Source organism: Erpetoichthys calabaricus, chromosome 18 (assembly GCF_900747795.2).
Source record: "Erpetoichthys calabaricus chromosome 18, fErpCal1.3, whole genome shotgun sequence".
NCBI lineage: Eukaryota > Metazoa > Chordata > Cladistia > Polypteriformes > Polypteridae > Erpetoichthys > Erpetoichthys calabaricus.
The window spans coordinates 73,054,787-73,126,875 of NC_041411.2; the positions used below are offsets into that span (position 1 = coordinate 73,054,787).

The window sequence follows — 72,089 nt, forward strand, 5'->3', positions numbered from 1 at the left end:
TTGCTTTTGATTGCTCACATTTGCTATATATTACATTTTCCCAAAATGTAATACGACTGTTTAAATTCCCCCACTGCAGGAGCGCCTGTTTGTTGTGGGGTATGTCAGATTTGCCAATCACAGTCGCTGATCTCGTCGCCCCACCATGTCAAACGACACAACTGAAAATCACCACCCAGGTCAGACCTTCCCAACCGAGCGCCGATCTTCCAGCACAGTTGTGCCCGCCCCTATTTCTGACAGCCAATAGCGTGCTGCCTCAGAAGACTGGCACTATACGAAGGGTTAACAGCTGCAGTGACTGTGTGTCATGGGGTATGTCAGATTTGCCAATCACAGTCGCTGATCTCGTCACCCCACCATGTCAAATGACACGACTGAAAATCGCCACCCAGGTCCCATCTTCCCAACCGAGCGCTCAACTTCCAGCACTCCGCTTTTTTGTCAGCCTGATGAGGCTGGCACTATACGAAGGGTTAACAGCTGCATGAAGCTCCGCCTCAGTCTCTGCCCTTCATTTATTTTCTCTGTTCTATTATGGTATGTAAAATACGAGACATTGGACAGGCGAGCCTCTCTTCTGTTTGTGATCTTTAAAACTTGTGTGTTTTCTTATTCCTTGTTGCTACATTCTGTACATCGTACTTCTGGCTAAACGTTCGTTTAGCAAGCATCTGAAGTAGATTTTGGCCTTATTCTACCACTTGGTGCTCGGTTGGTGTGTAAACAAGCCCCTGAGGAAACTCGGATGTTCCGGCTTCTCCTGAGCACCACAACGTCATCTTGCCAAGAGGCTTCAGAACGTTAGTTCAGAACTTTCACCCACAAAAAGCCCAGCCCCTCCAACCAAAGGGTTTTTTTCTAGCCAGTCGCAGACTTGTCCGTCTCATTCATCGGGTATATCACATTAGACAATTGACTTCACAGGAGCCGCCCGACGATTGACTAAGATTATGTAAATGAAGTCTACAAGTGAAACGTTGTCTAATGTGACATAGTCTTTAGGTAACTTTCTGAGGGTCACACAGCAAGTCGGTCTTAAGGCCATGTCGCATTACACATATTTTCCCAGCAATTTTCAGTCACCGACTTCCTTTACCTAATCTTAGTGAGTCAGAGGCCGTCATAACACGCTTCTGTGACCGTCATGTCATGTAGTTTGACATACCCAGCAATGCAGTCTAACTGGTCCGCAACCCGTCACAAGAAAATCAAACATTTTGTCCTCAGTCTGTTTGTGCGAGAGTGGAAGACGAGTATTGATCGGCGAAATTCGCCCAAGTGTTTTTGTCACAAATATGCCGAGTTTTGCATCTGTCTTGACGTTGGTCCAACCTAAAATATAAGCTTCATGTTGTATCAAGAAGAGGGGTTATAATTGAAGGAGGGCAGCTCAAAAAAAAACAGCCCAGACACAGGGACTACAATTCCCATCAGTCAGCTCAAATGCTCTAGGACCCAAAGCAGCAGGTACGTACAGCGTTTTCCTCTCAATTAATTTGGGGGAACTTCTTCATTTCTTTGTAGGATTAAAGCTTTTCTCTCAGAGTACTTCATTTTGTCTTATCTCAGGTGTTATTAAAGACCCCCCCCCCCCCCCGCCCCGTTTATTCATACCCAGGCTATGCTGGGTACTTTGGCCAGGGGTTTAATTAAATGAAACCTCACTTTAAAAGTTTAAAAGACCAATAAAGAAAGAAGGCCCAAAGGTTAAAAAAACAGAAAAAAGCATTAGGTTTATTTTCAAGAAATAGAAAATTGTGAATTTTGCTTTAAAAAAATAAAATACAACAGCTTCTATATACAAGCAGACATGAATGTGACACCAAATACTGTAGTTGGAACTGAAATACACTCAGATGTATCCAATAATGTCGTTACATATGATGGGCTGCCTGCTGCCAGTCTTCATGAGTGCTGTGAACTGATAAAAGTCACTTCCCATTTCATGGAGTCCTGTGTGGGACTGGTGAAAGTATGACGACCTCAGCTGAAAGCCGATTGGGCAGGAGAAGCGTTTTGTACCTCCTGGCCTGTTGACATGTCCGTTATCTGTCTGTTTGCCCCGTATGTCTGCCAATCGGGACATTCCAGTCAGTTTACGTCGCACATTAAGCAACAGATCTTTCGCCAGGCGTCGGCTAGGGTTTGGCTTCAGTTCTGTTGACTCGGGACAATCTGGCAAGTCCATCCAGTTTTCAATTAAGTCCGCAAAGCTGTTGTCCCCCAGGACTAAAGGCTGCCGGTTGCGACCTCTTGTAAGTAAAGAGGTAGTCCAGTCCTCGGGATCGCTTGCCTCAAAAGAGGTCCAACGTTCAATACAAGCATCTGAAGTAGATTTTGGCCTTATTCTACCACTTGGTGCCCGGTTGGTGCGTAAACAAGCCCCTGAGGAAACTCGGATGTTCCGGCTCCTCCTGAGCACCACAACGTCGTCTTGCCAAGAGGCTTCAGAATAACCAGAGTCAAACTCCAAGCTCTTTTCGCTGTTGGGTGAGTCCTTAGTCAGGCGCTCATTCTCTTCCTCCTGCGTTGTGGCCAAGCAGCAAGCCGAATCGTAAGTGCTGGATTCAGACGTGTCCGAGGTGCGGAGTCGGGTGAGTCGTTCTCTCTGCAGAACCCTCTGTTGGCAGCCCCTCGTGGATACGGACACGGCGCTCGGTTTGGCTGATGCCCGGCAGCCCCCTCTCATCTGCTTCAGATCCTGAAGGGTCTTCATCATGCACTGCATCTGCTCCCGCAGGCAGTCCCTGGACTCTCGCACACAGAGCTGGAATGAAAAGGAACATACAATTGTGAGGCTCCCATTTAAAGAATGGTAAGATACAGTAATTAGAACACTGTTTGAATATGGCTAAAATACAGTAAGACCATCCTTAGATAGATAGATAGATAGATAGATAGATAGATAGATAGATAGATAGATAGATAGATAGATAGATAGATAGATAGATAGATAGATAGATAGATAGATATTTGTAACAATAGGGAAATTTAGCTTTTTACAGAAGCTCAATAATAAATAAGTAAATAATGCATTGTGTAATAAAACACTAAGATCGGCTTGTCTTTGTTCCCTTAGAATAATCTGATTGGTCAGTTTGGCTTTGGTGTGATTGGTCAGTTTGGCTTTACTGATGTTATCGAAAGAGAAAGTCCGAGTGAGAGACACACAAGGAGTAGTAAAGACGCAGGAGGCACGCTGAGAGTCACCTTCAAACTGTGACGTTCAAAGACAGGAAGCAAAGAAGAGGACAGAAAACAAGCAAGGCACCTCAAAGTGACAAAGAGTCTGAGAAGCTGGCTTTACAGGAACGCAATACAGAGATGTGGCGCCGAGCAAGAGAGGTGCAGACTCACGGTGCTGAAGTTACGCGTAGGATGAGAAATATCAAATATTTTTAAATACATTCTATTACTTGTCTTCAATAGGTCACATGGCTAGCATTATTATATTATGACAAACAACAAACCCCTCTCAAATATACACTAGAATGACTAAAATGAATAATAAGAAAACCTCTGACTTGAGGCATTATGTAGGCATATTACTGTTATTATAAAGGAGCCCCCACTGCATTTTTTGACACATTTCTGAATAATTGGTTGGCTCTCAGTGTTGGTGTGTCAGAGAGAGCATGTGCAGCATTGTTCATTATGGCACTCAGCTTTGTTTTATTTCTCAGCTCTCCTACTACCTCCAGCAGGTCCAGAGTGCTTCCCATAACTGAGTCTGCCCTTTTCATTAGCTTGTTAATTCAGTGGGCCTCGCTTGAAGTGATGTTACCAGCCCAGCACATCACAATGGCCATCACAGAGTTGTACAGTAGAAGATGTGAAGGATGTCACCACTCACATTAAAAGAACGCAGAATCCTAAGGAAAGAGAGTCTGCTCTGCCCTTTCTTCTGTAGTTCCTCTGTGTTCTGAGACCAGTCCAATCTATCATTGATGTGGACTCCAAGGTACTTGTAGGAGTGGACCACCTCTAATCTACTCCTTGAACAGCGACCGGACATAAAGACTGTTTGGTGTGGTGAAAGTCAATAAGCAGTTTCTTGGTTTGGATGATGTTGAGATGCAGACCATTCTTTCTGCACCAAGAAGCAAAGTTCTCCACCTGACTCCTCTTCTCTTTCCCATCCCTTTTATTGATGCACCCCATAAGTGCAGAATTGGCCACACATTTCTTCAAGCGACATGGCGTGGTGTTCTATTTCAAGTCTGAGGTGTTGAGAGTGAAGAGTAAAGCAGACAGAACTGTTCCTTGTGGTGCTCCAGTGTTGCATCCATCCACATCAGAGACACAGACCTTGACTCTCACAAACTGCAATGTGCCCAACAGATAGACCATTATCCAGGACACCATTGGCTCATTCACCTGCATATCTCTGAGCTGACCCCCTTGATGGGGATGAATGGATGGTATTGGAGGTGCTGGAGAAATCGCAAGACATTATCATCACAGTGCTGCTAACTTTGTCCCACTTTGTGGAGCAGACAGATGCTTGCATCTTCCCCTCCAGATAGATAGATAGATAGATAGATAGATAGATAGATAGATAGATAGATAGATAGATAGATAGATAGATAGATAGATATTTTAGTATAATAGGCAGGATCAGAGAGATAGATATTTTAGTATAGTAGGCAGGATTAGTCATGAGATGAAGAGGCAATTGCCGTTTTTTGGAACTGGAGCAGTGCAGGATGTTTTCCACAGCAGCAGAACTTTTTGCTGCATTAATGACCGACTGAAAAGGTGACAGAAGACACCACAACGTTGGCCAGCACAGTCTTTAAGAACTCGAGGACTCCCTCCATCTGGTTCCACAGCTCTTCCTGTGTGTATCCTCCTCAGTTGTCTCCTCACTTGATCTTCACTTAGGGACAGCCCATAGTGACGGTCAGAGGTGGACATGTCACCGGCCATTCTGGTTAAAGTGGTATAACTGTTGACGTGGTAGGGATGGTGTGGGGTGGCGAGGGGTTTACTGATCAATGGAAGAAGGTGGCAATGGGAGGGAAAAATCACTTGAATAAAGAATGGCTTTGCAAAATACCAACAGGAAAATGTAGGCCAGCGTGCAATTCACAGGGTTGGCAGTTAAACACTCCGAGGAGAGTAGCACCGTTATGGAAAACATAATTAAATATAGACGCACGCCTAGATCGGGTGAACTGAAGAAATAAAGAATTAAATAAATACAAGTAGCTCTGCACTCGCACAACACATCTGTCAGAGCCCAACGGAAACGGCAGCCTTGAATTGAAGGTCAGGTTTCCCTTTCCTCCTCCTCCTCCTCCTCCTTTGCTTTTCCTTTGAGGCCTTTCTTCGTTAATATATATCATTTTTTTTTTATTATTAAAATGAAAACTGCTTCATAGAAATTGTAAACAGGCCAGTCGGAGCCTGCCGAGTAGTTTACATGACTAAGGCTCGTTTCACAAGGCAGCGAAACGTTTAAACAGTTACAGAATACTAACGTTAGCCTTACTGTTCTGAAGCAAACAGACATTCTTACTACTTTTAAATCGTACAACCCTATATACTTTTTACAAAAAAAGAAGTAATAAAACAGCTTTTTATCTGCCCTTACTGGTCTCTTTTTATCCTTAGCCAGACTAAAAGAAACCTCTGAATAAGACGCCTCTCCTGTTTTCCCAGGGCAGGCACAGACTTGTGGCAGGGAGTTACGCTGCCTTGTACTTTCGATGTCATTTCACAAAGTATTCTCGGCCTCTGGGAAAAAAATAAAATCTCTTCCAAGTTAACTGAAAGGCTGCCCAGTTGTACAAACTCCGATTAGAGGGCTGGGCTCAGCACACCTTGTAACGTCTCCTGAGGTTTGAACCCGTGCATTGCACTCGTCCAGTGCTGCTTCTCTGTAACACATGGCACTGATTTAAGAATGTGGCACAACCCGCCTCTTGACGTGTAGCGATATTTAAGTTCCATCACAGAGGCCATGTTGCTCCACTCCAGTCCAGGTTCCACGTCTAGCATACCTTTTAACATGTCTCACAATTTCTGCCCAGTACTCAGAGGCAACAGTACACTCATCTGGTCCTAGTTCTGCATGAACGCCTATCCCTGAAGACATGACGTGGTCCAGAAAAGATCTCAGAACAATTCCAGATATGTAAGCGCAGTGCAATGATGCTCCCTTCCGTTTTCAGTTCTAGGTCCAGCAGGCTTAGTAATGTCTCCTAAATTATTATAAACCACAGTCTAAGGTTCCAAATTGCAACCCCATTTCTAGGTCCAGCACACCTAACAAAGCCTCCTGATGTTTATGCCTAGCGTCAGACACTACCATGCACCAGGCATGTCCCTGGTAAAAAAAGGTTTGGTCCAAAACACCAGAAAATGTCACACCCAGTCCCAGAAAGAAACCCAACCTGGTGAAACAATTTGGTCTAACAAGCCTCGTAATGTCCTCTGTTATTTATCTGCCATAATTACTCCTACTGTAGCTCTAGGCCCAATGTGCCTCATAGTGCCTCCCAGTATTTAAAACACTCTCTCCAGGATTTAAAACTGTAATCCCAGCCTAGCTTCAACACACCTCTTGATATCTGACCCCAGTACCAGAGGGTACGTTGCACCTGTCTGGTCTCAGCTTCTAAACATCACGCATTCGTGATTAAAAAAGACTTGGACCGACATGCCCACAATGGCTTCTGATGCTGAAGCCAAGTCCCACATGCTACACTGCAACCACCCATCTCAGGATTTTTATGAGATATACTGTATCTCCATTGAAGGCATTTGGTGCAGCAGGCCTTATAAGGACTTTTAATGCCCCAAATGCTACGCAGCAATCATCTAGTCTCAGTTCCGTACAAGATGGACCTCAATGATCTGTTCTAACACACCTGATAACATCTCCTGATACTTAAACCCAGTCGCAGACCTTATATTACCACCATCCATTCTCAGTTCCATACAAGATGTACCTCAATGATTTGATCCAACACACCTGATAATATCTCCTGACACTTAACTCCAGTCACAGACCATATATTGCTAACATCCAGTCTCAGTTCCATTCAAGAACTACCTCAATGATTTGGTCCAACACACTCAATAACATCTCCTGGTGTTTAAACCCAGTCACAGACCTTATATTGCTACCATCCATTCCCAGTTCCATTCAAGATTCAAGATTCTTCCTCAGGGATTTGGTCCAACACACCTGATAACGTCTCCTGACACTTAAATCTAGTCACAGACACTATCTTGCTGCCATCCAGTCCCAATTCCATAGAAGATCTACCTCAATAATTTGATCCAACACACCCAATAACATCTCCTGATACTTAAACCCATTTGCAGACCCTATCTTGCTAACATCCAATCCCAGTTCAATAGAAGATTTACCTGAATGATGTGTTCCAGCACACCTGGTAACATCCCCTGATGTTTAAATCCAGTCACAGACCCTATATTGCTACCTCCAGTCCCAGTTCCATACAAGATCGACCTGAATGATTTGGTCTAATACTCACTATAAGATCTGCTGATACTTAAACCCTGTTGAAAACCCTATATTGCTGCCATCCAGTCACAGTTACATTCAAGATCTACCTCTGGGATTTGGTCCAACACACCTGATAATGTCTCCTGACACTTAAATCCAGTCACAGACACTATCTTGCTGCCATCCAGTCCCATTTCCATAGAAGATCTACCTGAATGATGTGTTCCAGCACACCTGATAACATCTCCTGATGTTTCAACCCAGTCATAGACACTATGTTGCTGCCATCCAGTCTCAGTTCCATAGAAGATCTACCTCTGGGATTTGGTCCAACACACCTGATAGCATCTTCTGATATTTAAACTCACTGGTAGACACTATTCTGCTACCGCCCAGTCCCAGTTCTAGGCCACACAAGCTCCATAATGCCTCAGGATATATAAGGTCTAGTTCAAGATGCCAGACTGTACCCATCCAGTTCCAGTTCTATACAAGACCTACTTCACATTAAATATCTTGAGCTAAAGCAAACCCATAGCATCTCCTGATATTCAAAACCCAGTGCAAGACACCATATTGCTACTGTCTGGTCCTAATTCTGGCCAAATGTGACTCATGATGTCTTCTAATATACCCAGTCCAATTTCACATGCCAACCTGCTTCCAACCTATCCCTTTTTATAGGTCTAGCATGGCATGAGAGCAAAGTCCCCAGGGCATAAATGTACGTGTCCATTTCTTGGATTAACCCAACTTGGTCCAATGCCTCAATGCATGCCACTGTCTCCTAACGTCCAAGCTCCCTCCCAAATGCTGTATTGCCCCATCCAGTCCCAACTGCACACAAGATAGATCACGTATGAAGGATTTGGTTCATCATACTTCATAAAATCTTTTAACATCTAACAAGTACTCCAAGCGGCTGAGACGCAAACCTCTGGTCCCGGTTCATGGTCTACCACGCCTCACATTGTCTCCTTAAGGTTTAAAAGCCCCATCCCGGACTCTGCCAATCACCCTTCACATATTCAGCCATAAACTACAAGTTGGTATCTGTTGCTGACAGACAGAAGTGATTGCAATCATCCGGTGACTTTTAGGGTGTAACGTCGGGAAGGTTCCTCCAGGATCCACCTGGGCAGCACAACCCAATCAATTCAAACTTGCAGGAAACCATGAAGACCACTTCCTTGGTGGTGAGTCACGGGGTTGCGTGAGGAGAGAGGCAGTATCTGTGCCGCTTAAGCCAGCCATAGTGATTCATGAAGCTGCAGGTTGTTTTTATAGTTCAGAATTTGGCAGCTTCTGGCCATAAGACACGATCACGTGAGCAGGCTGCCGTTTGAAATCTTGTGGCAGAGCCTGGCGTACTGCTGTTTTGGGGGGGGTTGGCAGCCACTGGGTATCGCTTATCACTTTTTTTTTTTAAACAATTGTCAGAGGAGTAGAAGTTGTTGATTTCGTTTTTTTTTTTTTTCCCCACATTTCCCAGAATGCTGTCATCCCGAGGAATTTCCTTTTGGTTAATGACACATGTGTGTTTTAAATTGTGCTTTCAGTGACTAACTAATAGAGGGGGGGGGGGGGGGGGGGGGGGAATAGGAAAAAAAAAAAAGAAAGCCCTGGAAATGCAAATTAGAAAAGAACATCTGGTGCGGGTTTGAAAAAATAATCAACTTCACGTTTATTCTGTGGGTCTGCATTTGCTAAAATCGATAATTGTTCCTCCATCTATTGAGTTAAAAGCGTTAAGAGCCTGGTATGCTATATGTACAGTATGTATGTGTGTGTGTGTGTGTTTTTCCAAAAATTCTTCCATCTTGACCACAAAGCATAAATTAGGCCCGTCTGTCAAAAAATATTATAAATTGGCAGCTAAAAGCCAGCAGCATGACAAACTGAGGGTGGACAGTACAGCGAGACCTAAGCATGCATGAAGTCTGGAAAGCTCACTAAATCACTGTGGCACATGAGTGTTTACCCATGAGAAGGGGTGAGTGGGGGGGGGGCATGGAGAATATTTGAACGTGAGCTGGACGGCACTGTTATAACAGCTGAAACAAATACAACAATTTGGCTCCGAAAGGTGGTCCCTCTGAGACGGGGAAGGGGGGAGAGAAGTGACGGGCCGACGCTGATCTCTTACACCTTTAGTGGTGGCCTGAAGGTAATCTAAGCAAAGACCTGGAAGAATTCAAAAATGACAGTACATCTTCTTCACCCAGTTGTGTTTCTTATGCTTTGCGTAGAACGGCTGAAGAAATGCTGGAGAAACATTTCCTGAGGAAGCCGTTAACACCGTACTCAGTAAATTCTGTGGAGATGACAGCTTAATGTTGCTGGCAACCGAAGAACAAGCTATAAAGCTTTAGAGAGATCCTACACCCGAGTAAATACTCTTTTATATAGCGACTTCCAGACCGCGTCTAACTGCAGGGAATCTTCACCCTGATTGGAGCAGCCAATCACAACGCTGAATCCACAGACCAAAAACGTGTAAGCTGACCTACTGTGAGGACAACCTAAAGAAACCCAAAAATGAGAGTGTTGTAGACGTTAAACAATTTGGAGTATTCCCTAACCGCACTGTAAGACTTTTTCCCTTGTAATTTTCATCTCCTCCATTGCTGTAGTTTAATGAAAAGGACAGATGTTGTCCGTATCCGTTTATGTTCATTAGATGCTACTTTGTTTGCTGTGTGTTTTACCAGATCTGCATTTCTCTGTGCCAATTCTGTATTTCGTAATTAGGATCATCCATTCTTGCCTTTGTCCTCAGAATCTGCCACGGCGCTCTGTGCCTGCACCCAGTGTTATACAAAAACCCGTTGTCATCTCTAATTGTAAGACATTCTGTTGAACGTCAGCCCGCTGTCTGTGTTTGGTAGCACAGACTGTCTGCTCACAGTGGAGAAGCTAAGCTTCCAAACCCACCTTTCCGATGACAGGAAGACAAAATCAGTGGCATTACACACACAACAAAGGAACCCGCCCTGCATGGCACACCCGTTGAGAGCCGTGTCATGGTGGCCAGCTTAGAGTCGCCATTTAAATGCACACGCATGCCCTTGGCACAATGAACAGGAAAAATGGCCACAGGCACAGGGAGAACATGCAGACTTCATGGGGATTCAAATACCCGAGTGCTCATAATGGTATGCGGCGTTACAAATGGTGTTGTTTCTTCAGAGTTTTGTTACAGTGTTTGGTATTTGTATTCCTATTTTGCTGTTTCTCAGCCCTACTTCACAATTTTGTGTTTTCTGTATTTATATTTTATGTTGCGCTTAATGTTTGATTGTTTATTTGGTCATTTCCTGGGCTTTTTTCCATTGGATCCTATGGAAAAAAAAATGTATTTATTATAAAATATATGTGTTATTATTAATGACTGTCAGCTAAACCCTCTGTGGAACATTTCAGGAACTGATTTTATAATGCAAAGTCTCCCTGCATGGAGTTTGCATGTTCTCCTCGTGTCCATATGTATGTGAGTGTCTGTTTGTGTGTGTGTTTGTGTTCAGCCTGCGCTGTACGGGACCCTGTCCACATGTTGGTCCTATTTTGTGCCTGGTGCTTGCTGGGATAGGCTCCATCTCCCCTGCAACCCTACTCAAGAAATTGTGGGTATGGAAGATGGGTGGATGGATTTAATACTGTAAATATCATGCCAGGACACTGTACAACTGTTGTATAGAAAGTCTCGACTGTTTAATAAGAATGTGAACACTGGCAAGTGAAGTGACTTAATCAGGGTCACACCAGAACTCAGAGGCACAGAGCCAGCGTGCACCACTGATGTTTACAGACCATGAACTTAGTCACTACATCATTGTCACAACGACAATGGACATGACTTCACTCACTCATCTGTTCATTTAATTTAATTATCTACAAGGATAGACACAAAAAAGGATATATATCACACAAGATATACATTCAATATATATTCTATTTTTAAAATATACACAATTTAATACACAATTGTGTAATAGATAGATAGATAGATAATTTAGTATAGTAGGCAGGATTAGATAGATAGATAGATAGATAGATAGATAGATAGATAGATAGATAGATAGATAGATAGATATTAATATTGGTATAGTAGTCAGGATAACAGCTACAATAGATAGATTGATATTAATTTTAGTGTAGTAGGCAGGATAGATAGATAGATAGATAGATAGATAGATAGATAGATAGATAGATAGATAGATAGATAGATAGATAGACAGACTTTAATTTTAGCATAGTAGGCAGGATTAGATAGATAGATAGATAGATAGATATGTACTGTGTGTATCTAAAGTAAATATTTTATACAGTACATAGTTTATAGTATGTACTGTAAAAAGTACACAGATAATGTATACACATATATATTGTATATATAAATACATTCATTTTATTTTTACAATATATACTGTAGACTAATGATTTTGTGTATATACACATAGATAGATTGATTGGTAGATTACTGTATGTTGGCACAATTACTGTATATATAAGATATATGTAAGATATATATATCAATCCATCCATTATCCAACCCGCTATACCCTAACACAGGGTCACAGGGGTCTGCTGGAGCCAATCCCAGCCAACACAGGGCACAAGGCAGGAACAAGCCCCGGACAGGGCACCAGCTCACCGCAGGACACACACACACACACACACACACACACACACACCAAGCACACACTAGGGACAGTTTAGGATCGCCAATCCACCTAACCTGCATGTCTTTGGACTGTGGGAGGAAACCCACGCAGACACGGGGAGAACATGCAAACTCCACGCATGGAGGACCTGGGAAGCGAACCTCAGGTCTCCTTACTGAGAGGTAGCAGCACTACCACTGTGCCACCGTTATATATATACAGGAATGGGAAAACTAGGTTTACAGTTGTTTGTATGGAAATAGACATTCAGGTTATAATAATTATAATAATATTAACTTTATTAGCTCAAAGAACATCACAATGGCACACAGGCACAATCTTGTAAGTTCTCAAATTACCTAAATGATATGCAGTATACATTTTACGTGCTCACAACTGTAAAGCTACTTTTGCCCACTCCTGTATATACTTTCATTTTATTTTTACACTATATACTGTTTACACATAATTACGTGTAAATACACAAAAGTAGATAAAAGGCACTATATAAGATGTACACATGTACCATTTCTATATATATATTTAATGTGCATATCATATATGTGCACACACACCCATATATGTAATGTGCATATTTATATTTAAGAAATGCTGTAGAGAAGGCAAATCACATCTTTGCCTGAACAAGGGGCCTGAGTTGCCTCGAATGTTTGCATATTGTAATCTTTTTAGTTAGCCAATAAAAGGTGTCATTTTGCTTGGATTTTCTCTACATTCATAATGGCTAACACGGTACAACACCCTAGTACTAAGAAATTCTGCTAATTCAAACTCTCCATCCATCCATCCTCTTAACATGCTTATCCAGGGCGAGGTTGTGAGTAACACGAACTGAAACATGTCCAAGGTATCTGAAGGTCCAGTAGCCAGGGCATGTTAGAGCAGTTCACAGCTCCAAGCATTCATCAGAATTCATCAGCTATTCCCTCCAGTAGCCAATACACTGACCTGTCTATCACCCAGACCCTGACTGTTACCAAGTGCCATCTACACTACTTAAGGTCCCATTTAGCTCCTTCCATGATTTCCAATTCTAAAGACCTGATGATATTCAGCCACTAACAGCCTGTGAATAATCCACCCTCAGCCCAAAGGAAATGTGGTCAATTGATGCTTTGTTCCTCAGATGGACGCATTCCAGTAACACCTTCCAACATCTGATGTTTTAAGGATACTGAAAAGGGGCATAGCCAGGCCTGCTTTGTCTAAAATGTTTTAACTTGTGCAGCTGCACTCATTTTCTTACTGTATTTATATGCAGTCCTGATGAGGGCATAACTGTTGCAAAACAAAATGCTCTGTAAGAATCTAAAGTCTTATTCATATCGTTTTGATGAAAAGTATTAAACAAAGCAGTATTGGAACAAATTCATTTATAAAGTAAGGAGACTGATCATATGGAGTTTAAGAAAAATCTGAAAATGGCGTACAGACATTCATCTTCCAACTTTGTAACCATGTAATGCCATGCAGAATTTCTGGAAGAAATTTCAGTAACGATAAATGAAAAGTAGGAGCAGATCATTGAAGGAATGTCTCTTCATCATAGATAGATAGATAGATAGATAGATAGATAGATAGATAGATAGATAGATAGATAGATAGATAGATAGATAGATAGATAGATAATTTAGTATAGTAGGCAGGATTAGATAGATAGATAGATAGATAGATAGATAGATAGATAGATAGATAGATAGATAGATAGATAGATAGATAGATAGATAGATAATTTAGTATAGTAGGCAGGATTAGATAGATAGATAGATAGATAGATAGATAGATAGATAGATAGATAGATAGATAGATAGATAGATAGATAGATAGATACTTTATTAATCCCAGGGGGAAATTCACAATCTAATCTATCTATCTAGATAGATAGATAGATAGATAGATAGATAGATAGATAGATAGATAGATAGATAGATAGATAGATAGATAGATGAAAGGCACTATATAATAAATAAATAAACTGATAAATGAATAACGCATTTTAAATTCTATCTTCCAGTTAAAAAGCAGATTTATTCCATCCATCCATCCATTTTACAACCCGCTGAATCCGAACACAGGGTCACGGGGTCTGCTGGAGCCAATCCCAGCCAACACAGGGCGCAAGGCAGGGAACCCGTCCCGGGCAGGGCGCCAAACCACCGCAGAGATTTATACCATTTCTGCTAAATAAAACAAAATGTTTCTGTCTGTCTGTGTGTTGAATGTAGCGCCTTTCATCCCTCCATTTTGCTCTTGTAAGATGTATAAACTGTGACAAACTCCTTAACGAGCAAATTGCAGTGCTTTGCAGAACTAAGTCACACACCACTGTAATTAAATCAAACTGGAATGTGAAGCAGATGTGCTCCAGCGCTCAAACTCTGCAGAAACCTGAACTGAATACAGTATTTCGATAAAATGTCTTTTTTTTTCTCATTTTTATTAATCGCTACACCATTTGCAGCTCACATCCCCAAACCGATTCGCCCCCGCACCACGCGTCCCTTTCGCACACGACATAGAAGCAGGACAGGACGGGTCAGTTCAGTAACTTATTTTTTAAGTACGGCTCGATTAAATTAAAAAAAAAAAAAGCGTATCTGAAATATTTTAGATTTCAAATGTTTCTGTAAACTTCAAATTGTAAAACTAATGAAAGACAAATATAAAGGCAAGGGCTCTAATTCACACTTACCGCTTATCTGGATGCGAAGTTAAACCGCCCTGAACGCCGTTGATAAGCGTTATTGCTCTGAACTGCTCAGTTTAAACTTGCAATGCATTTATATGGGAGTAACCGAAATCGCACCGCCTCTTTCAATTCAGCAATTCATTTCAAACTCCATAACTGAAATTCGTAATCAATCATCGTCAATTTAAGCATGAAATAATCCACACAGATCTGTTCACCTCAGCTGATAGAAACGTTTCGCTGACAGAAATGTTCAGGATTTCAGCAGAAGGCGCCCCCAATAGGACCTCGAATATCGATCAGGGGTTCAGCTGCTTGGATTGTGTCAGCTGCGCCATCGTGCCGCTCCCGACGCGAGTAACGATACCATCAAACTGTCACCGTGTGCATCAGTGTTCATGCCTAGTGTCCCGTCTGAGACAAATCAAGTGACAGCGCTCCGGTTCTCCATAACCTGTAATGAATTTAATGATAGCGCACTTATCCAGAACGCGTGCAATAAATTGGTTCTTGCCTCGCGCCAAATTCTATCAGGATAAACCAGGGCTCACTTAAATGAAATAAAATAACAAGAAATGTTTAATGAAATGGAGCTTGTGCCAAAAATGTGTTGCATGCCTATATTAAGCAGTTTTAGCCTTTAGCAAACATATAGCTAAAATTGGACTCCCACAATCGGACTGTTCAGTTCTTTCGGTCTGTGATTTGAATGGATATCTTTTAATTCTCTATAATTCAATGTTACTCCGTGTGTAATAAATCGCAGAGCACATCATGCTCAACTTTCTGAACACGATCCAACATTATGCCATAGGATACCGCAATGTACATCTGAAAGCCATCATAAACATTCCTGACAGTTCCCGGTCTAAATTAGGCTGCGCCTATTCAGCACTCGGCATTTCAGTTCCCACAGTGTGTAAGCGCAGCCTGTACATTACTGAACACACTGTAATGAAACTTTCTAGAACTTGCAAAAGTTACACCATTAATATAGAAAATGCTACATTTACATTGAAAATGTACACACTTTATTACAAATAATTTAAATGTACTCACCATATCTGCCCAGTTTGCTGGCAGCCTGAGATATCCAACTTTTTCCTGCACAATATATAAGGTTTAATTTTTTTCAAAGCCAGGCTGAAAGACTGATCTTGGAGATGGTTTCCAGAATTCTGCTAGCTTGCTTTTCTTTTATGACAGGTGGTCTTTAGGACGCATTTAGTAAAACTCGTTGACGACTGTTTAAATAAGCCCCTGTGACTGTGACAGTCACCCACTCTCCTTCTCCACACTCTGGCAGCCCACTTTGGAGCGCAGCTGTGCTTATGACGCGCGCTCTCGGCCCCCGGAGGGACGAGCAGCCAGTAGGAGCCATGCGTCTCGTCTCCAGCCTATGAGAGCGCGCCTGTAACGTGAGTCGACTTTCATTGGCAGACAACGACGGAGCAGCGTGCAGCTCAGAGAAACAAAATCAGGCACCGTGGTGAGAAATCTGTCACGATGCCAAATGGTAGGAGCCCCGGGACTGCTGCGTAATAAGTCGGGCTCCGTGTGCAGAGGGATTTGGCCTAAGAAATCTGTGTAGATAGCCATCTGATCTGGCGAACACTGCATGGGGGTGAGCGCTTTGAAATTTCAATGAGTCAGAGCGCTACGCTGGTAAATCTGTATTAAGTTACATATTGTGCAAACAAGGTGCAAGCTACTCAGTAGGATCCACGGCACCGCTGAATTCGTAAACTTTGCAGACTGTAGCGTAAATAACACACAGGGAAAGCAAAGAGTTCAAAGTTTGCAAAGTTGGCTCATTATGCACAGATGGCTGTTAAAAGTAACGCCTTACAAAATGCGTGACTAATACTTTGTTGTGAACTCATGCATGTCATTGCTTTCTAGATTTGTTTTTCATAAAACGTGCAGATATCTTGCAAAGCACGAAAAGAACGAAGAACATGGCGTTATTTGTATGTCACCGGGCACTTAATCCGTCTCAAGGCTGGACTAAGCTATATTATCAGCGCGAATGAGTCAGCTTTCAAAATTCAAGACAAACTGTGACCTGCAAAAAAAAAAAAACAGAAAGAAAGAAAGAAACACTAGAGAGGAACGTGCAGGACTGGAAAACGAAAGGTCTTTCTAAAATTAAGAATTCGCTCTCCCGTCCATTTAGTGAACTCATTTGCTTCAGTTAGTAGAGAAGTGGAAAGAGAAAATCAATTAAGGTTAGAGTAAGGGACAGGGGCTATATGAGATAGATGGATTCACATTTACATTTATTTGCTTAGCAGACACTTTTATCCACAGTGACTTACAAGAGAGGTCAACATAATAAGTAAACATCAGTCTGGGGGTTCTGTTTAGAAACAAGTGTTACAGGACAAGGGTACAAATTGATAATCAGAAAACACAAGTGAGTTACCACTCCTAGGCTACAAAGTCTAGCTAAACAGAAACTCACCACACAAGAGAGTCTTTAAACTCTTTTTAAACCCATGGAGAGAGTCAAAATTTTGAATGGAGATGGACAGCTTGTTCCAGTGGCCAGGAGGTAAAAAAGAGTCTGGATTGAGATTTGATGTCACCCAAGGGTGGCATCATGAGACGTTGTTCATTAGCAGACCTGAGTGCTCCAGATGGAGCAAAGGAGCATAGCGTCTCCATATATCCATTGACTACTCTGTGGGCATCAAGGGTTTGAAGTAAATACATGTCACTATAGGAAGCCAAGGTAGTGATATGAAAGAAAAGAGTGACAGCTTGGCAGGTTACACTGGCAGCTTGGTGACACATGCCAGTATGTTTGCCAGCAGAGATTTCCAGTAGTCAAGACACAACAAGACCAAATGAACCAGGAGGTTGTGATAGATAGATAGATAGATAGATAGATAGATAGATAGATAGATAGATAGATAGATAGATAGATAGATAGATAGATAGATAGATAGATAGATAGATAGACTTTAATTTTAGCATAGTAGGCAGGATTAGATAGATAGATAGATATGAAAGGGGCTATATAATAACCTTATATATATACAGTATGCAGTATATATTGACGATAGATAGATAGATAGATAGATAGATAGATAGATAGATAGATAGATAGATAGATAGATAGATAGATAGATAGATAGATAGATAGCTTTCAGCTAGAAAGGTACAAACTATAAAGGTGTATTACTTATGCCTATTATGTCTTCTATGCTCTGTAACTACTACATTCCCTGACAGTGCAAAGCATAAAAGAGACTATACAGTACTAACTCCTATCTATCTATCTATCTTTCATACAGTGCAATATATATATACTGTATATATAAGTTTATTATATAGTCTCTTTCATATCTATCTATCTATCATATAGTCAATATATATACTGTATATATATATATATGTTTATTATATAGTCCCTTTCATATCTATCTATCTATCTAATCCTGCCTACTATGCTAAAATTAAAGTCTATCTATCTATCTATCTATCTATCTATCTATCTATCTATCTATCTATCTATCTATCATACAGTGCAATATATATATACTGTATATATAAGTTTATTATATAGCCCCTTTCATATCTATCTATCTATCTATCTATCTATCTATCTATCTATCTATCATACAGTGCAATATATATATACAGTATATATAAGTTTATTATATAGCTCCTTTCATATCTATCTATCTATCTTTCTAATCCTGCCTACTATGCTATAATTAAAGTCTATCTATCTATCTATCTATCTATCTATCTATCTATCTATCTATCATACAGTGCAATATATATATACAGTATATATAAGTTTATTATATAGCCCCTTTCATATCTATCTATCTATCTATCTATCTATCTATCTATCTATCTATCTATCTATCTATCTATCTAATCCTGCCTACTATGCTATAATTAAAGTCTATCTATCTATCTATCTATCTATCTATCTATCTATCTATCTATCTATCTATCTATCTATCTATCTATCTAACAGTGCAATATATATATATACAGTATATATAAGTTTATTATATAGCCCCTTTCATATCTATCTATCTATCTATCTATCTATCTATCTATCTATCTATCTATCTATTCCTGCCTACTATGCTATAATTAAAGTCTATCTATCTATCTATCTATCTATCTATCTATCTATCTATCATACAGTGCAATATATATATACTGTATATATAAGTTTATTATATAGCCCCTTTCATATCTATCTATCTATCTATCTATCTATCTATCTATCTATCTATCTATCTATCTATCTATCATACAGTGCAATATATATATACTGTATATATAAGTTTATTATATAGCCCCTTTCATATCTATCTATCTATCTATCTATCATACAGTGCAATATATATATACTGTATATATAAGTTTATTATATAGCCCCTTTCATATCTATCTATCTATCTATCTATCTATCTATCTATCTATCTATCTATCTATCTATCTATCTATCTATCTATCTATCATACAGTGCAATATATATATACTGTATATATAAGTTTATTATATAGCCCCTTTCATATCTATCTATCTATCTATCTATCTATCTATCTATCTATCTATCTATCTATCTATCATACAGTGCAATATATATATATACTGTATATATAAGTTTATTATATAGCCCCTTTCATATCTATCTATCTATCTATCTATCTATCTATCTATCTATCTATCTATCTATCTATCTATCTACACTATGGACACACCTGGACATTTTCATGTTTTTGATAGGAATGAATCCTCTTTTTCTACTAAGCTACCCTTAAACTGACTCAGACAGAAAGCTAAGACATTGCTTGTGTTACTAATGACTCTTACTGCTTGAAATGACAGGCGTTTCATTTATTATCCACATATGACTACAAAGCTCCATTTTTGGTAGCCATTCCTTCAATGTCCTAATGGTCAGCTCATCCTTAGTTGGTCATTTTAATTGGTTATTAGAGAAACCTTTGTCATTGCAGTAGCTCTGCTGAAACCTGTTATTCTATTTACTTGAGTTGCCAGCTACAGGAATTACTAAAGTGCAGTTCTGGGTTCAAAATGAAAACAAAAACAGCTTCCTGAAGAAAAGTCTCATGCTGTTGTTGTTTTTTTTGTTTGTTTGTTTTGTTTTAGAAGTTGAATGGCAGTTATTCTGTGTGACCCCATGTGGCATGTTGCTCAGGAATACAAATAAGAATTTCTCTGCACTAAACCCTTGAAGGAGAACTCGGACCAGCCGAATCTGAAGTAGGACTTACATTTGCTAAACGGCGAGAGTGTCCGCCATTACCTCACAAGCGGTCTGGGGTTGTCTGCCTCTGAAGACACGGCTGAGTTTAGGGAGAGGAAGCTAATCAAATGGTTAGAGTAGTCTGTTGGGCCAGTAGACTAGCAGAGGTGTAGGCTTCCTTTGTCCTAAAGTTCCTTCGTACCAAAGTTTTTTTTTTTCAATTACAAGCCACTGCTTACAGTTAATGGAGCGTGTCATTTAATAAGACGGCTAAATCCTGCTTTTATTCAGTCGAGTTAGAATTTCCTACAAACATTTATTTTAACTATTTCCAAGAAAATCAACAAAATACTCCATGGACGAGACCACATTAGTACCTGATGGTCCTCGGCTTTTTTCTAATTTTATGACAGTGCTACAAATAGTACGTTCTTGGTTTGCTTACTGTTTGCACTTCATTGTTAATTGACTGCTGATAAAAGAAAAAAATGAAAAAAGCAAGTCTGCCTTCAGTATGATAGCAGAGCAAATGTGGAAACAGCAGGCCTCATTCTGAGTCTCACAGATTAAGAAAACCGGCACTTCTGATCATTCCTGAGGCAGGCGGCCTAATTAAACAAGACGTCCCTTTTACAGCAGGAGCGGAGCTCAAATGACGTGAGCGGCCAGCGCCGGGGCACACCGGGTGCGGGACCACCTGCTGCTCTTCTGCACCAGCCATTTGCTGTTTGTTCCCCTACTGCTTCTTCTACGGGCCTTTCTGTTGAGAGGCAAGGCTTTTCTTAATACTGTACAGTAGTAACATCCCCAACTGCTGGAACCATTTAGTGAATGGGCTCTTTATATTCCAGTCTGATTTTTGGGAAATGCGCCAAGGAACACAGCATAGCTGAAATGATGCATCGAGTCTAAGCAGGTTCTGTAAGGGGAGCAGTTTATACAAAATCTTTTTAAACGCCTGACCCATGGAAGAAGAAGAAGAAGGAAAAACAGTCTATGGCTTAATTATTAAAGCCAGCCATATGAATGCACCTTTTAGCGCAAATGAATCCGTCCGTTTTCACATTTTTGTATTTCCGTAGGCCCTTGAGTCCATAATGGCAGCGTTAAGTGTAAGGAAGCAACCTGATGGGACTCTGGTCACATTACAGGGAGGGCACACACCCAGGAAACTCCGAGACACTGCATACTGAACTAGAATTAGATTAGATCGACTTTATTAATCTCATAGGGAAACTGAGACAAACAGGAAAAAGGGAATAACTGCTCAATGGTGCTGCTCCAGGGGGAACATGCAAACTTCACACAGACCACCCGGGCCAGGAATCCACTCCACACACAAACACACAGAGTGATGCCATTAAGGAATAATGTGAAGGTATCGGAAAGAACCTTTATTTATTTACATCAGGTCACAGATTCCATAAATAACCAGAAATTGATCATAAAAGATTGGAGTCGTGACTTAAAGAAGTCTTACTGCGTGCAATGACGAGTTCTTGATCTGTTATTAGGTAGCCTCTTACACATTCAAGATTTCTGTTTTCTCCACATATTAGCAGCCTTTTCAAAGCCCAAAGGACCAACTTGATATGCAAAGGAATGAAATGCGTCTTTGCCAAGCAATAGGAACCACACAACCCAGTAAAGTGCCACTAAAGAACCAGGACACTTGATCCAAGAAGATGTGAAGTGGCAGCTCTAAATAAATAAATGAACTACAGCCCTTCTTTAAAATTCTTAAGAAAACGTCGAGCAAAATGACCCCTTTGATTGGCTAACTAAAAAAATTACAATATGCAAGCTTTCTAGGCGACTCAGGCCCCTTCTTCAGGCAACATGTTAAAATTCAAAGCATTTATATACAGATAAGATAGATAGATAGATAGATAGATAGATAGATAGATAGATAGATATTATTTTATTTTTAAAACCAAACTTTATTGAATAAACACAGGAATAAATCATAACAGTAAACCACACACAATCTTAAGTCATACAGAAAACATATACACACTTTCCTATTGATGAATATTCAGTTTCAAAAACATTACATACTCAGAATTGTTCTTTAGAATAAAATACGTATATATATTTATCAAATCCCTCCGATTGTTTCTACCCTCCAATCCCACTTATCCTTCGTATTCTTTATTATCTCAAATCTATAAATAAGTAAAAACAAACACCAAACTCAGAGCACAAATTGTAAATTATTATCATCAGCACATTTACAAAGTACATTATTTATGCACCACAATTCCTTAAACTGTGCTAAATTATTTGTAGACTTATAAAAATTAAAATCCACTAATATTCTACTTTCACACACTTTTCTAAAAAAAAACAACAACATCTTCAATCCCACTCCCAGTAATTTTGTTTTTACGGGTCTTCCATATTGACAGTTTTGCTTGCCTAATAATAAAATTAATTAAGCTCAACTTCTCTCTTGTTTGTCTAGATAGATAGATAGATAGATAGATAGATAGATAGATAGATAGATAGATAGATAGATAGATAGATAGATAGATAGAATGTAAAAGACATGATAGATAGATAGATAGATAGATAGATAGATAGATAGATAGATAGATAGATAGAATGTAAAAGAAACGATAGATAGATAGATAGATAGATAGATAGATAGATAGATAGATAGATAGATAGAATGTAAAAGACATGATAGATAGATAGATAGATAGATAGATAGATAGATAGAATGTAAAAGACATGATAGATAGATAGATAGATAGATAGATAGATAGATAGATAGATAGATAGATAGATAGATAGATAGATAGATAGATAGAATGTAAACGAAACGATAGATAGATAGATAGATAGATAGATAGATAGATAGATAGATAGATAGATAGATAGATAGATAGATAGAATGTAAAAGACATGATAGATAGATAGATAGATAGATAGATAGATAGATAGATAGATAGATAGAATGTAAAAGAAACGATAGATAGATAGATAGATAGATAGATAGATAGATAGATAGATAGATAGATAGATAGATAGATAGATAGATAGATAGAATGTAAAAGAAATGATAGATAGATAGATAGATAGATAGATAGATAGATAGATAGATAGATAGATAGATTGTAAAAGACATGATAGATAGATAGATAGATAGATAGATAGATAGATAGATAGATAGATAGATAGATAGATAGATAGATAGAATGTAAAAGAAACGATAGATAGATAGATAGATAGATAGATAGATAGATAGATAGATAGATAGATAGATAGATAGAATGTAAAAGAAACGATAGATAGATAGATAGATAGATAGATAGATAGATAGATAGATAGATAGATAGATAGATAGAATGTAAAAGACATGATAGATAGATAGATAGATAGATAGATAGATAGATAGATAGATAGATAGATAGATAGATAGATAGATAGATAGATAGATAGAATGTAAAAGACATGATAGATAGATAGATAGATAGATAGATAGATAGATAGATAGATAGATAGATAGATAGATAGATAGATAGAATGTAAACGAAACGATAGATAGATAGATAGATAGATAGATAGATAGATAGATAGATAGATAGATAGATAGATAGAATGTAAAAGACATGATAGATAGATAGATAGATAGATAGATAGATAGATAGATAGATAGATAGATAGATAGATAGATAGAATGTAAACGAAACGATAGATAGATAGATAGATAGATAGATAGATAGAATGTAAAAGACATGATAGATAGATAGATAGATAGATAGATAGATAGATAGATAGATAGATAGATAGATAGATAGATAGATAGATAGATAGATAGATAGATAGATACTTTATTAATCCCAAGGGGAAATCCACGAATTAGGCTTTTAATTCCGTTTAATACGCTACCGCAGTACTAAAGTTTGCAATGTAATGAGAGTCCACGTCTACTGCAACTCTCCGAGTGCTTCAGAGCCACCATCTTAACCGAGAATCGGGGGAGCGTACATTCTTACCAAGTTAGCCCCGGGCGAGCTTCTCATCACCGCCTTTGAATGTTTCACCCTAAACAATAGGAAGTCAGTTGGAAAAAGCAGACCTGGAAAAGCAGGAATGCGATTGGCTGTTTCTAAAGATATCAGACAAGGTCAGTTAATACGAGAGCACCTGCCAAGAATCGGTTTCTTTTTATGGTAACCAATAAATATATTCTGCTGGTTTCACTTTCCTCAATACACCAGCCTATCAAATGGAGGACTTCCTCGGTCAAGGGGCTGCACTGCACGCAAAGCGGACCCCCTGACCCGCGTCCACCGCTACCCTTCGTCGGTTTGTAAGTCGGAAGAAGAAGGTGGCATATTTAGAGGGGGCACTGCCCCGTATGTGGAGCGAAGTTCCTCCTCAAGATCAGCTTTATTTTTCCTTACGTGTTTTCAATTTTATTTACTACTGGCACTTTGGTGATAATAGGGCAGCACGGTGGCGCAGTGGTAGCCCTGCTGCCTCGCATTAAGGAGACCGGGGTTCCTGGAGTTTGCATGTTCTCCCGTTTCTGCGGGGGGTTCCTCCTACAGTTCAAAAACATGCAGGTTAGGTGCATTGGCGATCCTAAACTGTCCCTTGGTGTGTGTGTGTGCCCTGCTGTGGGCTGGCACCCTGCCCGTGGTTTGTTCCTGCCTTGCGCTCTGTGCTGGCTGGGATTGGCTCCAGCAGACCCCCGTGACCCTGTGTTATAATTAATAATTCATTACATTTATATAGCGCTTTTCTCAGTACTCAAAGCGCTATCCACACAGTGGGAACCGGGAAGCGAACCCACAATCTTCCACAGTCTCCTTACTGCAAAGCAGCAGCACTACCACTGCGCCACCTGTGTTAGGATATAGCGGGTTAGATAATGACTGACTGATTGACTTTGGGGATAATAGTACTTTATTATTGTTGCAAATAATACAATTTTAGGAATATTATTGATTACATCTTGCCTGAAGAAGGGGCCTGAGTTGCCTCGAAAGCTTGCATATTGTAATCTTTCTAGTTAGCCAATAAAAGGTGTCATTTTGCTTGGCTTTTCTCTACATTCATAATGGCTAACACGGTACAACACCCTAGTACTAGGAATATTATTGTTATAGATAAACGAACTATCGGGAATACTTCGGATTACAGAGGTTCAAATGCTGTTTTCCACAGAGGACCTAAACTTTATTTTATCTAATCAGTATACTAGTTTACCGACAATCGATTGGTTTATAGAGAAGTGCTAGTTACTTTTTGACCTCTCGCAAGTGATTTACTGATCTCGCCCAACTCAATAACCGGTGAAATCCCTGCCGCATTTTATAGCGGGGACTTGAGTGTGCTTCGTGGTTCAAGAAGCGGACTGTCAGAATAATTCATTCATTTTAGGAAATGCGTTGCTGTGTCTTCATAATAAAGTCTAAGTGCTGTCGATATTACCCTGTCTTTTCGAAAATGCATGGTAACACAAAAAACACTTCCATTTAATTACAAAGACACAGCAACGCATTTAACGATTACATTCCAAGATCATTGACTGTATTCACCCCTCCATTCATTTTAACGCGCTTTCCTGTGAGCTCAGAGGCAGCATCATCAACCACAAGGAGCGCCACGTAAGTGGGGAGAGGATGCGTTGCATGCATCCATCAATATTCCATCAGACATATTCCCCAAGTTCTAGACAGGATGGCAGTCCTTCGTGACGTATCCACGTCAATTCAGACGCATGGCACGAAAAAGAATCCGAAAACTCAGTGCGGGAAGAAGGAATCTTTAAGAATGCAACACTGAAAGTTATGTCACCCTGATGCCTGAGTATCCATTCTAATGACATTCTGTTCCACGCAACACAGTCGGTGCAGTTCGCTGGAAGCCATTCTGTAATTAAATTAGTTGGCATCTCTACAGTAGTTATTATCAATTCTTTATTATTCAGCCGAGGGGGGTCGTACGGACCCCTAGTCCGTCCAGGCAGCATTGGGCTCGTAGCAGGGTCCAGTCATCCCTAAAAACAATCATTCAAACAGCCTAAGTTGCAATTCTTTGAGACGAGGGAAGAACTGGAGGACCAGTAAAACAAACAAATAAATAAATAAATCATGCACACACGTCAAATGTACAAATTGCACGAAGAGAGTCTAGATTTAAAGGTAATTTCCGTATCTCTGAACTTGCCGTTGCTTAGTTTGTAGAAATGTGGGGCTAAACAGAGTAAAGTGGTTACGAATTACGCTTATTAACTAGCGGCGCTAAATGATCTCGATTATTTGAAATGAAGCGAGTTTAAGGGAAGCCACTCTACGAGATTACGATACTCTGTAAGTACAGCGACATCTAGTGGTCAATACGTCTGCAGCAGCCACTGGAGAAGCGAGGCCTTCACGAAGACTAGAAGAGCGCAATTTGTGGAGCACTGGCGCCCCCCTGTGGCATTATATTAGTATACTGTTTCCAAAACTGAAGCAGAAAAACATTTTTATATAAAAAAAAATATCACTTTATAATCCATGCAGTGAAATTAATATATATAAATATGCGGTCGCATTTTTAGACAAGACATAGACTAGTTAAAGTATGATAGGGAGAAAAAGAGCTCGTCCGAGAAGAGAATTTGGAAGATTTTGCCTAAGAAACGGAGGCTGTCTTTAAATTGAACTAAACGCCATGAATATATGCATTTACTTTATAATCCGCTGAAGCCCTTCTGTATGGATACTCAGATATTTCAACAAGATAGTTTTTTTTTTTTTACCATAACAAGATATAAGCAATTAATTATGCAAAAGAAAAATCCCACACTCTTAATTAATACTGGTCATTTAATGGCACTCTACTGGGTCGTAGCAATTGCTTGACAATGAATCATTTCATTCTAAAGAAGAGTCCTTTGCAAATGAAATTGGTTCCTTGAGCTTTGAAACGTTTCCTGATGTGACAGGTGGGACCTTATTAGATTTAGGATTGGTCTCAATTAAGGGGTAACGTTAGGCCAGCAGGTACGGGAAAAGAAGTCGGCTGTGCACGCGGTAAGATACACGTTTAATAGCTGGTATCTGATAAGGAGCTCTGGAAGACATTTCATTTTTTTTTTCCTTTTACTTTTAAAGTACAGTTGGCGTTATTTTTCTAGGTTGTCGGCTGCTGCTGATGTTATGCTATTCGTGTTATAATGTTTGTTTCAGTTTTTAACTGTTGTTTTGTGCTTATTTTTTCATGTTTTTACCGCCGAGGATGTTCTGTTCTGATCCTATATGATGAACTTAATGTCAGGTTGCGCTGCGGAGATCGGTTACGTTTATGTGTAAAATAAAAGAAAGGAACGTTTTGATGTCACTTGTGTAGAATACTGAAAGTTTGAACTTTTGCGGATTCCGTAGTAATAAGGAATTATGGGTATCGGGGAGCTGTTCGGAATTAGATAATAATAATAATAATAATAATAATAATAATAATGTGGTGTAACGTGCACTCTGAAACGATCTTAGTAAAAGGACCTGTTAAAGCTTATCACTTCGAACCTGTCGCCGTCCTTTTTATTTTTTTAAATTATTGACCAGTTTTTGCTGCTAATGAACTATTCCCTTTTATCTTGATTGACTTTTCTTGAGACGCTGACCGCTAATATATTATTTTTTTTTTTTTTCGTTAAATGGCACCTAAACATAAATTTGATGTGAACTGAGCCAATAGGTGAGCAACTGAGTCAGGGCCTCAAACTCACACCAGTTTCACTCCAACCAACTACATAATGAGGCACCGATTCTTGTCGTTAATTAAACTCGTTCTTTAATTCCATGACTTGTTGCTGCTCTCGTTGTGCAATGGCAGACGTTTCTGAATTTATTGATTTTTCTCTTTTCTAAGAGCTCTGGTAAAATGTTTTGTGGAGCTGAGCAGACCAACAGTCATGAGAAATTAAAGTTGGTGTCCCCTGCCCTAGTGTATCATTCAGAAGTTATTGTTAACCAGTGATTTTCCTAAATTGCATTTATTTTTAATAACTTCCTAAAGTTCTGAGGTTGACCTGCTGACCTGTGGAACTTTTTTGAGTTTGAAAGCCTCAAGTCACGGCCACATCCACGATTAGTCTCCGTGGCTTCTGCCCCCTTAGAGAATAATTAGGGGTTAATAAAACCAAGTTATTTTGGCTTGTTTTCTAACTTACAAGGGTAGAACTCCAATCTTATATATAATTCGCCAGCCTACTCACTCCTGCCTGTCCAAAGCCGAATGTGCAGACGCCTTCTGCGCAGCTGCCCGAAAAACCTTACGAGACCGGCAGGCGGCGGATTTAGGGACGCGAAAATTTAAAGAGAAAGGCGACTTCAAATAAAGCTCTAGAGGCCTGAAAGGCGATTTCGACTACAGCTCGAGGCCTAATTACGCATTCATTCAATACACCTATATCAGGTTTGTGGTGCTTATACTGATTACTATTCCATATTGTACTGGAACATTCATCATTCAATATTATACTATAGGCCTGGAAAATTCATCAACTAACAGTACAAGCCTGTACAGTAATAAGTAAAGCGGACTATAATCATTACAAAACAACTTCTTCGTTACTTACCATTTATCCATTTGTGCTTCATACACTGCTGACACAAACTCGTGCCCTGTTTCATCTTGCGTCTTCGAAACGGGCTCTTTGTCTAGTCCTTAATAATTGGCTATGAAAGAATTTTTTTTTTTTTTTTTTTTTTTTTTTTTTGGATAGTAGAACAATCCAGAACATTTACTGGAAGGATAAACGGCCAGTATAGATTTTGATTTTTATTGGGTTAAATTATGTCTCCATTTTCAAACCCATTTACCCCAATTGAAGGTAACTGGGTTAAGTCTATTCCAGGTGTAAAGCAGACACACACCCTGAGTAAGTCGCCAGTTATCCTTGCATGAATACCTTTGGAATGTGGAGAAAAATCTCCATGGGTTAGGAGAGCATGGATAAGCTCATGAGCCGGTGAGATGGCAGTGCCAGTCAATCTGCTGCTGAGAAACAGTTTGTCATGAAGTTGATGGCAGTCGGGTGTTGAAAGCCTGCAAAAAAAAAAGCAGATGGCAGACTGTGGGGTCAATCTATTAAACAAAATCGGTTATATAACTGTCTCCCACAATACCCAGGAGCTGTTTTATTTTCATTACATTTTTTCTTTTAGAAAAGTTTTCTAGAACCAGCTTTGAAATGTCTTGCTGTGTCTGTACAAATCATACCAACCTGAAAGATGTTATAGTGGTGGCGAAGTCAGTGACTGGCTTATTTCTTAAATTGTAACCACTATTCCTTTCATCCGTTCTCTAAACCTGTTTATCCAAAGCAGGGTTGCTGCTGCCTGTCCCAGCAAACATCTGGTCCCTCTGGACTGGGGGAGGAAACTTTAAATTCTAGCCCTAGTTTGAATTTTCTTCGTTTTGCACAACACTCCTGCAGAATGAAACGTGGGGGCATGGAAACAATGGCTGGCAGTGTGAGAGATGTCTTTGGAGGCTGGTCCTGTAGCCAAGTGTGTAGGGGAATTTGAGAGTAGCTGGAAGAGACGGGTATCCTGTGGAGCAAGAGTTTAAAAAAAGAACAGACCACAATTGGCATTACATTTTCCTCCATATCTACTATGCGTGTCAGTCAAATCTGTAATACTTAATCACGATACAAGTACTGCCTTTAGAAAATAGAAATATTGCCCTGAACCAGGCTGTCTGTTTCATTCTGGTTTCTGACATTAGTGGAGAAGCAGCAAAACTTTCTTCAGGTGGGCAAACCATTTTCAAAATCGGAGCAATTCATAGCTTAAAGGCTCATCTAATTTGTGGAAAGCCAATTAAAGAGTCAGTGATGAGGTTCTTAAGGGGTGTGCATGTGTGTGTGTGTGTGTGTGTGTGTGTGTATATATAAAATATATACAGTGCATCCGGAAAGTATTCACAGCGCTTCATCACTTTTTCCACATTTTATGTTTCAGCCTTATTCCAAAATGGATTAAATTCATTTTTTTCCTCAGAATTCTACACACAACACCCCATAATGACAACGTGAACACAGTTTACTTGAGGTTTTTGCAAATTTATTTAAAAATAAAAAAACTGAGAAAGCACATGTACGTAAGTATTCACAGCCTTTGCCGTGAACCTCAAAATTGAGCTCAGGTGCATCCTGTTTCCCCTGATCATCCGTGAGATGTTTCTGCAGCTTCATTGGAGTCCACTTGTGGTAAATTCAGTTGACTGGACATGATTTGGAAAGGCACACACCTGTCTATAGAAGGTCCCACAGTTGACAGTTCATGTCAGAGCACAAACCAAACATGAAGTCAAAGGAATTGTCTGTAGACCTCCAAGACAGGATTGTCTCGAGGCACAAATCTGGGGAAGGTTACAGAAAAATTTCTGCTGCTTTGAAGGTCCCAATGAGCACAGTGGCCTCCATCGTCCATATGTGGAAGAAGTTTGAAACCACCAGAACTCTTCCTAGAGCTGGCCGGCCATCTAAACTGAGCATTCAGGGGAGAAGGGCCTTAGTCAGGGAGGTGACCAAGAACCCGATGGTCACTCTGTCAGAGCTCCAGAGGTCCTCTGTGGAGAGAGAAGAACCTTCCAGAAGGACAACCATCTCTGCAGCAATTCACCAATCAGGCCTGTACAGTAGAGTGGCCAGACGGAAGCCACTCCTTAGTAAAAGGCACATGGCAGCCCGCCTGGAGTTTGCCAAAAGGCACCTGAAGGACTCTCAGACCATGAGAAAGAAAATTCTCTGGTCTGATGAGACAAAGATTGAACTCTTTGGTGTGAATGCCAGGCGTCACGTTTGGAGGAAACCTGGCACCGCTCATCACCAGGCCAATACCATCCCTACAATGAAGCATGGTGGTGGCAGCATCATGCTGTGGGGATGTTTTTCAGCGGCAGGAACTGGGAGACTAGTCAAGATAAAGGGAAAGGTGACTGCAGCAATGTACAGAGACATCCTGGATGAAAACCTGCTCCAGAGCGCTCTTGACCTCAGACTGGGGCGACGGTTCATCTTTCAGCAGGACAACGACCCTAAGCACACAGCCAAGATATCAAAGGAGTGGCTTCAGGACAACTCTATGAATGTCCTTGAGTGGCCCAGCCAGAGCCCAGACTTGAATCCGATTGAACATCTCTGGAGAGATCTTAAAATGGCTGTGCACCGACGCTTCCCATCCAACCTGATGGAGCTTGAGAGGTGCTGCAAAGAGGAACGGGCGAAACTGGCCAAGGATAGGTGTGCCAAGCTTGTGGCATCATATTCAAAAAGACTTGAGGCTGGAATTGCTGCCAAAGGTGCAACGACAAAGTATTGAGCAAAGGCTGTGAATACTTATGTACATGGGATTTCTCAGTTTTTTTATTTTTAATAAATTTGCAAAAACCTCAAGTAAACCTTTTTTCACGTTGTCATTATGGGGTGTTGTGTGTAGAATTCTGAGGAAAAAATGAATTTAATCCATTTTGGAATAAGGCTGTAACATAACAAAATGTGGAAAAAGTGATGTGCTGTGAATACTTTCTGGATGCACTGTAGGTAATGTGGGTGTATGTACATATTGTGACAGCTGATGGCGCTATAGAAGCACTTAACCCGACACATACAGACACTGGAGGCACTCTGGTCAAAGCACATGCTTTTATTTTACAGTTCACACTGCATGAGGCACCATAAACCACTCACAGTCCTTTTCTTTCTTTCTTTCGTCTTCTCTGCTACTCTCATTCCTTCACTTGCAAGCTCCCTGAATGGAGTGAGGCGGCCCCTCTTATAGTTCACCCACATGTGCTCCCTGATGATCTGGTGTGGTGGAAGTGCTGCATACCATGACTTCTGAACCATCCGGGCACCCACAGGTCTCCACGGGGTTGAGCTTCCCAGCTCTGTGGTTCCCACGCAATCCCAGAAGGCTGCCCTCTTGCAGCCCGGGGTATGTAGGAATTGTCCCTCTCCCGGTCACCTGCTTCTCCAGGCCTCCCGGTGGGGCAAGGTCCCCCCAGCTGTCTATCACAATGTGTGTGTACACAAAGTTACAACGGCATGCACCAAGTTCCCACCCATCATATTCGAACATACTTAATTCAGTTGTGGGCGCTAGGTAGGAAGTAAGTAACTAACTAACTAAGCCAGTCCATATCTGAGAACATTCATTCATACACCTACATGTTTGGTCAGCTTAGTGCAGGGGTGGCAAACTCCAGGCCTCGAGTGCCGCAGTGGCTGCAGGTTTTCATTCTTACCATCTTCTTAATTAGTGACCAGTTTTTGCTGCTTCTTTTAATTACCTTGACTCAGACCCCCCTTAGTTGTTTCTTTTTCTTTAATTAGCAGCCAAATAATAATGAGACACAAAACAAGCCAACACATGACCAGCTCCCCTGTGCCCATCACATGAATACTGAAATTTAAAAAGAGGTGATGGTCTCAGTAAGGTTGATCTCTCAGGTCACTAAAACAGTTTTGACGGTGCTCTTAGAACAGAAAATCAACAGTTTTCGAATATGTCTGCTGTGGCAGAATGAGAGCAGCAACAAGCCATGGAATTAAATAAAGGGTTTAATTAACAGCAAGAACTGGCTTCTCATTAAGAAAGTGATTGGAGTGAAACTGGTGTGAGTTTGAAGCCCCAGTTTAGCTGGTCATCTGTCTGTCTGTTTAACATCTCATTTCTGCTTGGCTGTCATTTAATGGACTGGAGGGCTCCTCCCCCTGCTTGTTTCGCTCGCCCACCCTCTGTGTTTGGTCTACCGGATATACAATTTAAAGAGATTATTTTCGTGGGAATTGTTACATATGCATTATTTCCACTTTTACTTTAAAAACTTTTGTAAAAACAATACTTGTCCTTTATTTCCGGCCCCGTGCGTGGTTACATCTCTTTCTCGCCAGATGTATAACTCTGCTCGTGTTGTGAAGGGTGGGCAGCTGTACGCACGCTAAGGATATGTCGTCGGGTCATCTGCTGTCTTTTTGTTGCTTGCGAGTTGCCTCTTCGGCTTGTCGCATGTCGTCGTTTTAAGAGCTCTGAGCACATGATGCATGTCTGCCAAATGCAATCCAACAACTGCTAGGTTAGGTGTCTCTGGACTGGTTTTAAATGATGGCTCAATGCCTTGTCTCACGTGACGCTGTAAAAACAATACGTGTCCTTTATTTCCGGCCCCGGGTGTGGTTAAATCTGTTTCTTACAGGACGTATAATGCTGCTCGCGTTGTGAACTCGGCGCTGCCCTTCGATCATTTTAAAGCCTGTACAGCTGCTGTCCTTTTTGCCACTTCGTGTCTCTGCTCTTCACGTTGTGATCGCTTTTCCATGATCATAGATATAAACCTGACCGAATTATGTTTTCTTTAAACTTGTTGTTGCTTTAACTGTTGCAGGACCACAGATTCTCATAGCGTATGGTCCATTACTGTGTAAATCTACGTTTTGTGCATTAAATGATGCAAAGGCGAAAAGACTTTGTTTTCTGCTCTTTGCCTTTTATTTCTGACCTCGCTTTGTCCTGCTATTTTTTTCAATTACACCCGGTCCTGATGATTAATTTCCTTTTGTTTGTACTAATGCGATCTTTTAGTTGTCGACGTTCCATTTATAACGTATTGTCCTATATATGCACTGAGACCCCTGGATCTGTGTGTGCTGCGTGCCTTTTACACTACTGATTTTTTTTTTTTGCTGGCCATGCTCTGATATTGCTCGTAAGTAAGGTGTGTCTTGCAAGAATCTCATGTTGTATATCCCCGCGAGACACTCCGTGGCCATTCTCTTTACGTCTCGTGAGTCTTTTATTTGTCTTCCGCGATTTTAACGTGAAGATCACGTATCGTCTCCTAGTCATTCCCTCCCACAGGATTTTTTTTTTTTTATAATGGAGAGAAAGGAATCAATTCAGAGGGCTGAACTTTTCTAACAGGGCTATTAAAGTGATGGGGGGGGGGGGAGAGTGAATTAGCAGTGAAAACTGGTCACTGATTAGGAAAAGGAGTAGAATGAAAACCTGCAGCCACTGCGGCCCACCAGGCCTGGAGTTCACCACCACTGACTTAGGGTCACCAGCTAACCCAGTGTTTCCCAAACTCGGTCCTGGGGACCCCCTGTGACTGCAGGTTTTTGTTCCAACCGGATTCCTAATCGGTGACAACACCTGATAGCACCGATCTCATTTAATTAGCTGGTATTATTTTTTCTTTTCAACATTCAGAAAAGCACAGCTGGATGGTTTTTACATTTATAAGACACTAGCAAAATACCCGCGCTTCGCAGTGGCAAAGTACTGCTTTAAAATTTTTATTAAGAAAATTAAACCTTTTTAAACTTAGGGAAAATATACCAATAATTTGTTAAGGATCTCTTTGTATACCACGTTGTCAGTTCGGCCCTCCGGTTGTAATATGACCAAGCTGTGTGATGAGCTTACTCTTGAGCATGTAACGTATAGTTGGCCATGTGAAAAGCAATCTTGCCTCAAATCAATGCCAACCTTTTGTAGGGTCTGTCCCTGAGACTTATTAATTGTCATTGTGAAGCAGAGCAGTACTGGAAATTGGAGGCGTTTGAATTGAAATGGGTTTCATCGATAACTTCGCATCCAGCTTTTTGAGAGTTTAAACATTCATAAACCTCAAAGTGTCCACTACTCAAATTGTCATCTGTGATATCTAAGATGTTTAAGAGGCATCGGCGGTTGTCCAAAGATGTAAAATATTTGGCCATTTCAGTACACTTGAATGCGATAACCGAACAATTCAGTGGCAGCCATCAACTCGCATGCAGAACCATAGGTGAAGGGCTTAAGCATTTCACTCTTATAGTGCTCCTGTGTAGTATAATTATCTCCTGTACCATCATCAGTCCACACCTTGAACCTGTCCCAGTCATTCAATACATAAGACACAATGTTCCTCCGGATATCAAGAGTGAGCCTGATATGGCCGTGCAATATGTAACACAGAGAATGGAAAAGGCAGTCGCCATCTCCGGGCATGGAAACCACTCGGTAAGTGACAGTTCTTTGATCGATTGGTGATCACCTCGATAGACATTTTAATGGGGGTACGTTTGGAACGATAAAGGAAATGGGTACCTAAACAGTCTAAAATACCTAGACAATAACTATAATCGTAATAAACGAACAATAAAACCTGGGATTAAATAAAAAGGCTGCCGTTATCAGCAGGGAGATGTGAATACCGTGGCGAAGCAAGGAAGGGAATGAAGAGACCGGAGCGACGGATGGCCTTCTATAGGTAGGCAGCCAACTACGTGGGAGGCGTGGGGATGGGGGGACCCAATGCCGCCTCACACGGTGACCGAGCTGCAGGCTATGGACGTATATATGTACGTAAGTAGGATTCAGTTGGCGTTGGGAACCCGCGTACCAAATTTCTTGAAGATGGGCCCATAAGTAACAAAGACCATTGGAAAGTTCAATATGGTGGCCGACAGTGGCATCATACCACCGAAATAAGTATGTACATCGGTTTCGGTTAGTGCAGGGAAGCCGCCTACCAAATTTCGTGAAGATGGTGCCATAAATAAGAAAGTTTAATATGGTGGACTTTGTCGACCGTTACGCGTAGAATTTCAAAATGAAACCTGCTTAACTTTTGTAAGTAAGCTGTAAGGAATCCATCCATCCAGTTTCCAACCCGCTGAATCCAAACACAGGGTCACGGGGGGTCTGCTGGAGCCAATCCCAGCCAACACAGGGCACAAGGCAGGAACCAATCCCGGGCAGGGTGCCAACCCACCGCAGGCTGTAAGGAACGAGCCTGCCAAATTTCAGCCTTCTACCTACACGGGAAGTTGGAGAATTAGTGATGAGTGAGTCGGTGAGGGCTTTGCCTTTTATTAGTATAGATTTAGAACTATTTCTTCCTTTTCTATAGATTTTAAATACTTAACTCTCTCTCTTTTGATTTCATTATATTTTGCCCTTTTCTCTGTGCAGTGTTTCCCCTTCATTGTGTCTTAACGACAATTAAAAATGAACAGAGCAGACATGCAGGGAGATAACACGGAATAATCCAAGGCTGCTACTTTAGCGTTAGACCCACTGATTAGTAAATAATGGATTAATTAAACACTTGGAACACCTTGAAAAGCAGAATGAAAATCAAGATGAAAATATTGTTTTTAAAAGAAGAAAAATAACATTATTCCTATATAACTGCTTGGTACATTTTTAATATTTATTTTTTTTTTTTTTTACCAAACTTAGTTTTCTAATTTCTATATTGTTCCCAAAACACAGAACTTGGGAAATAACACATCACTTAATTAGCCCAGGAGCCCAATTGGGGATCTGTACTGGCAATCAGAAGGTTGCCGGTTCGAATCCCGTAAATGCCAATAGGGACTCTGCTCTGTTGGGCCCTTAACCTGCAATTGCTGAGCGCTTTGAGTAGAGAGAAAAGTGCTATATAAATGTAAAGAATTATTATTATTAATTAAAAACAAAAGCTGGTTGGAACAAAAACCTGCAGTCACACTGGGTCCCCAGGACCGAGTTTGGGAAACACTGCGCTAACCTAACCCTGATGCCTTTGGGATGTTGAGATAAAACTGAAGTACCAAAAGAAAAATGTCCAAACTCCACATTGACGGTGAAGAGACTCGCTACCTTAAGATAATAAAAAAAGAACAACCCCACTAGGCCGCAACGGATTCGTTATGGGGAGTCTGTGAATATCTGGTACTCCCCCACCATACATCTCCATGATACCTGGTCATGAACAGACCCCAAACATGAAGCTACTACTTCAGGTTTAACTGCATGACTTAACGTTGTTGTCTTTCTGTACATTAGAGACCACTTACTGGTTTCTCCCACGCCATTTACAAGAAAATTTGAGTTCCAGATTCTTCGGGCAGCCCAAGCAGGTTGAGTGACTTGCTGATGGATTTCTGTTTCCATCCCCATTGTGCTTGTAAGCCAGTGATTTTAGTCCCTACATCCCTAATAATGTGTGTTAAGCACCCTGTGCCCCTGCTTGTCCTTTCCGTTCGTATCAATGAGGGTTTCGTATGGTCAACTCCATTCCTCACAGGATTATTGGCTTACCTTACACAACATTTCACTCGTCAGGAGCTGCAGGATCTCGTGGTGAGCCCTGGCCTCCCAAGCAGTGAATAGAATAGAATGAGGCCATTAGAAGGACCCCAAAGGCATTAGGAATACGGAAAGGATATGATGTCCACCACCTCTGATGATGGATAGGTGCTTACAGTTTGTTGAACTGACCAGTTCTTTTTCAGTTCTAAGTGAATAACTGCCTAAAATCTTCTCTGCATCCACCATTAACTGGTAGTGTCTTCTTGCAGGCTCCTTGTATGGCATGAATATATTTCATCCATCCATCCATCTATTATCCAACCCATTGAATCCAAACACAGGGTCACGGGGGTCTGCTGGAGCCAATCCCAGCCAACACAGGGTGCAAGGCAGGAACCAATCCTGGGCTGGGCGCCAACCCACCGCAGGACGCACACACTAAGGACAATTTAGAATCGCCAATCCACCTAACCTGCATGTCTTTGGACTGTGGGAAGAAACGCACGCAGACACGGGGAGAACATGCAAACTCCATGCAGGGAGGACCTGGGAAGTGAACTCTTACTGTGAGGCAGCAGCGCTACCAGGAATATAATTCACCTGTTATCAAATTTAGGATGAATTGTTTTAGGGTGGCGCTGCAGTTAGTGTGCAGTCATTGTCCTTGTGGAGTTTTATATTCTCCATATGTCTGCAGATGTTAGGTGAGGGCCTAACTGGCATGTTTGTGAATGTGCCCTGTTGTAGACTGGTACCGCTTCCTGCCTATCCCTGAACCTAATACTGGCAGGACAGGCTTTGACCCCAATGTGATTCTAAAGTGCATCGGGCCGCTTTGACAATGTTAGTTTTTATTTTTTTTAATGACATGGGCATAAACTTGGGTAGGCTCTGTGATGGACTGGCACATCGTTCAGGGCTTGTTTCCTGCCTTGAACCCAGTGCTGAAAGGCTGTTACTGCCCTCTCCTCCACAATCTTTACATCAGGGGTGTCCAGCTCCGGTCCTGGTGGGCCGCACTGGCTGCAGGTTTTCATTCTAACCATCTTCTTAATTAGTGAGCCGTTTTAGCTGCTGATGAACTTGTTTTGCCCATTTGACGTGAGTCAAACTCCCTTAGTTGTTTCTTTTTCTTTAAATGAGACACAAAACAAGCCGCCACATGACCAGCTAACCTGAAAATTAAAGAAAGGTGAAAGTCTCGGTCATGTTGGTCTGCTCAGGTCACCAAAACGTCTTGACGGTGGTCTTAGCAGACTGACGATTTTCTGTTGTTTCTGTGGTGGAACGAGAGCAGCAACAAGTCCTGATATTCAATAACGGCTTTAATTAACAGCAAGAATCAGCTTCTTATTAAGAAACTGGTTGGAGTGAAATTAGCTGGAGTTTGACGTTACAGTTTACCTGGTCATCTGTAGGCTTGTTTCACATGAAGAAACAAATCAATTCAGAGGACTGAATCCTTAACAACAGGGCTATTAAAATGAAGGGAAAAGGAGTTAATTTAGCAGTGAAAACTGATCACTGATTAAGAAAATGGTTGGAATGAAAACCTGCAGCCACTGCAGCCCTCCAGGACCAGAGTTGGACACCGCTGCTTTACATGGAATAAGTAGATGTGAATTTTTTTCTTAAATATTTTCAAAGATTCGTGCAATTTGCAAATTTTTTTGTACTAGTAAGAATTTTTTATAACATTTTCAGATCCATTTAGTCCGGACCACAGTGAAGATAGGAATTGTACCTCCATGAAACGAGAGCTACTAATCAAATGAGACAACCGATTCATTCACCAAATTAAATGGTTTAGATTGACGGAAAACCCTGCAGTGAAGGAGGCTCTCCAGAAACTGGACTTGTGAAGGCTCAAGAGGGGTATGACATGTCACAGTAGGGGGGTTCAGACTCCTGTACTAAACCCACAAGCCAACTGTTGTGCTTCTTTGACACCATGATCTAAATCAGCGTTTCTCAACCTTTAAGTATTTGCGACCCGAGTTTTCATAAGTTTTAATCACTCCCCCCCAACGTTTTTTTGAAAGGAGCCCACTAATACCAATTTGTTCTTTTTTTAATTAATGATATATCATATAATAAAATATGCACCTACCTACTTTTAATCGACATTTATGTAACTCTCTATTTTTACAGTATCAGAATGTAGTTTGTTAATTTGTTTTGGTTTCAATAGATGTATTTTTCATATTTTCAAGTTTTCTTTTTTTCACATCTTCGCGCCCCCCTTTTTGTTACTTACAGTTTGAGAACCACTGGTCTAAATCTTACGGTGGGTTGCATTATTTACGGTAAAGCTTTGATTTTTAACGTAGATTCTCAAACACTCTGACTTGAATGCTGAGTCACAGAGGACTGAAGCTTATCCTGGCAGCGCTGGATACACAGCATGAGTCGCCACCATCAAAATATCGGGGGGTTTGGGTAAGAAAATGAACACTTTTGTAAATATCCAATGTGTCAGAATGAGAGAACAAGCCGTAGCATTAAATATCGTGCTTCATTAGTAGCGACAAATCGATTCTAATATTTAAAATGATTCTCTAATTAATAAAACCTACAGCCCTTCTCTAGCATCCGTAAGGTTTTTCTCGGGTTTTGTTGCCTCGGCACAGTGATTGTAGTAAAGAGAATGGTGTTAGTCTCGACAGTTTGAAGAGATATATATAAATTAAAATTAAGTGACACCTGCGAGATTTTCAGGTAAGTAACCGAATACCGTACATGTGATTGCACTGGCAATCGGAAGGTTTGCCGGTTCGAATCCCATAAATGCCAATAGGGATTCTGCTCTGTTGGGCCCTTAACCTGCAATTGCTGAGCGCTTCGAGTAGAGAGAAAAGCGCTATACAAATGCAAAGAATTATTATTACAAGTTAAACAGATTAAATATTTCTTGTTTTATAATTGAGAAACTGAAATGCACAGACAGAAAAAAATTAAAATTTCAAATGGATGGACACTGATTTTTAGCTTATCGTATGTTTGGGCTGCATAAATTATTAAATCTTCCAATGCACCAACAAAAATAAGGACCTGCTAAAATCCCACGTATAATGTGACAAAGCCCTGAGTTACATGTGCGAACACTTTCTGATCATCACTTTTTTTTTTTTTTTCTACCTGAAGGTGCAGTAAGGGACAGTTAGCAAATCCAGAAAATTTCAGTAACGGAAAACCTTGGAAATACTGCGGTGGGTTGGCACCCTGACCGGAATTGGTTCCTGCCTTGTGCCCTGTGTTGGCTGGGATTGGCTCCAGCAGACCCCCGTGACCCTGTGTTCGGATTCAGCGGGTTGAGAAAATGGATGGATGAAAACCTTGGAAATATATAAGAAAGAAGGGTAAACGTGCAGTAAAGCAGAAGTTAAAAAGGCTGTAGATAAAATGAATATTTATAAACTGTAAGAAATGAAATAACAAGGGAAAAGAAGAAATGAGTATGGAATGGCCCAAACACCGTGTCAATGTCACTTTAGTGACGCAGCAGGAAATCACTCAATAGAATATTTTACAATATGATCACTTGTACTGTAGAATATGATACAATAAATTACATTAATTTGTACTTATGTACACCAATAAATGTAGAGTAAAATGAGAAGAACGTTGAATGAATTGTGAACAACTTCCATAACGGTATTTGAAACAGGGGGACAGATTAGCACGGGGGTGGCTCGTTGACCTTTACAGGTGATGTGTGTGTCTGTGTCTGCTCACTCGTACCTGTATAACGGCTGACCGTTATCTCCACTTCTAAATCCCTAGGAGTGTGTATTGCGTGCACTTCCGAGTGCCTCCGTGTGTATTTATATAACTTGTGTATCTCATGCAAACATTTTGAAAATCAATAGGCCTGGTCCTCTAAACGGCAGCAGATATCCCGGTTAGATTAAACATTCTATGGCAGTTATCGTTGGCCATCGGTCAGACCGTTTTCGAAGAAGTTGGAAATAAGTACTGGACTCAAAACAGTAAACGGGGAGCGTGTAACAAGACAAAAACGATGCAACTTGTTTGAAAAGGCGATGAATTTTGTAGATGATATCGTACGTACGTTTCAGCAGATAGGCACGACGCTAAAATAAACTTTTCTCGACGTTTTTGGACGTCATAGAGTTAAAATCTAGAAATAACGTGAGAGCGAATTTTTAACCCCGCCATCAAACTTTCATTTGCATGGAAATAAAATCTCAAAACAACTGACTTTTTATCTTCTATTTCTGCGGAACGGTTATTAAAATCAACAGTTGTATCAACAAACATACACTGAAAATTTTAGAAAATACTAAAATCAAGACTGTACGGTTGCAAAATCCCGAGTTTAGTCTATTTTCTGGTCGTCGCTTTTTTTTTTTTTTCTTTTCTAACAGAAGAAGCGTTAAATAATCAAAAGTAGGAACATCTAACAAATCCCAGTATTGGAAAACCATGGAAATATAAGAGAAAAAGCGTAAACCTGCGGCAAGGAAGAAGGTGAAAGGGCAGGGAATACGAGTACTGTAATATAAATGGGAAGAAACGAAATAACGATAAGTGGAAAAACAAGAGACTACACATAACCGTGTAATTTAAAGTGGTAATAAAAATAAGTCATTTAGTAATATAAGATTCTTTAATTCGACAAGAAAAGAATGAAAGCAAAATGAGAAATGCTGCCCCCGGCCCCTTGATAAAAGTGACCGATAGGTACGCCGGCCCATTTGTGCCAAGGTGAATTCCGTTGTTTCCAACCTTTCACTTGTTACCTTCTGTGTGACCCAACAGAAAGCAGAAGTGAAATTAGGCGACAACGTCTAAAACAAACAATGACTTTATTAACGTTGCATGTTTTGCACAGTTTTTATGATGTATACTCACTAGTCCATTCATGTAGTCAGTCTGTAAGTATAATATTCACCAAAAAAAGAGGAAGAAGAAACCAATGATACGATTAGATAAGCTCAAATGTCAGTTATTATTTAAAACATTATTTGAATTTAAAAATAAACGGTGCAAACTCTTTGAAAAACGCAAGCGGACAATGCGCTGATAAACCTGGGAAGCCTTCCTTGCCAGCTGTGAGGCGGCGGCTGAGTCGAAGCCTGCGCTGCTCGCAGAGGATTATGGGATGAACGGGAAAGACGAGCCGCCCTGAGCGCCTGTTCTTAGCGCAGAAGTTTATTTCCTGAGCTCGCGACTACGGGACGGCGGTAACAAACCTGCAGACGTCTTTTGGAAATTTGGGGTTAATGGAAGAAAGGTGTACATTAGTGCAAAAAGGTAAATAATTCGCTCATAGTTGTTTAGCATTGTCTAGTAATAAAAGAGCGAACATTACCGGTATAAACATATACACAGTAGCCCCATGTGGGCAAACTATGGGCAGTGTGGGCTTGTGAAAACCCAATTAAAGTATTCGCCCAAGGTGTGGGAGGCCTCAATGGGGGAACTGCTCCCTCAACGAAGTTCCTCTAATGACCCAAATGGGTTAATCTCCGGCAGTTCACGTTCAGTAAAATCCCTTATTGGCCCAATGATGGCTTGGTAACATTAGGCCAATGTTATTACAACTCCTGTAGTTTTCCCGCATTTGATGAGGTATAAATAATCTAAACTTCAGAAAATATTTTTATACAGTATTGGCTAAAACGCACATTGTATTGAAGAGGCATGTGCAGTAGTAATTTAAGGCAATGTTTCCAATGTCCTCCGGCTGAGGCAAAGCCACATTCTGTATTCTCGTGAGGTCTCCCTTACAATACAATACAATACAATACAATACAATTTATTTTTGTATAGCCCAAAATCACACAAGAAGTGCCGCAATGGGCTCCCTTGTGCCCAGTGCTGCTTTAGTGTATCCCGGGGACCTGGGGTAGCCACCCTGAGCCCAGAAACTTGGCTAGGTTGATGCACACTCTGGTTATTATGATTACATTTCCATCTTTAACAACCTCCATGAAAGATGCCAACAATGGTGACTATCTTTGGGTGAATAAGGCTATATAGTTTAGGGCAGCAAGATGCACGACCAGAGATAAATGTTTTATATTTACCAATTACCGAGTGGAGAAAATTTTGAAAAATAATGACTTATAGGATTTTATTGACCGTTGCAGTCACAGTGGCATCGGGGGACTGGAATTGTTCAATGGCTCCGTTGCCCTGGACTCCCACACCCTTCTTAAGTGTGGCCCTGGATGCAGGATAGGCCCTGTAATTGAAAGAATACAGTATGCTATTAAAAAAAGTTTTCGAAATAAGACCCTGTTGCATGTATGATAGCAAGCAAGCTCAATCACACAACCAGAGCAAATTTAGAGTCGTTAAAATACCCAACCTGTACACTTTTAGGATCTGGATAGAAACTGGATTGTCCATGGCATTCGGAAAACAACCAGCCAATAGCAGTCAGGCCATGGAGCTGGGCACGCGGTGTCGCGAGACCAGTAGTGCCAATCACAACACAAACATCCGTCAGTTTTGTGCACCATTTGATTCCAGTTTAAGTTTTCCGTGAAACTGAAGCGCTTCCCGCTGCCTATTTTTAGACGTTGCTTACAACATATTTTTATTCGGTCCAATGCTGCCATCTATTGGCTGAAGGTCGAATTAGGTTAGAATTTCGCTCTAAGGGCGAGTTCCGATTCTGATAATACGATGATCAAAATGACGAGGAGAGTTGTTTTTTGCCATGGTGGCTGCATGTATGGAAATCCTACGGTGCAACGCAATCGTCCAGAAAAAAAAAAAAGATTTTGTTTTACATCGCATATACCTTTGAACAGAATCAAAGTCTATTGTTTTTTCGTCCACTACAGTACTTCTCCATATTTTTCCAAAAGACATGCTGGTTAGGTGGATTGGCGATTCTAAATTGGCCCTAGTGTGTGCTTGGTGTGTGGGTGTGTTTGTGTGTGTCCTGCGGTGGGTTGGCACCCTGCCCGGGATTGGTTCCTGCCTTGTGCCCTGTGTTGGCTGGGATTGGCTCCAGCAGACCCCCGTGACCCTGTGTTCGGATTCAGCGGGTTGGAAAATGGATGGATGGATTTGATCTCCAACGATATCTTCCGTAGAAACTGTTTAATATAAAAAGCACTTTTGTAGAATAGGATCATGCATATTGATTTTTTTAGAATTTTTGCACGAGTAATTTTTGAGATAAATGATTTCTGTCCAAATTCAATAATGAATTGTACGCGCATGCGCACGAGCACCTGCACTTAGATAATCAAAGAAATGAAGTCCGGTAGCTGACAGATTGTTTGCCCTACCAGAGCACATGCAAGATGGTGAAGAGAAAGAAATGAAAACAAAAATACAACACCCCCCAGATTACCTCACTACAGAGCTGTCTATCTGTGCGGCTCTAACATTTGACCCCCAAAGTTTCAAATTAAATATGAAGTTTTTACTTCATGAAATTTCCTGTCCATTTTCTCCTATACGTTCATTTGCGTAAATACAAGTTAATACACTTGTCTGCATATTGTACAGTGCAATCGACTGTAAAATCTTCTGTTGAGTGATTTCCTGTAGTATCACTAAAGTGAATGCTGGTTAATCTTTTATGGTATTTTATGGTTCTTAACGGGGTCCCCCGTATAACACCACTGTTTGACAAAGAACAGTTTAATTCTGGGAAGCGTTCTTCGCATATGAAGTTAGTTCTTTGTGCTTTGAAAAAATTCCTAAAATAGAGGGGGGGGGGGACCTTTAATGTATGATAGTCTGCCTAGCAGGACAGTTTAAGAAACCGCCAGTGTTGTTGTAGGCAGCAAGAGTCCTTTTAAATCCACGAGCCTTTGGCATTTCACAGATCTGTACCCATCTATTCCTAGTTTATTACTGCAGAGAGGCTGTTATGGACCTGAATAAATTTTAATGTTCCTTCTGGAACCTTCATGTGGATGGGTATTTTGGGAACTAAAAATGGCATCGCTCAGTCTAAACAAACACACTCTTATTTTAAGAGTGTACTGTATGGGCCATTCCATCTCGTTTTTAATCCTGGAAAAATGTCGAGGTTGTGGAGTAATGGACCTTTCACCGACAACATCAAGGGGCTCGGGAAGAACGAAATCTGAGCAGAACGCCTGCTTGTCGCACACAACTGGGTCCGTTTAGAGATGGCCGTCAACTAACTGCCTGCCCGGAGGTGAAAGGTAACTGAACCACCTCAAGAAAACGTACAGACTACACATTCATCGATTTAGGGATTCTAGTTGTGCTCCCGTAAAACAGAAATATCTGCGCCATCACTGTTAAACCAAAAATAAAGATGAGACGGCCAAGAAAACCAACCGTTCTTTAATCGTTAAAGAAATAATTGTCCGCTAAAGAATGGCACACAGCACGACACTAAAGAGAAAAAACTGCTTTGCACCGCGCATAAAGAAACCAAATATTTCTAGGATGTGTGCATGTGTTTATTTGTTTAAATACTTGTCATGCCACTTCTTGAAGACAACTTTACTTCAATACGCTCTTAAAAATGAGAGTTCTTTAATGGCGGTATGTTTACTGGGCTGTGTGGTTCCTCCTCCCAGATCCATCGCTTGACAAGGCTGTCATTCTGGGACGAGTTCTTTAGGTTTAAAGTTGGTTCTTTGTGCTTTGAAAAACTTTACATTAGCAGATGATTTGGTAGCAACGTGTAGGCAGGGGTTGGTCTTGGCAAGTAACGTTTCTAAATATTTTATATAGGAATGTGCGACAGACCCGATATTTATCACTTTTTATAACCGTTATTATAAAATATATGCATGATGTCGATGTTTAATTGTCATAATAATTGTACTTCTGTTGAAAGTTCGTTTAAATGAAACATTACGTTAATTATAACACAATATATTTGTTTCAATATTCGGTAAACCGTGGCCGCCTTTAAAATATATATATATATATCCTCCTTCTTGTGGCCGCTGAGTTTTAATTACTAGACAGGCTTTTCAGTTGTGTCTATCTACTCCTTTAATCGAAGACTGTTGCTATGTTTCTTTTTTATTGCCAGTATGCAGCAATAAATCAGGTAATGTAAAAAGAATTTTTTTTTTTTTTTCCCAAATTCTTTATCGGCTCAGTGACATAACCGATGGCCTGGCAACGGCATACCTGCTGTGGGACAACACATAGCCGTGTCCTTGTAATCTGCCGTTTCCTTAACGCCGACGTCTTGAATGGAAGTCCCATCAGGCGCGACCACACCCCTCAAATGACAGCCAGTCACCTCAACGGAACAATCGGCCGGACAAGATCGGGCGAAACAAGTGAATCGTCAACGTGTGGTGCAACCGTTTATTGACTCTCTTATTTATGATGGCCCGGGTGTAGCACTTAGCTGAGATTCATTTTCGAGTTGTCAATTATTGAAACGGTTGTTGCGTCGAGGCTACCTATCGGACAAGTGCTGCTCGGCCGAATAAAATGTCTTGGATTATATGCACCAAGGTCATGTTATTTTTGCTATATATGCACGTTAAAGGTAATACGTTTTGCTTATTTTCAGATTCTAGTTGGTTGCGTTTTACATAACTTAAATGAATAAATAACATTTCTTAAGGAAACATTCTGAATTAGATATAAAACTGCTGTTCTACGTGTTAAATGACATTCATTTATAATTCAAAATATCCCGCGGGCTTTATGCGCAAGAGAGGAAGCAACAGCTCGGCTTAGTCGCTCGATGACTGCTGCTGCTCTTATTAATTACACGGCTTGGGAGACCAGGAGCGTCTTCTATATTACCAGGGTGATACAGTGCTTTAAAAGTTAAACATTGACTTATGTAATTAAAAATGATCAATAATTTTGAAAAAGTCAGTTTTCTACAGTTTAATTTTGTGAATGTTGCCAGGTCAAACTATAATATTTAAAAGGTGCTCTAAAGGGTAATTTTCACAATTTTGTGACAATCATTCCTTTTGCTAAATTGCGGGCGAGCTCAATATGTGTACACCGGTATTAAGTTCCTATATGCTACAGTGTGAATTTGCTTGGGTTGTTTTCATTTTTTTTGTTTCCTTCTTAATATTATTTATAGACACCAGAGCATCATCTCTCTCTGGTTTTTAAACTCATTTCTTAAAGTTTATCCAGTTTTTTTTTTTTTTGTTTTTTTTTTATTCTGCCCCCAACCCCTCCTCTGAGGTAGGGATCTGCACTGGCAATCAGAAGTTTGTCGGTTCGAATCCCGTAAACGCCAAAAGTCACTCTACTTCGTCGGGTCCCTCCAAGCTGCAGGGAAACACCTGGGGGTGGGTGACAGAACTGGCACTTCAGCCACCATAAAAACCTCGCATTCCATCTGAACTGGTGTGGTGCTGAGGTGTCACCCGTCGCATGGCTGCACTCGCGTCCTAATCTGGGATCCTAAGGTGGTCTGTCATGTGGTGGGTGAGGCAATGCGCCTGCGCGCGCTCTCTCATCAAAAGTAATACACGATGTTCTCAATGTTAATAGTAGCTGCATCACATATGACCTTTTTTTTTTTTTTGTTGTTGTTTTGGCTTTACAGTTTGTATTCTAGATATTGCTCTGAATATTTGTAAAATGCGCTTTTCTTTTCTGTTGCAGTTAAATTGACCTCTGCACAGAGCAACCCTGGTAAGAAACATGTAGATATTGGTGTTATATTTGAGTGATGTTTTAATAAATTCTATATCATTTCTATATTAATGATGATTTTACACATGCAATATGATGAAAAAAATTAAGTGCACCCCACTTGTATTTGGTGTATTACTTTTTTTTTTGTCCATTATGTTGGAAAGAAATACAGATTATACATTGAAGACCGTTAATTCAATTATTTATACAAGCTAAAGGACTTAATATTATTGATTTAAGGTACAACATTAGCTATAATTTATTACCGATATAAACATGAATTAACTTGTTTCCCCTGCCAATGCATGTAGCTATACAAAACTAAAATAAAGAGGAAGGAATTATTGGTTAAAACAGCAAACAATTCACCTCAAATCCTGCCAATAGCTTATTATTACAATCAAGGCCCTTCATGGTTGACAAAATCACAGAATGTTTACTGAATAAGATTGTTAAACAGAAATATTCAGATTTCACATTTAGCTTTTCAACTATCATTTCATAAGGAATGATAGTTTCAGCTTGTGATGTGGAAACCTCACGAAATCGATCAGACCTAATTTTAAGAGATGAAAGTGTGTGCAGCAAGCTTTGAAAATGGGAGGCCTGCAGCCAAACAGTGTATTGGTATACATGCTGTTGGCTGGGATTGGCTCCAGCAGACCCCCGTGACCCTGTGTTAGGATATAGCTGGTTGGAGACTGACTGACTGACAGACAGACTGACTGTATTGGGTTAAGCCTTTCATTTCCTGAAGGTTCTTATTCCAGTTTTACTGTTTTCTTTCTTTGTTACATCCAAGTCAATTATTAGACAGACTTGCGCACATTGTCTCACACGGTAATATTTAAAGAGAACTGATTTTGATTTCCACGGATAAATCTATCTATCTATCCTGCCTACTATACTATTATCTATCTATCCATCTATCCTGCCTACTATACTATTATCTATCTATGCATCTATCCTGCCTACTATACTATATCTATCTATCTATCCTGCCTACTATACTATTATCTATCTATCCTGCCTACTATACTATTTATCTATCTATCCATCTATCCTGCCTACTATACTATTATCTATCTATCTCTATCTATCCATCTATCCTGCCTACTATACTATTATCTATCTATCTATCTATCTATCTATCTATCTATCTATCTATCTATCTATCTATCTATCCTGCCTACTATACTATTATCTATTTATCCTGCCTACTATACTATTATCTATCTATCCTGCCTACTATACTATTATCTATCTATCCTGCCTACTATACTATTATCTATCTATCCATCTATCCTGCCTACTATACTATTATCTATCTATGCATCTATCCTGCCTACTATACTATATCTATCTATCTATCCTGCCTACTATACTATTTATCTATCTATCCATCTATCCTGCCTACTATACTATTATCTATCTATCTCTATCTATCCATCTATCCTGCCTACTATACTATTATCTATCTATCTATCTATCCATCTATCCTGCCTACTATACTATTATCTATCTATCTCTATCTATCCATCTATCCTGCCTACTATACTATTATCTATCTATCCTGCCTACTATACTATTTATCTATCTATCCATCTATCCTGCCTACTATACTATTATCTATCTATCTCTATCCATCTATCCTGCCTACTATACTATTATCTATCTATCTATCTATCTATCTATCTATCTATCTATCTATCTATCTATCCTGCCTACTATACTATTATCTATTTATCCTGCCTACTATACTATTATCTATCTATCCTGCCTACTATACTATTATCTATCTATCCTGCCTACTATACTATTATCTATCTATCCTGCCTACTATACTATTTATCTATCTATCCATCTATCCTGCCTACTATACTATTATCTATCTATCTCTATCTATCCATCTATCCTGCCTACTATACTATTATCTATCTATCTCTATCTATCCATCTATCCTGCCTACTATACTATTATCTATCTATCTATCCTGCTTACTATACTATTATCTATCTATCTATCCTGCCTACTATACTATTATCTATCTATCTAAATCCTAAGCCTAAAAGTGCAACAATAATGTTTTTAATGTCCCGTTTTTTCTCACGCTTTAAATCGGGCTTGTTTTAAAACCTACATATATATGTTTTGCATCATTCTTTTCAGAATTTATCAAACTTTTAAATGTGATGTGGTTAGACTTTAGAATTTTTAAATTTATAAACTAAAAAATATCAAGAACTCCGGTCCTTCAAGATGAGACTTTGTCCCAACAGACTTAACCGCGCCAGGGGCCAGAAATAAAAGACAAAGAGTAGGACAGTTGCTGTACAGGCTTTTAAATGTTCGAAGCGCCGTACGAGATGCAGATCACGTGGCACAGCAGCAACAGCTGATCAAGCAAAGAGGAGTTAAAAAAACAAAAACGATTTGTTTCCCATTGTATCACCGCTTAAGAGGGGGTTTGGAGGAGCGACCACATCTCGTTGAGGTGCGTTCAGCCCCCCTCTTCACAACGCGAATGGCAGACTGGCTGCCAGAGGGGGTTGGGCACCTAAGGCACCAGGGTGCTTTGCCCCCCTAATACTTCACTAAAACCTTAAATTATTTTAGGTTGTTGGTTTAAAACTGTGTACACACGATACTGTGGATCTCCATCACCTATAACTGCAATTTGATGATTTCATAAAACGATGTTGCTAGAGTTATGTGACTATCAACAAAAATATAATCGACCGTAATAGTTACTCCAAAACTATTTGAGATGACCTCACATGAGTTCCAATATGACTCTCTGCAGTTTCAAACTTGTCACCAGTGCTAAGTCGCTACGGAGCAGTTAATTCTGACAACAAAATAAAAACACAGGTAGACTGATAGTAGATGACACAATTGCACAATTGATACAGAATAAGGAAGTTAAGCCTGGAATGTTTTTAAGTCATAACATTTTATTGAGCATTCCATTGCTTTAAATTGGTTTGCCATGTCAAAATAATGAATTTTTTTTTTTATCTGTTTTGTCAATTGAGAAACCTGACCATAAACTTACATTTGGTCCGTGTTATTCCCAAACTGAAGCGGAGTTTTTATTTTTTATTTTTTTTTGGTGAGCTAGTGCAATTAACTAAGATCATAAATATATACACATATATTACAGTGTTGATGGGAGAGACTCCCTCATTGTAACCCCCGTCTCTCACCCATACTATCAAAAGGTACACAAAAATAATTCCATTATGAAACAAAGCAAAAGAATTAAAAGCTCTTCATCGTCTTTGGGCCTACCTTCACGCGTCCTGATCCTCCTGCACTCAGTTGGTGTGGTTCACCCTTCTTCTCTTCTCACCTCAGTACCTCACACAACTTCACACCTTTTCAGCTTTCATGTTTCTCTCTAACCTTTTTATGACTCTTGTCAATTTTCCTTTTCACAAATGAACATTAACCTCAAACTGCATATTGACTTCAGACCAGTGATTCCCAACGTGGGGTGCACAACACTCAATATCCCAGAATGACAAAGCATAAACTGTGTGTTAGGGAGATTTTTCAAATGTATTTAAAAACACAAAAAATCACATTGACACAAGTATTCAGACCCTCTGCTATGACATTTATTAATTTATCTATTATTTGGCTCAGGTGCATGGCATCCACATGTGATCCATTGAACTGACTGGAGATGATTAGGCATTTCACACCCCTGTCCATAGAGTGACTTTAAAATGAGCTCATCGAGAACATGGGGACACAGTTGGAAACATGTTCAGGGTAAATTTCACTCAAACATTTGGAAGTTTTTCTTCACACAGAGAACCAGAGACACTTGGAATAAAAGACCAAGTAGTGTGGTCGACAGTAGGACTTTTGGGACTTTCGAAACTCGACTTGATGTTGTTATTTTTAGAAGAATTAAGTGGATAAGACTAGTGAGCTTTGTTTGTCTGAATGGCCGGTTCTCATGCGGATTGTTGTTCTTTCTTCCTTCTTCTTTCGGCTGCTCCCGTTAGGGGTTGCCACAGCAGATCATCATCTTCCATATCTTTCTGTCCTCTACATCTTGCTCTATTACACCCATCTCCTGCATGTCCTCTCTCACCACATCTATAAACCTTCTCTTAGGCCTTCCATTTCTCTTGCCTGGCAGCTCTATCCTTAGCACCCTTCTCTCATTATACTCGTCATCTCTCCTCTGCACATGTCCAAACCAACGCAATCTCGCCTCTCTGACTTTGTCTCCCAACCATCCAACCTGAGCTGACCCTCTAATGTCCTCATTTCTAATCCTGTCCATCCTCGTCGCACCCAATGCAAATCTTAGCATCTTTAACTCTGCCACCTTCAGCTCTGTCTCCTGCTTTCTGGTCAGTGCCACCGTCTCCAACTCGTATAACATAGCTGGTCTCACTACTGTCCTGTAGACCTTCCCTGTCACTCTTGCTGATACCCGTCTGTCACAAATTACTCCTGTCACTCTTCTCCACCCTGCCTGCACTCTCTTTTTCACTTCTCTTCCACAATCCCCATTACTCTGTACTGTTGATCCCAAGTATTTAAACTCATCCACCTTCGCCAACTCTACTCCCCTCATCCTCGCCATTCCACTGACCTCCCTCTCATTTACACACATGTATTCTGTCTTGTTCCTACTGACCTTCATTCCTCTTCTCTCTAGAGCATATCTCCACCTCTCCAGGGTCTCCTCAACCTGCTCCCCACTCTTGCTACAGATCACAATGTCATCAGCAAACATCATAGTCCATGGGGACTCCTGTCTAATCTCGTTGGTCATCCTGTCCATCACCATTGCAAATAAGAAAAGGCTCGGAGCCGATCCCTGATGGAATCCCACCTCTGTCACTCCCGCCGCAGACCTCACCACAGTCACACTTCCCTCGTACATATTCTGTACCACTCTTACGTACTTCTCTGCCACTCCCGACTTCCTCATACAATATCACAGCTTCTTTTGAAGCACCCTGTCATATGCTTTCTCCAGGTCCACAAAGACGCAAGGCAACGCCTTCTGTCCTTCTCTAAACTTCTCCATCAACATCCTCAGAGCAAACATTGTATCTGTGGTGCTCTTTCTTGGCATGAAACCATACTGCTGCTCACTAATCATCACCTCGCTTCTTAACTGAGCTTCCACTACTCTTTCCCATAACTTCATACTGCGGCTCATCAATTTTATTCCCCTGTAGTTACTGCAGTCCTGCACATCCCACTTATTCTTAAATATCGGCCCACCAGTACACTTCTTCAGGCATCCTCTCACTTTCCAAGATTCCATTAAACAATCTGGTTAAAAACTCCACTGCCATCTCTCCTAAACACCTCTATGCTTCCACAGGTATGTCATCTGGATCAACAGCCTTTCCATTCTTCATCCTCTTCATAGATGTCCTGACTTCCTCCTTGGATTGTTCTAATGTTTTAAAAAAAACTTATATAATACGTTGCCGTGTCTGTCCAGGATTTTAAATCACTTGTAGCTCACAAACCATTTGACCTGAAATTTGGTACACATACACTACATGACGTCTGCTATCCGCTTATGGGGTGATGATTGACCTCCAAGGTTATTCCTCTTTTTATTTTTATTTTATCGTAGAATCAACTCTCGGCAGTGTGCTGCATGCGTACGGGTGCCGTTCTCATTCCCTACCACCTTCGCTGTCCCTTCCCCTACCTCTTCATGTCTTAAATCATTCTTGAGGCAGACTGAAGACTTAAGTGCCAACTTAAGTGAAAAAATAAAGAAAATGTTCTAAGTAATTGCAATACTAACACTGACTTAATTAGTTTTAATGCGAAAAGATGCTGACGAAAGAAGAAGCGGGCAGCTAGGGTGGAGAAAAGAAGATCTGATCAGGAAACCGCAAGTGCATCAACCTCTGAGCAAACGAATACTAAACGTACAGAGAAAGAGGAGGAAAACTAGGAATGGTCAAGTCAAGTGGATTCACTGCACTTGCTTTTACTGGTATATTTATATTACAAGGCCGCAACATAACAATACGAAAAAGTGGAATGATATGAATACGTACTTCATGTTACAGTTGATTCAGTAAAATCCTTCATATTTGGTACAACTGACTTGATTGTAGTACCATCATGTTCTGCTGTTTGTCCTAACTTACAACAGACCCAGTCTCTGTAGACATAAGAGCTACACTGACAAACAAGGGGGCTTGGCGTGAGGCATAAGGATGAGACATTGTGTGTTGTCGTCATCGTCTTCTTCTTTCAGATGCTCCCGTTAGCGGTTGCCACAGCAGACCATCTTCTTCCATATCTTTCTGTCCTCTGCATCTTGTTTTGTTACATCCATCACCTGCATGTCCTCTCTCACTACATCCCTTCTTCTTCAGCCAACAGTAGCCCAATTTCCGCCAGCACCCTGTTGGCTAACAGTACTGGTGGTGGTCGTTGTTAACCTGGGGCTCGACCGATCCGGTATGGAAATTTGTATTGTTGTCCGCATATTGATTTGGCAGAATTTTACACCGGTTCCTGATGTAACCCTCCCTATTTATCCAGGCTTGGGACCGGCACAAAGAAACACGCTGGTTTGTGCAAAGATGAGACATTATGTATAAAATAATAATAAAAAATGAATGTCTTGGCTTAAGGTAAACTAACACCCAGAAAAAACACAAAGTCAGTACCATAAGTATTTTTATATTTTGTAGTTCATAACTGTGCTTGTTATTTCATTAAGTCTTACATTTCACTCATATAGAAAAAACAACTTACATTTCATGAAGGAAATAAAAAAAGTATTCCCTGGAACAGCCAAACATCCTCCATGCTCTTATCCAGCAGACTGACATTTGTGAAAGAAACACATTTTCTTGATTATGAAATGCCTGCTGGTCTTCCAAATGATGTGCAGATACTGTACATGAATCTCACTAATATACAAGAGAAAACCCTTAAAGGTGCTTAAATCCTACATGGACAAGGTAGAAACGTTTTATATACAAAGAAACAATAAAACCCAGGACACGCTGGAGGGACTATGTCTCCTGGCTGGCCTGGGAACGCCTTGGGATTACCCCGGAAGAGCTAGAAGAAGTGGCCGGGGAGAGGGAAGTCTGGGAATCTCTGCTCAAGCTGCTGCCCCCGCGACCCGACCTCGGATAAGTGGAAGAGAATGGATGGATGGATGGATAAGTTTCGAGATGTGTTGTAGTAAAGCCACCACAGAGGACTCGATCGATTAGTTACCGCTAGTGAGTTTGGTCTAGGGAGTTCACTTCCTGTCTATAATATTTTACCATAAATATTTTGCTCTCTAAGTTGAAGAGTGTGTAAAATCATCTACTGTACCTTTTATTGTTTATGTACCTTTCTGTAAAGAAGTCCTTGATTATGTAATTTCCTAATTGTTTTTTCATTGTTTCCTTTTAAGTCTTTAATCTTCCAACCTCTGTAAACATCAGTGAAAACAGCCTTCCAGGGAGCCTTGTATTTGGCTTTGTAGTTGAGACCAATGATTCCAACCCCCAAGTCTGGATTCAAAGGGTCAATCCTCCCACTACCGTCTTTGCGAGTCCAATCCTGAGACCAGGGAGCACAGTGGATACATATCAAGTTGAGGTATCTGTTTAAATCACCTGCCTTATTAGGATTCTTTAGTAATATTCTTCTTTTGTGAGAAACCTCTTCAGTTTTATTCAGTTCATTGTTACAGCCTCACCCACTTGTTGCTCTAAATCATTTTGTGTGTGTTCTGATTATAATGTAAGTCACACTTTAATCACAAGAAATGACAGGCTATTTGAATATCTGTTCAAATAATTTGATATACAGTTAGGTCCATAAATATTTGGACAGAGACAACTTTTTTCTAATTTTGGTTCTGTACATTTGGTTCTGAAATGAAGGGATTATTTAAAAAAATGCTTTAGTTGCCTCACATTTTTATGTAATCGTTTTGTTCACCCCACTGAATTAAAGCTGAAAGTCTGCACTTCAACTGCATCCGAGTTGTTTCATTTAAAATTCATTGTGTTAATGTACAGAACCAAAATTAGATAAAAGTTGTCTGTCCAAATATTTATGGACCTAACTGTATTTATAACTTTGACCTACTCTTAATTTCAGAAACCAGCTTTCTAGCATTGTCTTGTGTGCCTTGCCTGCTATTTCACCAAGGGTCCAAAAATGGAGGAATATTCTTTTGAAAGCAAACCGCTTCAGTGTTAGACTTTTAAGGACCAGAGTTTGATTCTCATCTAGGGTGTCATTTTGCTTGACTTCTCACTACATTCTCATCTAAACAAACAAGAGGAGCCCCATGTCTCTACTAAATCATGATGTATCTTCTAGATCTGTCACGTCTGAACCTCTGCCCTGTACTGCCTTTAACTGAGCTTCCACCATGGATCACAAATTTCTCATTCTTGTATCCACTATACCCTATGAGACCGAAGAGTACATTCTCTCCGGAGTTTCTATAAAGTTAACATCTTCTTCTATAATACGCTACCCTGGCTGTCCATTTGTCTGTGCAGGATTTTAAATCACTTGTAGCTCGCAAACCGTTTGACCGATTGACCTGAATTTTGGTACACATATACTACGTGACGTCTACTATCCACTTTCGAGATGATGATTGACCTCCAAGGTTATTCCTCTTTTTATTTTTATTTTGTTTTGTTTTATTGTAGAATCAACTCTCGACAGAGGCCAGCAGGGCAGCCGTGCGGCGCATGTGTACGGGCGCCATTCTCATTCCCTACCACCTTCGCCATCACTTCCCCTACCTCTTCATATCTTTAAATCGTTCTTGAGGCAGATTGAAGACTTAAGTGCCAGCTTAAGTGAAAAATTTAAGAAAACATACTAAGTAATTGCAACAGAAACACTGACTTCATCAGTTTTAGCACAAAGAAGAAGCAGGCTGCTAGGGTGGAACTGGTAATCCATAAAACAAGTCCATACTTCCACATTTGAAGCAAATGTTTCCGGTCGCTGCTCTGTAGCAGACCTCTCAGTGCATCTCTCCGTGTTTTGTACCTGTTTTTTTGTTCTAAAATCGTGTAAAATTGTTTTCTTTTTATTTTCTTTTTCTTTTTACTAGTCTGCAAGTAGTTATTTCTATAAAATGCTTAACAACATTTGCGAAAGTTTCTTATTTTTGATCGTTATCGCCTTTGGAATCCAACGGGACACTAACGCACTACCTGCGCAGGAAATCCCAGGTGTGTGGCCGGCGCTGTTCATTTACAGCCGGGACGCGTTGCTATCTATGAGACCAGCTACCGGTTACTCCTCGTGTACTATACCGGACGAATTAAAATCTTTGAAACCCAGAAAGCGAGGGAAAAGAGGTGGACTACGTGTACGTCTGAGACGGAGAAGTTTTAAAACACCTTTGCCAACCATCATCATGAGCAACGCACAGTCCTTGCGAAATAAACTGAACGAGCTGAGAGCATCTGCGCGATACCTCCACGAGTACCGTGAAAGCTGTCTGATGTGCTTTACGGAGACCTGGTTTAAGAATACAGACTCGGATACAGCAGTCGAAGTAGACGGATTTGTTTGCGTACGGCAAGACAGAAATCCAGCTTCTGGTAAGCAGACGGGTGGTGGGGTCTGCCTTTACATTAACAAAAGGTGGTGCAGGAATATCACTGAAAAAGAGCGCATCTGCATGCCAAATATTGAATTACTCACCGTCGGACTTCGCCCATACTATCTTCCACGGGAGCTTAATCAATTATTTGTGACAGTCGTTTACATTCCACCACATGCTGATGTGAGAGCTGCAGCTGAATCAATTCTTGAAACTGCTCATAAACTAGAAACCAAATCACCTGGTTCTTTTAAGCTTGTAATGGGTGATTTTAATTTATGCAGTCTGGAGTCAGTATTACCAAATTATCATCAATATGTGAATATTAACACTAGAGGGGACAAAACTCTGGACAAGTGCTATGGAAATGTCCCTAATGCCTACATATCGCATCACAGAGCAGCCCTGGGTGCGTCTGACCACGTCGTTGTTCATCTTCTCCCGAAGTACAAACAGAAACTGAAACAAGAAAAACCAGCCATACGAACAACACAAAACTGGTGCAAGGAAAGTGTAGAGGAACTGCAGGAATGCTTCTCCAGTACAAATTGGGATCTGCTGACATCCTCACAGTCACTGAATGAGGCCACCTATACTGTCAGCGAATATATTCAATTCTGTGAGTCTATGATCATTAAAAAAAAATCTGTCAAGGTGTACCCAAACAGTAAGCCATGGATCACTAAAGAGGTTAAAGCATTACTATTGCAAAAGCAACATGCACATCAAGAAAATAAGTTAGAAGATAAGCGAATTTTACAGCAAAGGATTAACAAGTTAATTAAACAAAATAAAAAGATGTATGGGGAAAAAAATCAAGAGGTGGTTCAATGATAACAATCCAAAGCAGGTCTGGAAGGGACTAAAAACAATTACAGGACTGGGCCCTAAAATGAATGTGGATTTTCCAGCTGACAAAGACCACAAGCTTTTAGCTGATGAACTGAATAACTTTTATGCCAGATTTGAAAAAAGTGATTTCAGCACCCAAAATACAGAAATAAAGGAGATGCTTTATAAAAACACCAGGTATTCTGCTGTGATTGGGTTCAGTTTAACTGAAGTGGAAAAAGGCTTGCGGAAGGCCAAAACAAACAGTGCAGTGGGACCAGACGGCATATCAGGCCGGCTCTTAAAGTCCTGCTCTAAGCAGCTCTCCCCAGTTTTTCATTTGCTTTTTAACTGGTCTCTGACCTGTGGTATTGTACCAAATCTGTGGAAACAATCAATCATCACCCCTGTATCTAAGGTTTCTAGGCCAAGCTGTTTAAATGATTACAGACCAGTGGCACTTACATCTATTCCAATGAAATGCTTTGAACACTTGGTGAAAAACATTTTAATGACAGAGACAAAGTCTTTTCAAGACAACAATCAATTTGCTTATTGTGCAAACAGAAGTGTGGAAGATGCTCTGCTTATTTTACATCAAATCTACACCTTTCTTGATCAGCCTGGTTCATATGTCAGAGCACTATTTTTGGATTTTTCTTCAGCGTTCAATACTATACAGCCTCATATACTGATTGGGAAATTAAACAGTATGAATGTAAACCCATTTATCACACTATGGATTCAGAACTTTCTTTTAAATCGTTCACAGACAGTTAAAGTTCAGGACACTTTTTCAAAAGCTCTTCATTCAAACACAGGAAGTCCACAAGGGTGTGTCTTATCACCATTACTGTTTACTCTGTACACAAGTGACCTGAGACAGAACAATGACCACTGCTCCATTATTAAGTATGCGGATGACACCATGATCATAGGATGCATATCTGGGGAGGATGAAAGCCACTATCTAAATCAAGTGGACTGTATGGTAATCTGGTGCAATAAAAACTCTCTCACTCTGAATGTAACAAAGACCAAAGAAATGATATTTGATTTTAAGAGACAGAAATCTGTATGTTCACCTATTGTAGTTCTGGGAGAGGAGGTAGAAATAGTGAATGAATATAAATACTTAGGAACTTACTTAGATAACAATCTTAACTGGAATACAAATACAATGCAACCAGCGCTTATTTCTCCTCCATAAACTCAAACTATTTAAAGTAGACAAGGACCTCATGTTGTCCTTCTATCGTAGTCTGATTCAGTCTGTGATCACTTTCAGTTTCATTGCCTGGTTTAATAGTCTGACAAACCAAAACTCAAAAAAGCTCCAGCAGATTACGAAGTATGCAGCTAAAGTTATTGGGGCTGATGTAGATGATTTGACTAGTGTGTGTCAGAGGGCAATGCTAAAGAAACTGGAAATCATCTCAACTGATGACAGACATCCATTACATGTAGAACTAAACTTCAGTAAATCAGGAAGGATAGTTGCTTTGAAAACCCACACAAATCGCTCCAGAAACTCCTTTCTTCCTAGTGCCATACGACTTTTCAATAAGAAATATCGGAGATAATGTTTAAGGTTTTGATATATATCCTGTTACCTTTTTTTTTTTTTTTTTTTTTTTTTTTTTTGGTATAGATATGTTTTATCTAACTGCCTTACCTTAACCTTTCTTATTTCTATTTGTATGTTTTATTTCATTCTGTCTGTTACTTGTTATTAGATGCAACTGAGAAGGCAAATTTCATGTTTTCCTGTGTAAACATGACTAAATAAAGAAACCTAAACCTAACTATTGGGGTTGGTGGAAAAGAATTAAAGGCATAAATGTTTTCCAGAACCAGTGATCTAGTGCAGGGGTCGCCAACTCCAGTCCTGGAGGACCACTGTGGCTGCAGGTTTTCATTTTTTTGAATGAGTGCCCTGTTTGTGCTGCTAATTAACTTCTTCTAATTCATTTTAATTGACTTGTTTTTTTAAGATTTGTTCCCCTGAAGTTCTTCATCGTTCCTATGAATTGCTTCATTTCTTTCCTTAAATGGCACCTAAACAGAAATGAAATGTGACGTGAGGGAGCCAACAGAAGACCAACTCAGTCAGGGCCTGAAACTCCAACCAATAGCTTAATGAGGTGCTAGGTCTTGTCGTTCATTAAACCCGTTCTTTAATTCCACAGCTTGTTGCTGCTCTTGTGGTGTAATAGCAGACATTTCCAAAATTGTTGATTATCTTTTTCCTAAGAGCTCTGGTCAAATGTTTTGTGGACCTGAGCAGATCAGCATTCCTGAGACCTTCACTTTTCTTTATTTTCAGATATTGTGTGATGGACACCAGTTGTTTTGGCTCATTTTGTGTCTCATTATTGTTGGGCTGCTAATTAAGGAAAAAAACAATTGAGGGGTCCGAGTCTTCAAGAGCAAATCAATTCAAATTAGTTCAAAAGAAGATAATTAGCAGCTAAAACAGGTCACTCATTAAGAAAAGGGCTAAAATGAAAACCTGCAGCCACGGTGGTCCTCCAGGAACAGATTTGGTGACCCCTGTCCTTAGTGGTATATCATCAAGATGTTCCAATTTTCTTTCCAAACAGATCCGACTTAGCAGCAATGCCTCCCTGGACTTTGAAATGACCGCGGTGTACTTTCTCACCATTCTCGTGGAAGCTAATAACCAGTCTGTGGAGCAGACCATCGTCGTGCAAGTCTTGAATGTCAATGAACCCCCAAATTGTGACTCCGTGTTTGAGAATCCAGGTATTCGAATTTACTGTTTTTATGTTTGTGTTTTACTTTTTTGATGTGGACTTCTATCCCATTCGGAGTTTACTTTTGTTTTGTTACAAACATAATCTTAGGTATGATTCCATAATTGAAAAAGCAGTTTCAGAGCGGCAATGTTTGAATCCAAGTTAGAATTTATTTTTATAGTTTATAGCTCTCTTTACAACTGGCCGATTCAAAATGTGACTTATCGATTTTCTCAATTTGCCTTTTCTGTTATCATTTGTGAAATGATCAGACTCGGCACACTTTAAAAAAAAGGTTTGGGGCAGCCGCAGGTATGATATCCCTGACTGCAATGGGTTTGAAAGTCCAGAGAGCTGTGTCCTTCATGGAGTCCAAAACAACACTGAAGACTGATTGGGGAAAAATGGTGGCTTTAAATGCCAAAACCGGAAGTGATGTAGTGGGCCCGGAAATGACATCCTTCTGGAGCTGATGTCTTCAGGGTTGAATCAGAGAGGTTCTCCTGTCAGAAGGAGGTTTAGCACACCCTGCCACCCCCTGGCCTGGCGTGGAATTACCTTCACTTGGTCCATACAGCTCCCTCCTATTTGCACATGTGTGACACATTATAAGGAGCTACAATCTGGACTGGCATTATCCAATCTAAGACAAGAACCAATCCTGGCTCCTCTCACAAACCTGAATTAGTTTCTGGGGGTTTCAGAATGGGCAGCTTTGTACAAACAAAGAAATAATCTAATTATTGTGAAGGAAAACCAACTAGCTGCTTAAATGGTACAATTGCGCTGTATCATAAAAGGCAGTTGGGATGTCTGTGTTTAAAGATGGAGATGAGTGGGATGGAAGGCATCCATTCTAACAGAGAGAGCCAAGAGTCTTGCTGATTTGACCAACTGCTCAGCTGGCAGTGTGGAAATGTCCTGCCTGTGTGAGGATGACGTCTCTGTGTTTTACTGAATGCCATCCAAAGGTCCAGAGTTACGAAAGGAATGTACACATTTGGTGATGGTGACATAATCCTAAAGATTGTCCCTCATAGGCAGGAGGTAACAAATGACTCCATCTACATTGTGGTGCTTACTGCTGACAAAGACGCATGGAAACTGAGGACGTTGATGTGGGGAAACTGGGCTTGCAAAGTTGATATACATGAAGTATGTAGGGCATACAATACTGAGCATTTAAATAATATGAATTGTCTTTTGACTAATTATTAATATGGGGAGTTAGTGGCACCTTGGTCCAGATCCTCTCTGTATTCCTTCTGAACTACACTCGCCTATTCACTCTTTCTCTTCTTTCCAGCTTCCCACTTCCTCTGAAATCTCAGATCTCATCTGCAAATCCAACTCGTCTACTTGTCAGCTGGACCCCCTGCCTACAGTTCTGGTTAAAGCCCGTCTCCCCTCTCTAGTCCCTCTCATTTCTGCCATCATTCACTCTTCACTTACTACTGGTTTTATTCCCTCATCTTTTAAAACTGCTGCTATAACCCCAATACTAAAAAAAAACCTGGTGCTGATCCTACTAATTTCAACAATTTTTGCCCCATTTCTAACTTGCCCTTTATCTCCAAAATTCTTGAAAAAATAGTAGCTATCCAACTTCACACCCACTTATCTCACAATAAAAGTTCCAGTCTGGTTTTCGCCCTCTTCATAGTACAGAAACGGCACTTGTTAAAATTACCAATGACCTCCTTATGGCTGCTGACTCTGGTCTAATCACTATTCTCATCCTCCATGATCTAAGTGTGGCCTTTGATACTATTTGTCATACCACTCTCCTTAATAGATTATCTCTGATTGGCATTACTCACACTCCACTTGATTGGTTTAGATCCTACCTCTCAGGCCGCACTCAGTTCATTCAGCTTAAAACCTTCACATCCCAACCCACCGCTGTTACTTCTGGTGTGCCCCAGGGCTCTGTCCTGGGGCCTCTTCTTTTTATTATTTACCTTCTTCCCCTTGGCAATATTGTTCGCAAATATATACAGTAATCCCTCCTCCATCGCGGGGGTTGCGTTCCAGAGCCATCCGTGAAGTAGAAACCATATGTTTATATGGTTATTTTTATATTGTCATGCTTGGGTCACAGATTTGCGCAGAAACACAGGAGGTTGTAGAGAGACAGGAACGTTATTCAAACACTGCAAACAAACATTTGTCTCTTTTTCAAAAGTTTAAACTGTGCTCCATGACAAGACAGAGATGACAGTTCCGTCTCACAATTAAAAGAATGCAAACATATCTTCCTCTTCAAAGGAGTGCGCATCAGGAGCAGAGACTGTCAGAAAGACAGAGAAAGCAAACAAATCAATAGGGCTGTTTGGCTCTTAAGTATGCGAAGCACCGTGCAGCATGTCGCTTCACGAAGCAACTGCACAGAAGATAGCAACGTGAAGATAATCTTTCAGCATTTTTAGACGAGTGTCCCTATCGTCTAGGTGTGCGAACAGCCCCCCTGCTCAATCCCCCTACGTCAGGATCAGAGAAAGTCCGCGCAAGAGAGACAGAGAAAAGTAAGCTGGGTAGCTTCTCAGCCATCTGCCAATAGCGTCCCTTGTATGAAATCAACTGGGCAAACCAACTGAGGAAGCCTGTACCAGAAATTAAAAGACCCATTGTCCTCAGAAATCCGTGAACCAGCAAAAAATCAGCGATTATATATTTAAATATGCTTACATATAAAATCCGCGATAGAGTGAAGCCACGAAAGGCAAAGCGCAATATAGTGAGGGATCACTGTAACCTTAATTTTCACTGTTATGCTGATGACACCCAGCTCTACCTTGCTGGTAAACCCACCTCCGCTTTTCCACCACCCTCGCTTATTGACTGCATTTCTGAAATTTAAATCCTGGTTTTCTTCGAATTTTCTTAAATTAAACAGTGACAAAAACTGAGGTTCTCCTCATTGGTTCAAAATCATCATTATCCAGAACCAATAATCTTTCTCTTGTTATTGATAACTCTGTTGTTTCCCCATCATCCTCGGGTCAAGAGTCTGGGTGTCATCCTCGACAGTACTCTGTCTTTCCAATCTCACATTAATAACATCACCCGGTCTGCTTACTTCCACCTACGTAACATTAATTGCATTCGCGTCTCCCTCACTCCTCATACCACCTGCCATTCTTGTTCATAGTCTTGTCACTTCTCGGCTGGACTACTGCAATTCACTCCTCTTTGGTCTCCCTAATAAATCTCTTCATAAGATTCAGTTAGTCCAGAATTCTGCAACACGTATCATCACTCGAACCCCATCTATTCACCATATTACTCCGGTCTTGCAGCAGCTTCATTGGCTCCCGATCAAGTTTCGTACTGATTTTAAGATTCTGCTATTAACATTTAAGGCCATCCATAACCTCGCCCCTCCATATCTGTCTGACCTTCTTCATGTTGCCATTCCATCCCGTAACCTTAGGTCCTCTTCCTCCACCCATCTGACCGTCCCCCTCGCCCATCTAACCACCGTGGGGAGCAGAGCTTTCAGCCGTTCTGCTCCCAAGCTCTGGAATTCATTACCTGTGGAGCTTCGAAACATCAAATCATATTCATTTTTCAAATGCAAACTTAAAACGCATCTGTTTAAAATGGCTTTTTCTTTTTCCTTCTGATTTATAGTGGCTTTGTTTGGTTTTAATGTTTAGATTTTCTGATGTTTTTAAGTTGTTTTATAATTGTGTCTTTTATTTATTGTTTGTTCGGTGTCCTTAAGTTCTCTGAAAGGCGCCTTGTAGAAATGTATTATTATTATTATCCATCCATCCTATCCATTTTCCAACCCGCTGAATCCGAACACACAGGGTCATGGGGGTCTGCTGGAGCCAATCCCAGCCAACACAGGGCACAAGGCAGGAACCAATCCCAGGCAGGGTGCCAACCCACCGCAGGACACACACAAACACACCCACACACCAAGCACACACTAGGGCCAATTTAGAATCGCCAATCCACCTAACCTGCATGTCTTTGGACTGTGGGAGGAAACCGGAGCGCCCAGAGGAAACCCACGCAGACACGGTGAGATCATGCAATTATTATTATTAAATATGCTTACATATAAAATCCGTGAAAGTCGAAGCGCGATATAGCGAGGGATTACTGTAATGTTGCCCAGGACATGGCCGAGTGTGTCTTCTCTGTGAAGTCTGCCTGTTAGTACAATGGCTGCTCAGTTGTGTAGAGCCATAAATCAATACCTGTACTCGGAGGGCATGTAAGTAGTTGAGATTTAGTTTACTTCCTTTCTTTCCGGATGAAAAAACTAAGACAGACTGACCATGGCAGCTCCACAGAAGCAGTAGGATGCCAGGCTGAAATTCAACAATTCAAAACTTTTAAGCTAAAAATATTGAAACTTTTTCACTGGTCAACCTATTTATACTGCTGTTCTCATTATGACTTTACAGTGTAAAGAGATTGTTACAAATGGTTAAAAACTCTGATTTAAATAAAGAGCAGCTGGTGTACTAATGTGCAAAGTTACCCTGAGGCACACAGATGGCACAACTGACAAAAGCTAAAGATTACTTTCCGTTGAAAAAAAGCAGACTACTGTATGCAGTGGCACCACAAGGGGGCAGTCTGCTTCAATCCCCTCATCGAGACTGGCGTCGGTTCAGAGCTGGAGCGGCCTGATTGTGAGTGGGCTTCAAATGGATGTGTTAGAAGTAAGACACTGCAAGACGCAGTTAGTGATGTGCAAGGACTCATGAAGAAGGAACCTACATGGAAAGAATTGGTTCTCTACCACACGAACGCCACAAAAGAAAAATGAACAGCTGTGGAGTTTTTGCATTATTATCCTTTGGAAAAATGTGGCACTTTTTTCCTTATGCCAACTGAAAGTCTAAATTAATCCCTGCCACAGTTCTCTGGACCGGCTATGTCTGCATCTTCAACCAGTGTGGGACTTTTAGTCCATCTTCCTACATCCATTAATGACCAGCTGAGCACAGAGATAGTTAACATCTGTACTAATAATATCATCTAACACAAAATTAAAATTTTAATTATCAAAAATCAAAGGAAAGAGTCAAGGAGTTGGTCTATTTCTGATAGAAAGTAAGCATTTTAAGGTAATTGACCCAATGTGAGTGTAACATGCGTATAAATCTGCCCTGTGGTGCTCTGGCACTTGGCTATTTCTTGTTCTGTGTCTAGTGCTGTTGGGATCGGCTTCAGCACCCCGTGAAAGTGAGTTGGATTTACCAGATTTGCAAATGTTCTGTAGTAAGACCAAGGAGGTTCTGCTCAGGCTTTATAACACACTGGTGAGGCCTCATCTGGAGTCCTGGGCAATGTTCCCTCTAAGCTGAGCGCGTGAGCAATCGCTCACACGAATTCAGAGCGTTGCTCATACTTCCCGCATGATCGCTCATTCCGACGGCGTCGCTCGTACTTATCGCACGATCGCTCACTCCGACCATCGGAGTTGGTGCTCATAAATTTTTGGCTTAAACAAAATGTCGCTCATAAACAATGTTTTTTGCTCACTATATGCTATTCCTTAGAGGGAACATTGGTCCTGGGTGCAATTTGGGTTCTCCAGGCTACAAAAAGGACATAACAGCACTAGAAAAGGCCCAGAGAAGAGCGACTAGACTGATTCAGGGCTACAGGGGATGAGTTATGAGGAAAGATTAAAAGAGCGGAGTCTTTACGGGAGATTAAGAGAAGACCTGAGTGAAGTGTTTAAAATGATGAAAGGAATTAGTCCAGTGGATCGAGACAGTAACTTGAAAATGAGTTCATCAAGAACACGGAGACACAGTTGGAAACTTAAGGGGAAATTACACGCAAACATTAGGAAGTTTTTCTTTACACAAAGAACGATAGACACTTGGAATAAGAGACCAAGTAGTGTGGTAGACAGGAGGACTTTAGAGACTTTCAAAACTCGACTTGATGTTTTTTGGAAGAAATAAGTGGACAGGACTGGCGAGCTTTGTTGGGCTGAATGGCCTGTTCTCGTCTCGATTTGTTCTAAAGATCGCATTTATCCTGGCTGCTAAACTTCTTTCCTGTTTATACTCGTCTTTTTCTCTTTTCAAATGATGAAATTCCTTGAAATGCTAACTAACATTTCCTTAGAAAGCATCTTCTCAACTCAATTTTCCTTCCTGCAATTATTCCAGAGAATAGTCCTATATTCCAAAAATGGAGTCACTTTTTAAAAGTTCAGAATTTTAAGCAAAAATTTGAAACCCTTCCCTAGTTAGAGTACCTCCTCCGAGGTCCCTTGGTATGTTACACTCCACGTGACAAGTCAGCTCGGACTACCCGGTCTTTATTGAAGTGTGCAGGGCACCAGTTCTCACTCATTGAATGGTCTCGCTGGGAGGAGATTAAACCAATGCTGCTTATACAAGGTGGGGGACATCGGAGCCAAAACCCTGGGATGGTGTGCCCCTCTAAGTCCTTCCAAGGACTGTGCTAGTTTGAATGATTTGGTGCTCTGTGACTCTTCCTTTTGGGGTACAGTTGCTGGTGTTGCCAGACAATGGAAATTGGAAGAATATAATCCATCCATCCATTTTCCAACCCGCTGAATCCGAACACAGGGTCACGGGGGTCTGCTGGAGCCAATCCCAGCCAACACAGGGCACAAGGCAGGAACCAATCCCGGGCAGGATGCCAACCCACCGCAGGAAGAATATAATGCCTATGCTAAAGTTTGAATAGTGGCATTGGACAAGCACTCTAAAGCAGGGGTCGCCAAGTCCGGTCCTGGAGGACCACCGTGGCTGCCTGTTTTCATTCTAACCCTTTTATTAATGAGCGCCCTGTTTGTGCTGCTAATTAACTTCTTGTGAATTCATTTTAATTGAATTGCTTTTTTAAGATTTGTTCCCTTAAATGTCTTCATCGTTCCTCTGAATTGCTTTGTTTCTTTCCTTAAGTGGCACCCGAACAGAAATGAAATGTGACGTGAGGGAGCCAAGAGAAGACCAACTAAGTCAGGGTCTCAAACTCCAACCAGCTCATTTAACGAGGTGACGATTCCTGTCGTTAATTAAACCCGTTCTTTAATTCCGTGGCTTGTTGCTGCTCTCATTGTGCAATAGCAGACATTTCTGAAATTGTGGATTTCTGGTAAAATGTTTTGTGGACCTGAGCAGATTGACATTCCTGAGACCTTCACCTTTCTTTACTTTCAGATATTGTGTGATGGACACCAATTGTTTTGGCTCATTTTGTGTCTCATTATTGTTTGGCAGCTAATTAAGGAACAAGAAACAATTAAGGGGTCTGAGACTTCAAGAGCAAATCAATTCAAATGAATTAAAGAGAAGTTAATTAGCAGCAAAAACAGGTCACTCATTAAGAAAAGGGTTCGAATGAAAACCTGCAGCCACGGTGGTCCTCCAGGACCGGACTTGGCGACCCCTGCTCTAAAGATACCCATGATGCTCTGGTTTCAAAAGAGAATGTCACAGCTGATTTGTACTTTTTTTTTCTTACTCTTTGATCATTTTGAGGAGGAGTATAGGGAACTAATCAAGGACTTTGTTAAATGGTGCGACTCAAACCACTGTGAACGGCGCTATATAGCGCCCGACCCGGCACAGACTCGGACAGAGGCACGTACTTAAATAAAGCACACTCCTTGATTTTTCTTCAGCCGTGGGGCACGCCTTCCCCGTGTCCCACAGGCCCAACACAGTCCCAGAACACCCACTAACCACAACACTCTTCTCTTCCTTTCTTTCTTTACCACCACTCCTCCTCAGGCTTAGTCCTCCTCCTCCCGACTCTGGCTCTCTCGAGTGGTGGTGGCTGGCCTTTTTTATACCCCACCCAGAAGTATTCCAGGTGCTTAATCACCTGGGCCAAATTGCATTTCCGGGTGGGGCTGAGGACTTGACCAGCCGGGCTGCGAAGTCCATGCAGCTCCCCCTGGCGGCCATCCAGGCCCCCAACCAGGCTGTGGAAGACTCCATGTCCCATGGAGCCATGCGCCAGGTTGGGGAATCATTGTCCGCCAGGGAGGCTGCCACCAAGCGTCCCGGGGGAGGTATTGAGCTGCCCACGGTGGCTCCCCCGGAACAGATGCAGCAGGGGCATCCCTGCCGGTCATGGGACCCGGCTGTCCTTTACACCACCTACACCTGAACACCAGCAAAACCAAGGAGCTGGTGGTGGATTTTAGGTGGCCCAGGCCCCTCACGGACCCCGTGATCATCAGAGGTGACTGTGTGCAGATGGTGCAGACCTATAAATACCTGGGAGTGCAGCTGGATGATAAATTAGACTGGACTGCCAATACTGATGCTCTGTGCAAGAAAGGACAGAGCCGACTATACTTCCTGAGAAGGCTGGCGTCCTTCAACATCTGCAATAAGATGCTGCAGATGTTCTATCAGACGGTTGTGGTGAGTGCCCTCTTCTACGCGGTGGTGTGCTGGGGAGGCAGCATAAAGAAGAGGGACGCCTCACGCCTGGACAAACTGGTGAGGAAGGCAGGCTCTATTGTAGGCATGGAGCTGGACAGTTTGACATCTGTGGTGGAGCGACGGGCGCTCAGCAGACTCCTCTCAATCATGGAGAATCCACTGCATCCACTGAACAGGATCATCTCCAGACAGAGGAGCAGCTTCAGCGACAGACTGCTGTCACCGTCCTGCTCCACTGACAGACTGAGGAGATCGTTCCTCCACCACACTATGAGACTCTTCAATTCCACCCGGGGGGGGTAAACGTTAACATTATATAAAGTTATTGTCTGTTTTTACCTGCATTGTTATCAAACTTTAATATTTTTTGTATCGGTATGCTGCTGCTGCTGGAGTATGTGAAATTCCCCTTGGGATTAATAGTTTATCGATCAATTGATCGTAGATAAGTAAGGTGCACTGAACTGGGAATTAAAAAGAAAACCACTTCAGCAGCAGAGAAATAGTAATAAAAATGGCACGTTGGAATCCTGTATGCCTGTTTTTCTTTAGTAACTCTGCAAGTGTTTCTTTCTAGGGGCCACTGTGTCTGTGCCAGAGGATCTCCCCGTTCCTGTACAGATTTATTTTATTCGGGCATCTGACCCTGACCGTGGTGACGCACTGAAGGTAAGGAGCTGTGTAATGTTGCTGTTTGGCGTAGCCTGTCCAGGAGTGTTGCTGTAGCGCAGTAGTTGGCGTAGCCCTGGAGTCTTACATCTCCATCCCAGTCCAGAAACTACCTGTGCAGAATTTGCATATTCTTCCTGTCTCTTTGTAGGTTTTGTGCCCACATCTCAAAGACTTAGTTAGATTAACGGACATCTCCACACTGGTTCCATATGAGTGATTGTGCGTGCAGAGAGTTTGCATATTCTCCTCTGGTTTCTGTGGGTTTGTCCCTGCGCAGCCTAAAAGACGTGTGAGATACAGCTGATCAGGTGATGATGCGTGAGTGTGGATTCTTCAAAGGACTGGCACCGTGTCAAAGTCTGGTTCTTGCCTTTTTGCATTTCATGCCCACTTGCTTTCTTTTCTGCATGTTACCAATTGTTGTTCTACCTTCAGAGACTGTGGTTGCGTTTTTATTTTTTTTTATTTTTCTAACGTTGAGGGTGAGGTTGTTGTCCTGACACCGTTCTGCCAGGAGTCTGACCTCCTCCCTGTAGGCCATCTCTTCGTCCTCGCTGATCAGACCTGTTACAGTGGTATCGTCGGCAAACATGAGGATGGTGTTAGAGCTGTACTTCGCTACGTATCACAGGTGTTGGTAAGAGTGTCACAATGGAAGCTGGTTTCAACTGCTGGACTGTTCACTATTTGTCTGGAGTTTAGAAGCACTTTCCATGTCTGCCTTGGTTTTCCTCTCAAATGCCAAACAGATGCCAGTTAGAATGCCCACACAGCAGCGATGGTGATGCCTCCCTTCCGGATGAGCTGAACAACTTCTTCGCACGGTTTGAGGCACAGAACAAAGAGCCTGCGAGAAAAGCAACACCTCCCTCCACTGACCAGGTACTCTGTCTCTCCATAACTGACGTGGAGAGGACTCTATCCAGACTTAATCCACGCAAGGCTGCAGGACCTGACAACATACCTGGTCGTGTGCTCAAAGAATGTGCCAATCAACTGACTGGTGTCCCCACGGACATCATCAAAACATCTCTGAGCCAGTCATCAGTCCCAGCATGCCTCAAGTTGACCTGCATCATGCCAGTGCCGAAGAAGTCATCAGTGACATGCCTGAATAACTACTGGCCAGTTGCACTCACGCCAATCATAATGAAGTGCTTCGAAAGGTTAGTCATGTCACACATAAAGCCTCCCTTGACCCTCTTCAGTTTGCATACCGCTCAAACAGGTCATCTGAGGATGCCATATGCTCTGCCCTTCACCTCTCCCTGACACATCTGGATACAAAAGACACCTATGTCAGGATGCTAATTCATAGACTTTAGCTCTCCCTCCAAAGCTGGTTGTAAAACTGTGCAGGTTGGGCCTGAACACCACCCTCTGCAATTGGATCCTGGACTTCTTGACAGAGAGGCCCCAGTCAGTTCGGATGAGCTGCAACACTTCCAGCAACATCACATTGAGCACTGGAGCGCCGCAGGGCTGCGTGCTTAGTCCACTGCTCTTCACCCTGCTGACTCACGACTGCACAGCCACGCACAACACCAACCACATCATCAAGTTTGCGGATGATACGACAGTGCTGGGACTGATAAGCAGGGATGATGAAACAGCATATAGAGAGGAGGTGGAACAGCTGTCTGCCTGGTGTGAAGACAACAATCTATCAATGTCGACAAGACAAAAGAGATAATTGTGGACTTCAGAAAATCACGTCCTGTCCACATCCCACTCAGCATCAACAGTTTAGATGTGGAGACTGTTAGGAGTACCAAGTTTCTCGGTGTGCACGTAACTGAGGAACTTACGTGAACTCATAACACCTCATCACTAATCAAGAAAGCCCAGCAGAGACTACACTTCCTGAGGAGGCTGAAGCAAGCAAGTCTTCCCCCTTCCATCCTCACCATGTTCTACAGAGGCACCATTGAGAGTGTTCTGACCAGCTGCATCACTGTCTAGTATGGCAACTGCAACATATCCGACCGCAAGAGCCTGCAAAGGATAATGAAGACAGCAGAGAACATTATTGGGGTGCCTCTCCC

General features: G+C 41.0%; 2 protein-coding genes and 1 long non-coding RNA gene across 3 annotated transcripts in view; 1 reads left to right on the top strand and 2 right to left on the bottom strand.

Annotated features, from left to right (window-relative positions):
• Window positions 1-1,710: 1,710 nt before the first annotated feature.
• inka1a (inka box actin regulator 1a) lies at window positions 1,711-16,181 on the bottom strand. The gene is made up of 2 exons (XM_051921524.1): window positions 15,917-16,181; window positions 1,711-2,770 (listed from the first exon to the last, which is right to left on the bottom strand). Exons 1-2 carry the CDS (start codon window positions 15,917-15,919, stop codon window positions 1,856-1,858), a joined length of 918 nt encoding a protein of 305 aa, XP_051777484.1. The 5' UTR covers window positions 15,920-16,181; the 3' UTR covers window positions 1,711-1,855.
• LOC127526303 (uncharacterized) lies at window positions 4,620-8,869 on the bottom strand. The gene is made up of 3 exons (XR_007933930.1): window positions 7,695-8,869; window positions 7,487-7,590; window positions 4,620-7,383 (listed from the first exon to the last, which is right to left on the bottom strand). It is a non-coding gene; the product is annotated as an uncharacterized LOC127526303 (long non-coding RNA).
• Window positions 16,182-46,461: 30,280 nt separating the features above from the next.
• The window catches only part of LOC114668717 (cadherin-related family member 4-like), a 61,487-nt gene continuing 35,859 nt past the window's right edge, over window positions 46,462-72,089 (top strand). Inside the window, exons 1-5 of the mRNA XM_051921437.1 lie at window positions 46,462-46,655; window positions 47,747-47,776; window positions 55,203-55,390; window positions 60,809-60,971; window positions 69,950-70,041. Of these exons, the coding sequence (XP_051777397.1) occupies window positions 46,598-46,655; window positions 47,747-47,776; window positions 55,203-55,390; window positions 60,809-60,971; window positions 69,950-70,041 (531 nt within the window). The 5' untranslated portion in view covers window positions 46,462-46,597. The remainder of the gene's footprint in view (window positions 46,656-47,746; window positions 47,777-55,202; window positions 55,391-60,808; window positions 60,972-69,949; window positions 70,042-72,089) is intronic.